We start from the raw sequence: 72,089 nt of genomic DNA, 5'->3' as shown, positions 1-72,089 counted from the left end.
GGAAATAAGCGCGGGTGTCTTCCCTAACTGTTCTATAAGGTCATACTCAGGCTTGGTTGAGGAAGAAGTGGTATTTTTAGTGGAGGCACCTGGCAACATAATTTTACCTCGACGAGTTGTAACATGACATTCAGAGGTATGTTCGGAAGAAGATCCAACACCTCTTAGAACAATCTTGGGTCTTTGAGGAGGATTCTCAAGGTTTTTGTTCTTGATGGTAATAGTAGAGATATGATTGTCCATCGAGATGTGATTGATAGTTGAGTCATAGTTGTAAGGTGCTCTAGTATAGTTGGCCTGATCATCTGTGACTTTGGCTTTTCCCTTGTCATGCTTTGAGAATGGTTCTTTAAACATCTCATGTTCTTGATTGGATGAGTGTCCCTCAATCTCAATATCGCCTCTATCAATGAGATCTTGCACAATGTTCTTCAGTCGATGGCAATTACCTGTCTTATGACCCTTGCTCTTATGAAATTCACAATACTCATCATCATTCCACCAATTTGGTTTGACCTTTGGTTCATATGGGGGAAAATCTGGAACTGTGATCACTTTGTTTGCCACTAGCTTTTTGAAGACTGATTCAAGTGGTTCTCCCAATGGGGTGTACTTCCTTCGTGGTCTAGAAGTTGTTTGAGTATTCACTTGATTGTTTGTAGAACTTGATCCTGAAAAGATGAATTTGGGTCTCACTGTATTGGCATCAACAACACCATCATTGACTGTGTTCTTGTTTTTATTCCAAAATCTGGGCTTGTCTTTTCCTTTAAAGTCATCTTTGTTTTCCTTGAATATCTTAATGACTCCTTGCTCAATTAAGACCTTTTCTATTGCTAAGCCCTTTTCAATAACATCCTTGAAGGTGGACAAACAAGCTTTCCTTAGATCATAGCCAATATCCTTGTTAACGTTTTGAGTGAACATTTCTACCATTTGTTTTTGTGGGATTTCGCAAGAGCATCTGCTAGCTAGATTTCTCCATCTTTGTAAAAATGACGCAAAAGATTCTCCCTCCTTTTGCTTAGTATTGCACAAAGTAGTGACTGAGATATCTATTTCTATATTGTAGGAGAAATGCTGAATAAACGCCTCTGCTAAGTCACCCCATGACTTAATACCAGGTGTTAATTGAGAGAACCATTCCATAGCTTGATCGCCTAAGCTTTGCGGGAACAACCTCATCAAATATGTTTCTTCTACCGCTACCTCAATGTAGGCTATGAAAAATTGTCGTATGTTTTCCTTGGGGTCTCCTTTTCCTCTATACTTGTCAAATTTTGGCATCACAAAGTGTGCAAATGGAGGCATTGGAATGCTCTTATCAAATGGATAAGGACATATGTCTCTCATAGTGTATGTTGGTTTTGGTGTACTCATGTCCTCCATTTTCTTTTGTAGATCTCTGATTTGTTGCTCCAAATTATTCTTAGGCGGCGATCGATTTCTTGTAGCATACCCCATGTTTGAGACACCAATTTGAGGAGGAGCTTGTTGCATGTATGGATGATATTGATCATAGACATGTTCATATGGAGGAGGTCTATATTGATGCGGCATATAGGGAGCACTTGGTATAGCTTCATGTTGAGGAACCCCATATCTATTTTGTGCATGTATACCATATTCTATGGGCATTTCATTTTCTATTGTGTTGCCCCCAAATTTGACATGAGGTTTCCTTATGTCCAAATTTTGAGCATGCCTTTGAATGTCCGATTGTTTTGATTGATCCATAGCTTGAGCATGTGATTGAGTATATCTATCTGCATAAGGCTTCCATAATGGTCTTCGAAGGTAAGTATCATATGTTTGACCATGTGTATGTGGGATTTCTGGTTTTTGAAGCAAAGTTGATGGTGATTCAAGTACCATATGCGGTCCTCTATTTCCTCCACTATTGGGTTTCCTTTGATCCATGTTGGAGTGAGTTTGTTGCGAGGGTCGGTTTTCCATAAGTTGAGACATGTCAAAGTCATGAGGTATTTTAGCTCCACTTTGTGCCATCATGTGTAAAAAGTACTGTCTATCCCTCTTCATTATTTCTTCAACCAATCTATTAAAATGGGGATTCATTATGGATTCTTCTACATCTACTAATTGTATTGAAAAGTTGTCCACATTGTCATTGTGTGTAGCATTGTTGTTTGTAGTGTCTGTGTTTTCCACATTGGGATTGTTTCTATAAACATCCATGTCAGGCAATGTAGTGTGCTCAGGATTGAAAAATAAATCATTGTCATACTCATAAGAACTCATGTTTGCGGACTCTTGAGCTTCTTTAGCTTTTCTCCTAGATTTTTGAAGATGGGTTTCAACCATGAACTAGGTGTTTGACCAAGATGTGAGAGACTAGATGAAAAATGGAAAGAGTATGGAAGATCAAGAGTTGTATGGAGTGTAAATGAATCTTGAGGTGTACTTGCAATGTCCAAAGTGTAAGACCAAGTATGTAAGTAGTAGAGTAGGTGTGACTTCCAAAGAGATGATAGTTTCTCTTGATGAGGTAAGCTGACCTTGACTCTAAGTAAGACCAAATGAGACCCAAAGGTAAGAAACCTTGATGAGGGACCACTTAGCAAAGTGTAGTTGTATGTAGTATGTTGACAAAGTATGATGAGGACAAGCAAGTGACCTTTTTGACTCAAGTTTAGACAATTGTGAATGTAATGAGAGATGTGAAGCAATGATGGACTATGTGAGACCCAAGGACAGGTTGAATGCTAGATGAAACCTAAAGAAACAACCTAGGAAGCTCAAGTATTCCAAAACTGATTTCTTTTGTTTGCTGGACTGTAAAAAATTTCAATTCTGTACACAAACGCTTCTGTATACTTCACAAACGCGATTTCCAGACACAGACGTGTCTCTGTTCGACACAGACGCTGCTAGACACACAGATGCTATTATGCCCTTCACAGACGCGTTTAGATTACTCAGACGCGGTTAAAACAGACACAGACACATTTCTGTAAACTTCGTGCAATTTTTCCAATCTGTGAAGTTGTTTTGTTGTGACCAAATCCGACTGTTTGACTGTTTTTCGTGACAAGAGGACACAATGTTGATGAGGACTCAATGTTTGCAAGTGTTTAGACTCCAAAAGTGTGTTTTTTGATGTAAAATGTTTTGCATACACTTGAAGACACAAAAGACACAATGTTTTGTTGTTTGGTCTTGAATGTTTGAATGTTTAACATAAGACAAGCACAATTCTTATGGCTGGCCAAGACAATAGTTGTTGATCCCACATAGGGTTTTACCCCTGAGGCTACGCTATTCAGAGTGGATACTTAGATGCTTGACCTCACTGGCTCCACCCTCGGCACTCACTTCTCGGGTCAGCCAAGCATCAGTCCCCATGAAAACTCCCCATGGCAAACTTTGTATCTCTACTAAGAACCGTATGTGTGTGGGCCGCTACCAGAGGTTTGACCTCCTGCCTTAAAAACTAGAAGGATTTGGGCTTCTAAAACAAAAAGGTGCTAGTAAGGGCATCCGCTCGTGTGGCCATACATGCGGCACTTTTAGCTCTGTAAATACAGAAGGTTCCCAGCCGGTAGGGGTTACGCCCTACAAATGATCAAATAAATTTGATCAAACGGGTTTATGGGGAGACATAGTGTCGGTATGAACTAATCAGCACACGTTATTCATAGTTTTCACCATGAATACATTTATTTATAGTGGTTCGGAAGAGGTGGGTTTTCCTCGCTACCACTTGGGTCGTTCTCTTCTCACTAGTAGTCCTAATGACCACACAGGAAGATAGGCCCTCTAAAGATTAAACAAAAAGAGCCTATTGCTCAAGACACAAAAGACAATGATTCAATTTTAGTGCACCAATGGAAGTGTTTGCTAACCTATGAAAACGAAGCACACAACAAAATTTCAAAACCCTAGCCAAGGACCTGCAACAAAATTTGTTAGTAGTTTGGGTTGTTTCAAATGATCACCCCTTCCTGCAAGCACACGAGTTAGGTAAATTTTAAAAACCCAAAAGACTTTGTGAAAGAGGGGCCTTCAACAAAAACGTTCTTGCTTCCAAAACAAGCTGCACAAACTTAGTTAGCTAGATCTGACAGGGTTAGTCCAAAAATAAACCAAATCTGAAACTCTAAGTGTGAAATCCGAAAATCGAATCAAAGAAAATTTTAAAATTCTGAAACAATAAAAACACAGATGCTTTTACCCCCGACACAGACGCGTCTGTATGACACAGACGCGGTTCTGTGATGCACAGACGTGGCCAAAAATCACAGACGCCCCTCTCGGACACAAACGCGAGCAGAAACAACACAGACGCGCTTATGAAACACATATGCTCCTGTCTGAACCTGCAAAATAAAACTTGTCAAAAACACAGACGCGACTCTAGTATCCGTAGACGCTCCTAAAACTCAGAGACGCGATCCGAAAGTTCGCAGACGCAGAAAAACCTAAAATGTCATCGAAAAATGTCCGATCTGCAACTTCAAAAACACAAAATCTACAACAAAAAGATTAAATGCAAAGGGACAAGGGTCCCACCGGGTGTGCCAAAATGTATATGGTGAAAATGGATAACAATAATAACAATATTGAAAGGCTAAATGAATCCAACCACAAAACCCTAGCCTAACAATCAACAAAGATCCACCATAACATATGAAGATTACCTAAGACAATGCAAATCACATGAAATCACAAAGATTATACCATTACATGTCCAATAGGGTTTTGATCTCCATTCTTCCTATCTCCATTGATCTTGCTTGATATATTTGCTCTCAGATTTTATGTGCACAAGAGCTCAACAAAGAATGGAATGTGGTTGCAAGTAGAATTGTAGTGTAGCCAATTGATCAAGTTGTTAGGGTTTGACAATGAAGAAGGCATCTCCTTAAATAGAAGACACAATATGAAATGGAGGGATAAGATTGAGAGGTGTAAAAGAGAGGTCGGCTAGGATTAGAGGGTAGGTAAAAGAAATACCAAAATAATGAAAGAGGTAGGTAGTGTAGGAATTAAGAGATGAATGACATGTGTCATAGGTAGAAAAAGCTAATAAATTAATTAAATAAATAAAGATTTATTTAATTAATAGAAGAAGTAGGATAATTAAATAAATAAAATATTTATTTAATTTAGGAAAAGGATAATTTAAATAAATAAATGTATTTATTTAAATGAGAAATAAGGCTAGAAGAGAATAAATGAATTAATTAAATAAATAAAGATTTATTTAATTAATAGAAGAATTAGGCTTAGATAATTAAATAAATAAAATATTTATTTAATTAGACTGGACAATTTTAGGTGTCTACAATCGATAAACAATAATTTCAATTTATTTTCAAACTACCTACTAATTAATAATTTTAAAAATTTGCTTGTTGACCAAATTATTGTTGGTAAACTTTTACTTGGTTACAATCCACTCGTAATTTGGAATCATTCGATTAGTTTAGTTTTATTGGGGTTGTTAGCTGACATTTCAAATTCAATATGAATTATTAGTATATATATATTGCCATGATCGTCAATCTAAATTTGATATGTTCATGCTTAGATGCATAGTCTTCGACCAATTGACTACTTCAAGGATCATGCAAGTTACATAATTGATGTATCATACAAATTACAAGAAGCTAGATATAAAGGTCATTCTCAAATTTGGAAAGTAGTCTCTTAGTAGTAGTAGATTGAAATTTTTAAATAACCAAGTCATTTAAATTAGTCAAATCTAATAGTAGTCAAATTTATCTCCTAAATATAAGGAAACATAAGATTAGTAAAAGGAAGAGCTATGTTTAAGGAAGAGGAAAATTTCTTAGTTGAACTTCATAGTAAAAATCTATTTTGTTAGAATATTAATAATGATTGGGTAGTGGAGAAACTCTTTTTCAAAACCAAAAGTTTTATCAATCTAGAGTCATTTAACTATGATTTTGACTTATCTCTTGAACCTCAAATCGAATACTCAACTTCTATTGTAAGTTTTATAGAACTTAGCTTCGAAGATTAAATGAGTTGTGATTGTTATTAGGAAATCCTTACCTTAATATGTGCTTGAGAAACCTATTCCATGATCGCTTAGTAGATTATACAACTATTTTAATTGAGATAACCTATGAGAAAATCTTAACTCTCTTCTAAGAGTTTGTGAATAATAAGTTATTATTTGTAGATAATGTCCAAGGGATAAATGGATTCAAGTGGATAGTTATCTCCTTATAATATTGCATTAATTCAAGAACCACTAGAAGAAGATTTTATTTATTAATTGGGATTATTTAGAAACCATAATCATATTGGTTAATTAAAAAGTAGATTGTTGGGATCATCTAAAAGTCATGTTCATATTGGTTAAATGAAAATGAATTGGTTGGAATTAGAAAGGAGTCTTATTCATAACGATTGATTGAAGGTATATTTATTTGAAATATTTAGGAGTCTTATTCACATTGGTTAATAAGCAGCTGGTTGATTTGGGATTTATTCATATTGGATTCTCTTATTTTCAACATTGGTAATAAAAATAGTGTGGATATCAAGGTTATTATTAAAAGCTTTCCATGAAACATGTTAGTAATAATTTCTTTTCCAAAGTATTATTATTTGATGATTTCAAATTTCTTCAAACAATTATTAGAACTCATATTTTAAGCAAGGATTATCATTTGTAGAAAATGCTTAAAGAGTTAATTTTTATGTTTCTCTAATTGGAATAATTAGCTGATTTAACGATGATGCGGTTAATATTAAGCTTATCATTAAATAGTTCTTTTTCTTCCTTCAACAAATAAGTGATAAATTCATTTCCAAAGTTTCGTTGTTTAATCATTTTCCTTAAGCAATCTAATACCTTTAAAATATTAAGAGTTGTATTCAAGAGTAATGGATGTTCCAAAACAATTTAATATTACAAGTGAATTCAGGTTCTTTTCATAAGTTATATTTTACAAAGTATTAAGCAATTGTACTTCATACATATTTAATCTAGCCTTAAAGTTTTAATCATGGTTTCTTTTCAAGAAAATGCTATTCCAAATAGTTGATTTGTTTATGCTCCTTTCAATTACTAAGTTCAAGCATGAAATAGTTTATCTCCATTATTATTGCTTCTCTTGATATTCATGAATTCAAAATTAATTTCGAGCTAGACAACTAAACAAGAGGAGTTGGAAACAATAAACCTTAGTAGCGTTCGGTATCTACAGTGCCTTTGGGTCACACTTACGGGTAATGCCATCGTGTTGAACTATTGCACCTAACGCCTAATAAAGTTGCATCAATGACGTATGTGGCATCATCCCTATAAATTGTCGGGGAGTAATAAGGGACACTTGGAAGTTAAAAACCAAGGGGTGGGTGATCCCCCTTGGATCGATAAACTAAGAAGATAATCTTTGAATGAATTTACATCTGCTAGATAAACTTTAGTAAACCCCGTTAGGGTTGTTTGAGTGAGATGCTCTTAAAACTTGGCTAAATATTGAAGGTTGTTTGATGATTTTATAATTGGATCAAGGGTGACGTTTATGATAGGTATTGGGACCTAGTTGTTTTACGCCACAAGCAATAGGCCACCTTGAGTCTTTTCTTAAAGCTACCATCGTGGGTAGCAACCACAGAGAAACTATCTGGGGCATTTACCCTAGAAAGGGTTGCGTACCCACCAAATAGTTTACATTAAACCATAGTTAGAAACCAGAACTACATACTTTACGCCTTGATCCCGTGTCGAAACGGGTATGTAGGCAGTCTAGGGATGAAGTTGTCCCTTGTACTCAGGTGTTCGGGGATGGGGATTAGGCTTTTGTGAGTAGTTTTTTTCTTGAAGCTCCTTGGTATTTTAATCAAATGGTGCAAATATTAATTGAAAGGTTAAAATTAATTCAATGCATACTCAGAAGGAATCTTGTATGGATTCTCTTGACTTCCTGAGGCTTTAGGCCAAATTTCGAGGTGAAACTCGATCTTGTTTATGAAATTACTTTTATACTCCTAAGGACGGCGACCTCGGTGCACTCCTAGTAGGGGAGTGTAGTCTTTAGAGAGTGGCTCAGGACCTAGATGGTCCCGATGAGTCTAAAGTCTCTGGCCAGAGCATATCCTATTCTTATGAATAGATGCCTACCTCGTTTGGGTAGATGCCTATCCTAGATTGGACAAATGAAACCTCCTGTCCCGTATGGACAGATGCCTAACCTGTATGGTTAGATGCCTAACCCGTATGGTTAGATTCCTAGTCCCGTATGGATAGATGCCTAACCCATATGGTTAGATGCCCATCTTGGTTGGATGGATGCCTATCTCGTTTGGATAGATGTACCTAAGTATGTGATTGAATAAAAATAAATAAATAAGAATAAGTAAGAGTAAGAAATTAGTATTTTTATATATTAAAATTAAAAAAAAAAAATCAATTCAGTTTTTGGATTATGGGAATTGGGTTATTACAAAGATCATCATTCAAACCGATCAATCCTAACAAAAGGATTAATCAATTGAATGCCATCTGTTCCACGTGTGATAATTTTGGTCACGTTGCAGAAAACTGTAGAATGAGAATGGATCAGAGAAACAATTTAGGACTATGGAGGACAACTGGTATGGCATGCTTTAACTGCCATAAGATCAGTCACTTAGCCAGAGAATGCAGGAGCCGATCCTACAACTAGTCTGTAGACAAGAGCCGATTTAGCAAGAAGAAAGAGCAAAATGACCTGAAAGGAAAGAAGACAACTAAAGAAATAAGAAATGAAATGAAAAAGACATGGATCAAGAAGGATGAAGGAAAAGAAGGACAAGGACATTCTAAAACCAAGTCATCATCCATCGGTGATGATAGTTACTCTTCTAACTAGGCATACCAATGCCTAGGGGGAGCACATATGGTAAGATGACTTGTGAATCCCCTTAACAAATATAAGGATGTGTTTATTTGCATAGTTGTGATGCATAAAAGCTGGTCTAGAAGTTATTAATTGAAGTTTATCCTGTGAGTTATTTATTTGTGTATCGGTATCGGCAACAAATAATCAGTAAAGTCAAATCAGTGTACTTTAAGTTGTGAGTTTCAAAACTGACCATCAGATTATAGCATCGATAAATCTCATAGGATAAATAAGGAAATGTTAACACATTTTCATTTACACTGACTTCTTGTGAACTTTCTTGAGCTCTTGTGTGATTTGAAACTTGCCAAGCTTTGTTTGTGCGGAAAATTCAAGTAGAGTGATAGTGGTGTTTGGTATTCCCTAGGAAAGGGTTTTCAACCGCGTCTGAGAAAAGCTTGTTTGAAGATCATCATGGCAGCGCCAATATCGACTCTTGTGTTGGTTGAAGCTATCAAGGAACCCCAACCCAAGTTCAAGCTGCACCCGATGAAAGCTGGTGAAATTGACAAGATCGATGCTTTATCATCTATGCCCTCTGGTGTATTATTGGTAGAAGATGTCCACTCCTTCATTCATTGCAAGATCAAAGAATTTGGAGATAAGTTCATTCGAAATGAGTTTAATGTATTATGTGATAATGATAAATTGAAAGCAAAATTTCTACCTCTGAAGACCAAGGGTTTGGCTAATGTTGTTGACTTTCCTGATTAGTTTCTTGGTGACTGGGTTACATATGTACTGAGCAGGTTTCATGATCATTTTTTATGGCTGGAAGGTGATGCACCAATCAAGATCACAAAGGAGGTGATTCAAAGAGTGATAGGGTTCAGTGCAACCAATGAAGCATTAACCCTAAGAACGATTTCATCAACTGAAGTCACCCGGTTAACCAAATCCTAGTGTGATAGTAGAGAAATGACAATCACCCATATTGAGGATGTTGAAGTAAGATTTGCCTCTACACTGTTGGGATACAGGGTTTATCAATCAAGTCAGATGAATAGTGTACCAAGCGGTGTCATCCATGCTGGATATCAAATTATCAAAGAAGATGCAACATATGATGTATGTGAGATGATTCAAAGTGAATTCATGTTGAACATGGAAAGAATAAAGAAGGAAAAGAAGTAGTATTTCAAATATGGCTCACTATTGGTATGTATATTTTTCTATGTGCAAAAATATTTTCCCGGTAAGGGTAATGTAGTATGGTCACAAGAGAAGCCTATCATGGTTTAGATAGGTGAAACGGTTAGGGATCTGGGAAATAAATTTGGGGAAGCAATGTGGGGATATTTTAAGGAATTCCAAATTAGGATGCACAAGAGAGAAAGAATTCCAACCAGAATAGTGCATAAATACAAAGACAACATTTGTTTTCTTGTAGACACAGATTGTTGTATTATTCAAGCAGTTCAACCCAGAACATTTTGGGTTCCACCTATGGGCTATGAGGTTGCAACAGATCTTGTTAAAATTCATATCAATATGCTTCTGTCTAAACAAGTAGACTCGAAGGCAAAGAGGTTTGGAACATATGAGGAGGTAAGCTCTAAAATTAAACAGGAACTTCAGGTGCCTATCATAAAAAGAAAAATAAGGAAAATGATTGATACCCTTGATAAGAAATATGGAGGTGAAGCATCCGGTACCACTACCTACACTGATGGGAGTGTGCAAACAGGGGTCACACCTACTAAAGATGAAGAATGAATAGGTGGAAAGAAGAAAGTGACAAAGACAAAGCCTAATGGGATTGCAGCAACCAAGCCTGCAACATACTCAAAGGAGAAGGATCTAAGTACTCTAATATCTTCACCAAGTAAAGATAGAACGGTAGGAGTGACTTACACCAGAAAGAAAAAGAGTGATCCAAAGCTTAAAAAGGATGAGAAAGAAGGTGATATCACTGACACCTTATCGGATGTGGAAATAAAGGAGGTTAGAAGAAGTGGGAGGAACAAAGCTCCAACAGTTGATGAGTTGGTAAATACTCAATAGATACTAAGAGGGGGGGGGGGGTGAATCAGTATAGACAAAAACTTCTTTAACAATTTAAACTGCAAATACTGCACTAATTGGTAAACAACATCACTGATCTAAATCAAGGCAATACCGGTAACACACAGTATGACTGTGAAAGACATAAACTGGTAACACTTAAATTTTCACAAATCCTAATATCTCATTTCCACTTCACCCATATGCTTAAACAAGTAATACATCAGAAATATAATGACCATTGGATCAACATGCTTTACTGCTTAACATAGAACACTAAGACATCACATAAAAAAGCATCACATATAACACACTAATTTTTCACATGGAAACCCAACTGGGAAAAATCACAGTAGGGATGAATACCCACAAGTTGTTCTTGAACTCTTCTGAAGTCCGCTCTATTAAGAGCCTAGTCCGGTTAAGGACTTTACAATAGGTTCTGATACGAACCGATCCTGCTAGGGATCACCCAGTTAAGGGATGGCTAAATACTCGGTTAAAGGTTAGAACCCTTTTAAAGGTTACCTCGCAAGAGGATTTGAAGAACTCAATGATTTTGAGTCACCCTGTTAAAGGATTTATAAAAAGCCGGTTAGAGCTACTCGGTAAAGGGATTTTCCAACTGTTGAAATGGTTAGAAGTCAATAGGTAATACACTGATATGATAACAACACTTAATGCCAAGGCAAATCCACTTTAGTTCCTTCACATCTGCAATCACACTCTGCAAATATCTACTCACTACACCGGTTTGGCAAGAATCAAGTATCTCTACACTTGGATACACACAACATTTGCCAACAACTTCACAATGCAAATCATCATCGACCTTATAGACATTAATTAGGTTGGTAACCAAAACCTAAAACCCTAAGCATCTAGGTTATCAATACAGTCTGTCCAATCCTGACCGTTTAATCACATTGCATAGAGTAAAACAATCTTGAACAAATCTCAAGACATTCTCCATCATTCGTTCATCACTACTTCTGGAAGCTGATAACCCATCACGCGCTCTCCACCGTTTACTAAGATTTTGCACATTCCCGAGTTGGATAGAATCAATCTTCTTCATGCAAGATCCTCAAGAAGATTCTTCACGTGCACAAGGCTGATGTGGCAACATGATCTGATATTCATTTTGATGCTAACTCATCACAGAATGTCATCGGTCGAATCACACAGACATGAAATGCATCAACTAGAAACCCTGAAGTTGAGACTGCCAACCGGTAGTCATATCAAAGGAAACCCCGATACAAACTTTGCATATACTGGTTCACATTCCAACATACCGGTTTAGCTTTTCACATATACCAGTTCACTTCATACCATCATATCAATTCTCTTTCCAGTTGCTTACTTCAATATACCGGTTCATACTTCAGCATATTGACATCAATGACAACATACAATATCATCATGTCATCAAACTCTACACATATGCCAACAATTTCCCCCTTTGGCAATATATAAAGATATCTTTCCGCTTCACATCTTCTCCCCAATTTATTCCTTATTATGTGTAGCCAATATTGCAGATATCTTCTCTGCACATCTTCTCCCCCTTTGACAACAATGCCAAAGTGGAGGCATAGACATCCATGTTCCACTATGCTACTCCCCCTAAGGAGTAGCATCCTTCAACGCACCAATCTTGAAAAGATTTGACAATGCAATACCTGAGTGATGTGGATCACATACCTTTAGTTCACCTCTTGAAGGGGAAACACCCTTAATTCACCTCTTAAATAGATAAATGTAGCCTTCGATAGAGGCTTGGTGAATATGTCTACTAACTGTTCCTTACTCGAAACATGTTCCAATACAACCTCTTTGTTCTGAACTTTCTCCCTCAAGAAATGATACTTGAGCTCGAAGTGCTTGGTTCTAACATGTAATACCGGATTCTTGGAAATATTAATTTCACTTGTGTTGTCACAAAATATACTTATTGGTTCAGATACAGGGACTTTGAAACCACTTAATACATGCTTCATCCAAATTGTCTGAGTACAATTCATAAATGCTACTACATATTCTACTTTTGCTATAAACTGAGAGATACAACTCTGCTTTTTGCTCATCCATGAGACTAGTCTACCACCAAGAAAGAATGCACCACCAGGGATAACTTTAAGAAACCCCCCCGGGCAACTATGTAAAATCCTGGCGAATCAGACATTATTTTCAGGGGGAAATTTTCATATTGATGGTGAAATTTTTTTTTAAAATGATGAAAAAATTATTTTGTATTGGCGATTTTTTTTCTAGGGTACGAAAATGCCATTAATTTCTGGCAAATAATACCTTGTTCTATGAGGAAAATATTTATTGTGGGAGGCGAATAATTATTGTTAAAAGGAACAAATATATAATTGTACGAGCGAAAAATTTTACTCCGAAGGAAAAATTATTTAAATGTATTGGCAATTTTTATCCACCACTTGAAAATTATTTAAATATATTGGCGATTTTTATCCACCGCTTGAAAATTATTTAATTCATTTTGGTGAATATTTTATTATTTATGGTACAATATATAATTCATTGGTGATTTCATAAATTCATTGCAATTAATAGACAAGGCACATCACATCACATCAGTACATCACATCACATAATACATTGAGTCCGGACTCTGCACGATGTATCAATAAGCGTGGCCTCTTTGACATATAAAGGGTGACACATACCTAAAATCTATCAATGATTTTAAACCGTTCGATGATCGTATATCAATGGCTGAAGTTTTATTTCAGCCCAATTTTCTGAAGAGAACATAGCTCACCAGAAAGTGCCCGGAATGGAATTGGATTCAATAGACACATATCAAATGTCACGAATCATGATAGATAATTTCATTCATTTAATATATATCTATTCACTTACGGCAATCCACTCTGTCCCCATGACTTCCAATGTGATACTTGCCAATTTGGTACTGGTTCATAGTTGTTTCCAATTTCACACACTCGTGCATTTATGGAAAAGATTTGCAGAGATACGAAAGATTTAAAAAATATTATAGCAATTAATACTGTTAAAGAAGTAATTATTACAATCAAGAGCTTCAACAATTTATATATGATCTCTGCTTCTTTCATCTTCAATTAGCCTTTGCCATTTGGTAGATAAATCGTTAGAGCTCACAGTATTTTAGGTTTATAGGCTCACTGCTCAGGTTGTTTGATTTGTTAATCTATTTTCTCAAGATGGACACTCCCATCCGCTTGAGAAGCATTTCTGCAGAGGACCAAAGGGCCTTTCTAGGCTCCGTTAGAGACCCAACCCTCCAATTAGTCTGCAAGGAGGTTGGTTCGTTCACCAATGATGCTGTGTGGATGGTGCTGGGCAGAGAATTTCTGCGAAACGAAAATAGGTACCGTCTTAACATGGACCTTACATCCCACTTCTTAGCGTCTCTTCTAGACTTGGGAGGAGACAAGGTGGATATGCTGATGCTGTCGAGGAAGGTTTTTAAGGAAGACTTCCTTGTAGATGACATTACTCGTGTCATTCTTGCAGAAGTAGGGGTGGGGTTCCCTTGGGCAAGTGATTTATCCAAGCTTCTCCTCCCTGACCAAACACTGCCAGTGGCCAGACAACCATTTCTCCTAAACCTGAATGCAGAGCAGCTGACACATTACAGAAAATGGGCATGGATTGGTAGGGAATTCCTCCAGAAATGGTTCCTCCTGGATGACTTTCCAAACTACATATGGCTTGAAGAATTCTCTTAGCTTATGTTGTCTGAAGAATTCTACATGGAAGGAGGGCTAGATTCTTAGGGCAAAATTGTAAACAATTCCACTACCTGTAGTTTTTTTTTCCTATGTCCTTGAACCCTAACAAGCTGAGTGCCAGTGGCTCACTCATTTTGGCTTTTAAGTTTTGGGGGGACTCAAGTCTCTGACGAAAAAATTGTAAATTTCAAAAGCATAAATATTAATGATAATTTTTCAAATTCCAGTTTGTTTCACTTTGCCTCTTACAGTCTTATGGATATAAAAATGCTTTCTATAATTCTATTTGATTTTTATTAATTGATTTCTTTCAAATGCTTTTTGCATATGAGCTACGTTATTTCAATTATTTGTTAAACAATGGAAATAAATTTAATACCGTGATCTTTTTATGTAATGCTATAAAAAAAAAATTCAATTCATTCCATTAATTATTTGTACATTGATTATGGTTGATTATAATTTTATAAATATATACTATATAGTCATTTAAAATACAAAATTTCAAAAGTTGCAAGATACAAAAGTTTATCGGTAAAGGTTTTTTCATTCAATTAATTGAAAAGTTTCAAGATACAAAATTTGCCCATAGCTTATAGCAAGCAGACAAAAAAACTAGTTCATTGTCGATAGGCCACTCACTCAGTCTCACTATCCCCCTGGGTCGCCTCCTCCCAGTCCCTTCCCTCCTCAGAGGTCGATGCTTTGGCTTTCCCTTTTGCCGCTTCAACTTTCATTTTTGGAATGCAGTTTAGGTACCCAAAGTTGGGGTTGCCCTCCAAGCTTGCCAGTAGCTGTATGGCCCGCCCTTCTTCAGCCCTATCTCTCAATGCCCTACCAACCTCCATCCTTGCCACCACATGCAAAGCATTCAACACTTCATCCACCCTCGTTAATTTAACAAAGAGTTTCATCGCTTCCCACCCCACTCGGGCTCGTTCACAACATTGGTATTTGATTTCATCCTCTGGGCCATGAATAAAAGGAAGCAATTCCTCCTGGTCATCCCCTTCCTTAATTCGAATGCCAACTCCCGGCACCACCCACTCCAAGATTGAATCCAGGTTAATCAAAAACTCCCCATCAATCAATTTGACCAATGTGAGTTTTACCTTTTCCACTTCTGGGTCGAATTCACAGGCCCATGCCATAATCAGAGAGTAAACCTCCATTTTAGTTCGATATTGATGATTGATATGTGCCACCTCCTCTGCAAGCATCAGTCGAGCTGCCACCCACAACTTCTCCTCCTTAAACCTGAACAATCCTTGCATTCATTTATCAGATACTTTGCCCCAAAAGGGCACCAACTTCTTGTCTGTTCGAAGTGTGAAATTGGCCTCCATTGTCACCTGCAATTTCAAAATCACTTCCTGCAAAAAATGTCTTACAGAAGGTACAATTCTACGAACTACAGATTTGTTCTGTAGCTGCTTCAAAACAAAAAGTGGTACACAAATCAAAAGGGTAAAAAAATCTGCCTCCATCTTATAGGCTGGGTAATGAATGTGCACGATAAGACATTAATGCCATGAGATCAGGAAAAAGATTTCCTACCATCCTCCCCTTCCTCCTTTCACGCGGCATGCCGCAGACAACTCCTTGTGCAATAATTAATCGCCACCTTGGCATTTGTACTTTCCAAATTTTCTCGCCTTAACAGGTTGAGGACTGTAGTTGCACATTTTTTAAAATTAATACACTAAATTTATGTTGAACTTTTATATATATATATATATATATATATATTTTTAAAACTATTTTTGAAAATTATATATCGTAAACATATTTTCAAAGAATTTTGTTAAACTTTAAATTAATATTTTAGATTTAATATTGAATGTTTTCTTTTTAATATTAAATTTTTACCTTTCAAATTGCATATCAAAATTTATATTTTATTTAGTTATTTTGTTTTATTCTAGAAACTAAGTTTCATGTTTTATACTATTTTTGAATTTCAAATTTTTACAAATAATATTAGCATTATATTTAATAGTTATCTCAAACTATTGCACATCTTTAATTACAACTAATATTAACATTATATTTAATAGTTATCTCAAACTATTGCCCGGAATTGAACTTTTTAAATTTAATTAAATAGAATTAAGTCTATAGTCTATAGAGTCATAGACTATAAATCTCTTTTTCGGGTAGAATTATAAAATAACTAAATAGACTTTAAAAATAGACCCGAAAAGTAACACGAGTATGGTGACGTGCCAGAAAAATGGCAGAAGTCGTGGGACCCACTTCATCTTAAATAGGTACCATCGACCATTGGATGAACAAAGATCAACGACTAGGGTGGATTTCGGCCGGAATGTGGGAAGTGAACACCTTTCTGAGAACTTCGCCCGGAATTGGACATTTTAAATTTAATTAAATATAATTAAATCTATAAAGTTTTTTTTTCGGGCGGAAGCTTAAAATGATTAAATAGACTAAAAATCAAACCCAATAAGTGACACGAGTATGGTGATGTGCCAGAAAAATGGCAAAAGTCATGGGACCCACTTCATCTTAAACAGGTACCATCAACCATTGGATGAACAAAGATCAACGACTAGGGTGGATTTCGGCCCGAATGTGGGAAGTGAACACCTTTTTGAGAACTTCGCCCGGAATTGGACATTTTAAATTTAATTAAATACAATTAAGTCTATAAAGCTTTTTTTCGGGCGGAGGCTTAAAATGATTAAATAGACTAAAAATCAAACCTGATAAGTGACACGAGTATGGTGACGTGCCAGAAAAATGGCAAAAGTCATGGGAACCACTACATCTTAAAATAGGTACCATCGAGCATCGGATGAACAAAGATCAACAACTTAGGGTGGATTTCGCGGCGAATGTGGGAAGTGAACAGATTTATGAGAACTTTGCTTGGAAAAGTGACACGAGTATGGTGACGTGCCTAAAAACTGGCAAAAGTGATGGGACCCATGACAACTGACAATAGGTACCATCATCTGTTGGATGACCAAAGATCAACGGCTTAGGGTGGAATTCGGCCCGAATGTGGGAAGTGAACACATTTGGGAGAAATTCGCCTAGAATTGAAATGTCTTAAATTTAATTAAATATAAGTAAGTCTGTAAAGCACTTTTTTTGACGAAAGTTTAAAATTATTAAACAGACTTAAAAAACAGACCCGTAAAGTCACAATAGGTACCTTGGTCCCTCATCTGTTGGATGAGCAAAGATCAACGGCTCAGGGTGGATTTCAGCCCGAATGTGGGAAGTGAACACATTTGGGAGAACTTTGCCCGGAATTGAACGTATTACATTTAATGTCCTCATAATTTATACTGAAGTAGTGAATGTTTTTTCCTTCGACATCAAATAGTTATTAATAATAATTAATAAAATTACAACATGATTCTTAATGTCCTCGGAATTTATACTGAAGTAATGAATTTTTTGTCCTTCGGCATCGAATAGTTATTAATAGTAATTAATAAAATTACAACATGATTCTTGATATTTTGCCCTTTAGGTTTTACTTTTCTACTTTTTAGAGTTTTCAAAATAAGAGACTCGTAAATCATAATCGTCTTTCATTTCTTGGATAACCTTGTAAATCGAGGGAGATTTAGAAACAACTACTAGATTAAGGAATGCAAGTTGCAACAGAGACTGTCTGTGCCAATCTAGTGAAATAGAAATTCCAATTTCCGAGTAAAATCTAGAACACCTACATCCTACCTTTTTTGCTTTTGGTAATCTCACGGTCCAATTTGAGGGTTAGCATTTTCAAGTTTTTATCTAGCATTATTTTGAATTATTGACAATAATAGTGATGGGGAAAACGGGAAGTAGTAGTTCAATAAGAAGCCAAGTGAAAAATAAAATGTACCTAACCGAACTGGTTAAAACCCCAGATTTCACTGATGAATACCATGATATTTATGACACTGCTATCCATGGTGAAAAGCATATCATAGATATTAGATATACATTGTCTAGTAAGGTGAGAGATGCAAACAAGGTAAAATTTACTATTTTCAACCCAATGTTACAATAAAAAACAAATAAAATTGCATCATGGGATGTTGGATTGGGAAGCATGGTGTTTCCTGAAGTATCCCCTTGCCTTGATTTTGTCATGGTCTACGCTGAAAATTATGATGAAGATAAAAAAGCAATTGTCAATAAAAATACAAAAGAGGAAATTCTATCCATAAACGAGGGAGAATTTGCTCATTTGTTGAACTTAGGATTTGAAGCCCAAAACTCAAACATCCAAATTGACCTTGAAAAGCTGGCAGGTAATTATGAGAGTCTCGATCCAAGTCGCAATGATTCATTTATCAAAGCTCTAATAAAGAGTGGTACTGGTATTGTGTTGGATCAAAATCATAAGCCTCCTTATGATTCTAACATTTTTGTTCTGTGGGTTGGGGATACTATTTCCTTGCTGTCATTTTGCTTGGGATTGGAAATGATAGGGAAGTGGGTGCAAGCCTTCTTGAAATGATTTATAATATCCATTGTGTAGGTAAGCTAGTAAGATATAATTTTGTTGAGCATATTGTTCAATCCATGCAAAAACAATTACTAATGATCAAAAAAGGTTCCTGTAAGACATTTAGGTTCTCATCCTACTTGTGCTATCTCCTTCTATACAAGTATCATGCAATATTTGAGACCAACAAGCTTCAAATTGTGAGCTATACGATTGATGAGAAGACTGGGAAGAGAAAAGAGTGTCCAATATATGATTGGACGCCAAAGATAAGGATGCATGATAACAGGAAGAACTAAAACCATTTTGTAGACTTCTTTTTGGCACCAATGTATAATGAAATTACAAGCACTCCAATGCCTAGGTTGCCTATGTCTTGTAGAGATTGCATTCAACTCGGAAGTCAAATAGAATTGGCTGACTGGTTCTTCAAGGAAGAATTCACTGTGTTAAGGTTTTACGGATCGACAGTAAAATCATACAGACTTCCAATACATGTGACATACAGGGTATTTGCATTAGAGTATGTATGAAAATTGGATAGTACAAATAGGCACTTCCATGGTCAGAAAAAGAAGAGAATATTTCCTTCCTTGCCTTTCTCATGTGGAGGGTTCACATTTGAGAGAAAAGCATTCAATGTGGCACATAATTTTTTGAGAGTTTTTAACTTTGGTGATGAGGGTGTCTGGCAGTATGATCCAATCGGTGTAGTTCAAGCAAGGGTTAAGAAAAATGGGAACTCTTCAATGTTATGTTAACATGAAAGTAAACCATTGCTAGAAAAGCTTAGAAACATGGACTCTTGGGATAAGGTTAAAAAAGAGATGGAGAAAATTGCAGCTGACAAAAACATTTCAATAGAAGAAATTCCATCATAAATTGTGGCATTGCAAATGAACACAGAGAGGACAACAAAGGAGGGCCAGGGCATCCAAAATAGGAGGTCCTACAATTTCTACCTAAAATTTGCTAATCCATCTAACAAATCTATTCCCAAATCAATTCTGCACGAATGTAAAGAGAATTATTTCACTCAAACCAAAATAAATGATTTTTGGAACATGAGGAGGAATCTCGGTGAACCAAAGACAAGTGCAGAATTTGAGAGCATCGACGAGGATGCAGAGTTTAGTAAATTATGGGACATGGAGCATGGTGGGACTGAAGGTGATGATGATGAGCATGAGGTTTCCGTTGAGCCCCCTCCAACAACTACTACTGTCCCAAAAATATTAGGTGGACTCAGTGAGTCCATGAAAGAAAAATATAGCAAAGGGGCAAACCTTGTGGAAAAAATGGGTTTTGAAGGTGGTGGTCTAGGTCCCAGAGGAGATGGCATTTGGTATCCACTTCAGGTACAACTTCCATCACAGTCAAAATCAAAAAGTCATCTTAAACCATTCATTGGACTTGATTCTTTAGATTCATCACAGATAGGTACTACTCATTACCCTCAGGGTCCATCTACATTTGTTTCAGGTTCAAATCCACAACCACTAGGTCCACCACCACATCATGGTATTCCCATTGGTGGTGAATCAAGTGCCACTGCCACTGGTGGGGAATCTAGGGATAGCATTCCTATTATTGTTCAATCAAGTGCCGCTGTGATTGATAGGGTTGGCATGGGTACTACTACTGATACTAGTTGCTTTGGTGTTGGACAAGGGCAACATCAAAATATCTCTTGCAAGAGGCCACTAGAGGTAGATACTCAATCTCATACTATTGAGAATCCTATACCAAGTGCCACTGACACTAGGAATCAATCATTTGCAGCTTCAGATCAGACACCTCAAAAGACTATGAAAACTACACATGAAAGTGTCAGTGGGAGTGGGACAGCATCAGGAACTGTTGTTGGTAATCCTAGTCAAGCATTAGTTAAAACCACAGGAATAAGTGGAACTGGAGCTTATGGTATTCCTATGTCACCTTTCAAACATTCAATTGCTTCAGCAAGCCCAGATTTTCAATTTCGTGATTACTATGAAAAATATGAACACACAACAAAAGAAAATAAAGAAAAAAAGAAAGCATTTCATAGGAATTCCGTGTCTGAAGTTGTAAACAAACAGCCTACAAGGAACAGGGTATTTCCAACATATGACCCACAAAAAGATATGATGGAGTTCATGGTTGTTATGCTCCCAGGCCCATCTAAAGATAAAAATCCACCACCTAGTCAGATAGATCCATCTCAATTTCAATTTAGCACCCTCCAAATGGATTTTTCCAAAGTACATAATGTGGACAAAATTAGTGTGTCAAAAGGGACTAACGAAGTGGTCTACACTTCACTGCTAAAGGTGGAGAGAGAAAAAAATAAACTGGAGAAACAAATAGAAAAGTTACAGTCAGACTTGGAAAATGAAAAAATCAAGGAGGAAAGTAGCAGATAGCAAGTGCAATGATTTACAAAAAAGAATAAAAAATTTGGGCTCTACAGTAGAAATTGCAAAGCAGGAGAAGATGGATGCAGAATTGAAGGACCTGACAGAAAAACTGGCTAAAAGCAGTAAAAAAATTGTTGAGGAAAAAGCCACTTTTCAAAAATTATACAAAAGTTATGAGTCTGTTGCCGCTGAAATGAGAAAATTACAGGACCTATTGGATCATGGCAAGGAAAAAGAAAAAACATTTGCAAGAGGAAGTAGAGGAAGAAAGAAAAAAATATGCACAAATGAAAGAAGACCTGCACAATGCAAATGATAAAATAAAAACTTTGGAGGATGGATTGAAAGATAACATGAAAAATACAATGAAGTATATACAAGAAAACATTTGGTAGCAAATAATGCAGAGGAGTGAGAAGTTGTGTGAATGGTTTCAATTCACTGAAAGTATGAGACAAATTTTTATAAAAATCAAAGGGCACTATGAGAAGAGCACACATGTTTATTCAAAAGAGGAAATGGCAAATTTTTTTTTGAAAGTAGTCTGCAGTTCCAGTGATAACTACTTGGCATCCAAGGGAATTAAGAGCCACATTGATGCCACAGCTAAGACATCATCTATCATTCAAAAATGCCAGAAGCTAAGGGAAACATCAGAAGTTATGGAAAGTTGTGGAAAAAAGATAGCGAAGCTGCAAGAAAAGAAAAATAATTTGATTAAACTTGGTTTGCCTATGCCTGTTGACACATCAAATAAATTCATTGGAGAAGAAGCTTACAAAAAAATCAAGGAGATAAAAATGAAGTTTGATTTAGACTTGCTTCCAAAGGACACAACTCCCAAAAGCTTTCTGGAATTCATCCAACCATTTACAACTCTAAATTCGGTATTGGATGAAACAGTGATGTCAAGTAAATCTTCTAAATATGGAATGTTGATGAAGTTGGAGTTGACTTTCCATAGTTTACATAATATTGACCTTCCATCAGACGAAGAGTGGAGCACCCTACAAAAACTAGCACATAATTCTTAAGAATCATAGTATGTATTGCACAATTTTCTTCCTTTATTCTTAATTTCAAGGTTTTATGTTTTTTCTGTTTGCTATTTTGCTAATCCAGCCTATGAATCTATTTTATGAATAGGAAAAAAACAACACTCGCTATTGCTATTTTGCTAATCTAGCCTATGAATCTATGATGCACAGTGCAAAACTTCAGCCAGTAAATTTGTATTCTCAAATTCTCCCTTGCTTTAACATTTATTCATTTCTCTATTTTTGATTAGTAGGTTTTAGGCACTGCTATTATCTATGTTTTATTTGTCATGGCATGAATTAATATTTAATTTTGAACTCTATTTTTTGAACAAGAGACATTAAACATGTACCAAATGTTAAATTGCTAATACAGCTTGTGATGGCCATATAAATATGTACCGAGTTTGTGATTTTGATGTTCAGTGTTCACATGTTGCAAACTTGCAATTCGACCTGAAGCTGTTGTTGCTCCTTTGTTTCTATAAAAGGGAATTCAGGGTCATTTGCAATTTTGCAAAGGGTTCTGAAACTTTGTATTCACTTTTGCAATTGGCATGGAGAATCACATAGATTGGTGTATTACTATTGAATGAATTGTATCATATGGTTTTGAAATGTATCACATAGATTTGAGACTCAAACATGTATAAATAAACAATAAACATCTCTGTAATTGTATCAATAAACACATTATGGTTTTTTTTTATTATGCTATTTTAAATCTGGAAATAGAAAGTTGAAAAATACAATTACAAATCAATATTAAATTCTAATTGCAAAAAGTAATATGCTTTTGTAATATGAATGATGAGATACAATAATAAGATTAATAAATACTGTAGTCACATAAATCTGTCCACTTAATTAAATGAATACTTAGTATTTATTTGATTATTTAACCATCAATTAATAATTAATTAAATTAATATTTAATTAATTCATCTTAATGCTCTTCTCCTATTAATTAAATAAATTATTCAATTTATTTGATTTAATTCACTTAACCAAATTCATACCATTAATTAAATAAATAAATCATATTTGTTTAATTAAATCTTCTCTCACATTTAAATAAATTAATATTTATTTAAATCCCCCAAAATCCCACCTCTCACATTTAAATAAATTAATATTTATTTAAATCCCCCAAAATCCCACCTCTCACATTTAAATAAATAAATCATTTATTTAAATCACCTTTATCCTCCACCCACTTGTATTTTCCTACAAATGCAAGTTGCACAATTATTTTAAATAAATAATTTATTTAAATCACCTTTATCCTCCACCCACTTGTATTTTCCTACAAAAGCAAGTTGCACAACTATTTTAAATAAATTATTTATTTAAAATCCTATTTATCCTCACCCACTTGAAACCTTTAATGGTTTCCCTTAAAGTAGTCAAACTTGATGGCTTTAAAGTCTTCAAACTTGATGGCTTCCTTCTATAGTCTTCTTAAGACTTTAATGGTTTTCCTTAAAGTCTTCAAGCCTTTAATGGTTTCCCTCAAAGTCTTCAAGCATTTTAATGCTTTATCTTCATTTTCTCATTTAAATAAATTAATATTTATTTAAATATTTATCCAAATTCAACTTACACCATTTAATTGAAATAAATGATTTTATTTTAATTGAAAATACCAAAATTTCTCCCACTTGCATTTTCCTACAAAATCCACTTGTATGCCTAAACCCCTTCTAGATTCTTCTAAACCCTTCCTAATTAGCCTAATCCATCCCTTAAATATTGTCACATTCCTAAGCAAATTGGAGTCACTTCTCAAAGACTCCAAAGTCTTTGAAAAACAATTAATGCTTTGTGTGTTCAACAAATTAACCCTCAAAGTCTTGGATAACCTTTGAAAGCTTCCAACCTTCAACCACTAAATGGCTCAAAGTCTTGGATAACCTTTGAAAGCTTCCAACCTTCAACCACTTAATCCACAAAGTCTTCAAAAACCATTAATGGTTACCTCAAACCCTCCCACATGGTTAAAACATTTGTTTTGACTCAACCTCTACCCAACCCAAAGGTCTCATCAAGCCTTTAATGCTTTGACCATGATTATCTCTTAAACATTTGCACAAAGGTTTATCCTTGGATTAACTCTTAATCCAGTGGGTAATCTTAATTTAGACTTGACCCTTACCTTCTAGATAACCATGAGGTCTTCTCAGGCCTTTAATGCCTCCAACCTCTTCTCTCAACCCAATCCTATGTTGACACTTGTCACCATTTTATTGGTGCCAATTGTGCACATGGATCCCCAACTTTCAATCCTAACCCTTGTTAAGATTGCTCAATCTTAACCCTTCATTTCTCCATTTCTTCTATAAATAGAACCCTTCTCCTCAAGCAAAAAAAAAGCATTTTAGAGTATTGTTGTTATACTGGCATTAGAAAAATAGGTGTGAAGAAATGCCCCATAAAATGTAAATTTAATGGGTGGTATGCCCCCTCGAGAGATGGGCCGAATGTTTTTTTTTTTTTTTTTTTTTTTTAAATCGGGCGATCTCTCGAAAAAGAATGAAAAGTGGAGGGGAGGTAGAATAGAAGAAATTAGAACTAATGATGAAAGAATGGGAGAAAATGGAGTGAATATGAAGAAACAACAAGCCAGCGAGTACCGTGAGGTCATGCAAGAGATACATAACAGATGTAGTGTGGGGTTTTGATTGATGCTATACAATTGATCAAAATTGGTTGGACAATCTGGTGCAATCGGTTGAATTGCCCCGGTCAAGTCAAAGCGTGACAGTTGATGTCAGTTGGTCGCTTGGACATGATAAAGTCTGAGTAAGTGAATCAAAGTGACCTGATGTGACTTAGACAATTGATGTAATTGCCCGATGAAGTCAAGGTATATGAAGCAAAATACTCGTTGAGACGTAGACAATTGATGTAATTGTCCATTGGATTGTGTTTGATTGGTTGATCAATTGGTAGTGTGTGCGTGTGATGGATGATTGTGGTGAATCATAGCAGCCCCGTTGAGACTAGGTCATTATGATAAATGCCTGATGTAGTCTAGGATTACCATGATCGATTACCTGTTGAGACCCGAAAATACTTGATCAGAGTATCTGTTGATAGTCTAGGTGTGTGGGAGTCGATGTATCTGTGTAGACAGAGTAACTAGCTTAATTTTGTGGATGAGTGAGGATGGGAAGTGATGAAGGGATTAGGATGATGTTGATGATCAAGATAGGGAGGGTGAGGGGGGATTTGATGTTAGATAGAAGAAATGGAGGACTAGGACCGAGTCCTATGGAAGAAGATGAGTAAAATAGAGTATGCATTATTATGACTACGTATGCATGATATGCAGCTATTATGAATGTATGGATGGATGGAATGCAACGAAATGCAATATATACAAATGAGATGGAATGACGATCCATGGTGCTTTATTTTTCATCATTGAGCTTTAAAATGTTGTAAGAAAATACAAGCAACTTGACATAAAGATTCAAGATGACCAGAGTATTTCTTACATGGATTTTGATATAGCAAGTTAATACAAGCAACTTGATATAATGGATCAAGTTGACCTGAGTATTGCTTGCGGAACAGACAAGGATTATCTCCGTTCATGCATGACTTGGATCGTCCTCCTTGATCTTAGGCTGATCATATCCTGAGACAAGTGCATACCGTACTAAGAAATAAAAACCTTTATCCAAATTGGATGAGGAGGAACCAAAGAATGAGCATTGTACCTGTAAACAAACAATATATACATAAAGAATAAAGAATATGGATCCTTGGTAATGGTTCATGCACATATGGTCGAGATATACGCTGTAGTCAGCAAGCCGTAGTGATCTATGACTGCATTTGGCATAAGATCACGTAGCTTGGTGAACTTCCCACGTAGACACCATTAGTACATGCCCCAGAACTTCATCGGAAATAATGCGCAAACGATACAAAACAATGCTGAAAGATCCCGATACAGATAAACAAATGAATTACTCACAAATCAACCAAGTATTTGACAGCCTAACAGAATTTTCTTGATTAGCTATTTCATTTTATGTTTATATGCTTTCTATTTCATGCTTAATATCTCTCTTGATATGCCTGTTTAGGATAATCTTTTGTTGCTAACACTAACGTTTGTTTCTTGTGCTCTTGTGTGTGTTGCCATCAAACAGATTTTCTAATCCTTTTTGCAGAGCATCATTTGGTGAACCCGACGTGAATCCAAACACCAAAAAGATCAATTTTTTTTTTTTTTTAACCAATAACATGTTTGAATGTTGAAAATGTCACACAGGTTGCGATTTTGACACTGTTTTGGTGCGTTTGGCATTATTTTGGCGCTATTCCCCCTGTTTCAGTGCTTTTCCCTTCTCTGTCTTTCCCTTTCTTTTAATACGTTTGTGTTAAATAGTGCCTCTGTTCAAACGCAGACTAGCGCTATTGTAACAAAACGTTGTACAAATCACTTTGTAACCAAAAAAAATAAAAAACCAAAAAAAATAAAAAAATTTAGGCTTGTAGAAGCCCACCAAATAGGCGGATTTTACTAACTATTTTTCTCTTTTGTGCAGATTTAAATTAGATTAAAGAGTAGATTTATATTTTTTACTAACTTGTTTTTGAAGTTGGTTTTAAAAATGAATTCACTTTTTATTTCGGTTTAAAATTAACTTCACATTTCAAGTTTGGGCTTTTAAAAAAGAATCACACATTTGTTTGGGGCTCTTAAAAAGAATTTCATTGTTCAAAGGTAAAAAGAACCACAAACTTATACAAAAACAACTTTATTTTTTTTGCAAGTTAGGAAACAAACTTCGTTTTGGTGCTTAAAATCAACAAGGCAAATTTTATTTCTTGCATCAAGATAAAACTCACAATCCACACTTCCATTTTTGGTGCAAATAAAATTCACAATCAATTTGTCTCATTTTCAAAGCAATTTTACTTCATGCAAACGTGTTTTTCATTAAGTTGACCAGGATTTCAAATTCTAGTTTACTCAAACAATTGCCTTTGAAAATTAAAAAGAACACCATGATTGTTGGAGCAACATCTCCAAATAGTTAGATCACATTGCAATGACAGATTAAAAAGAACAAGTGTTTTTCGTGCTTGGCACACTTGTGCAAAGAGTTGGTCGAGTGGTCCTACTTCTAACACACACTATCCTCTCCCTTGGCTTTCGTGGTCCTAGGTGCAAGAGAAAAGTGTTAGTAACACTCAAAATTTTATCTTTTTAAGAGAGGCCTGCCAAGAGACACATCACTCTTGGGAACGACCTTGAGCGGTAAATCCTTCGAGCCGCTATAGAAATCAGGTGTGAGCGAAAGCTGTAGCCTTGGGTATAGCTGTTCCTACAGTGTAACTGGCCGAAAGGACAAATGGGCCCCACCACCAGTTACAAGGCTCTTAAGTGAGTCACTGCAGAATGAACTTATGTCCAAAAACATCGAACATGACTAAACACCTTTAAGTAGTAGCCCACCCGTTCTATTGATTGAGGATATTTGAGGTATAATTTAGTGCAAGAGCATAGATGGTTTTGCTCCCAAGATACTCACCATACATATTTCCTTGAGTAGAAACATAGCTTTTTGAAAGGTCACTTGTGGCTTGATAAAAGTGGTGACTCCCCCATCATAGGGATCATCTATTTGTTATGCTCGTGCAAGACTTAGTATATCACATCCTTACCTGCCACGGCGGGATTGATAAGGTATGTAGTACCAAAGTCGAAGAAATATCAAGATGTGGGCTAAATTTATCACAACTGGCCATTTGACCTTAGGGATAAAGAGTGTTTGAAGTGTGTTCGTTTTACAGACCTAGTGCAAATTGAGCCGACTTCAGGCTTTGGAATTACACCTTAAAATAAATCTAAAGGAAGGGTCAAAAACAAGTCCAAGGATTGGGTTGATCTAGACCCATACTCATTTGTGCCTTTGGGGCTACAATTTTGTGTTTGTGTGCTTGCTTTGTTTTCTTGTCAAAGAAAAATCAGAAAATCAATCCCAAAAACAAAGTATTCATCCAACATTTCTCAAAAACAACCAAAAGTACCAAAAACAAAGTGCAAAACAACAAAGAGACAAATTTTATGACCATTCTTCACATCTTGCGAAAGAAGAAGTGTCATCAGAATATTACCTTGAAAAGAAGACCATTAAGCTCAAAGGCTTTGATCAAAAGGAGGAAATTCTTCTATCTCAATAGACAAATCTTTGTCTCACATAGAGTCTTTCTACATCGCATGCGTCTCTATCTTCAAGGTAAAACAAACGAGTTTGATTCTGAATCATTGAACCGCAGAGCTTTTATGCAATATAGAGCTCTGAGTTATCACAAAAATCAAGGAGGAAAGATTAATCCCAACTTCTTCCCAAACATCTGTATCACCTACAACACAGCTCGAGAAGTGCCACCAACGCCTGAAAGGGAAGAAGTAGAGTTTGTTCCATTTGTAACACAAAGTTTTTATTGAAGTTGAAAACAAAACATCCATCATCTCATTCATACATCATTTTTCCATCATCAATTCATCCCAAAACTCTCAAAACATTAAGAGGTTCTTGTCCCAAGTTCTCTTTTAGATATTGCTTGAAATCAAACACATCACATCACTTTTAGATTGTTTCTACATCTAGGATAAGCTCATCCTAAGAGACACATCTACGCAGGTTAAAACTAGTTCATGAGTGAATCCTCTCATTGCTAGGTAGTCAAAATCTGTAACACATCTCAGATTTCTCTACACCTTATCATATCCAAACTCCTCAAAACAAACAAGCAATTCAAAGAAGGAATTTCGGTTACATCTACCTTAAAAGTGCTAGAGATCTACGTGCAACACAAATCATCAACCATCAATCTTTCATTTCATCAAACAACTCATCATCATCTTCAATCAACTTCAACACAAACTTGCAAACAAAATGGCTCAAACTCGATCACGGTCAAGGCAACGAGAAATTGGAATTGAAGGACATGACCCAAAAACAACCAATAATGATCATCAGATGTTCAAGAATCCACTTCCATCACAAGATCAAAGGGGTCCTTCCACTTCCCGGCGAGGCACTGATACCACTGATTATACACAGGCTGCGTATAACTATATTGTAAATCACCTGTATGATGTCAGTGAACAAGTTGCAACTATAACCTTCAAAAATCCCAACTCCAATTGCAATGTTGTTACGTGTCGTGGCAAGGTCACCATCAAGGCAGCTCCACAAGGCACCACCTCCATCCCAAAGCAGTACAATCTTGTGGAACAATTAGACAAAACACCTGCGCTTATATCCATTTTGGAGCTATTGCGTCTGTCACCATCTCATAAAACAATCTTGGATCAAGCACTCCAAGAGGCGTCAGTCCCTGCAAACCTGAATACGGACCAGTTTCAAGCCATGGTTGGAAATCTAAAGTCATCACCTTGTCTCACTTTTTCCGAAAGTGACAACTCCTCCTTCCAACAACCGCATAACGCCTCACTCCACATTGAAGGCTTTATCAACCAACACAGGATCAAGCGAGTCTTGATAGATAATGGAGCAGGCCTAAACATTTGTACACTACAGTTGGTCATAGCATTGGGATATGCAATAGAATTAGTGGATCCTCGCAAGAAGATCACCATCAAGGCCTATGATGATGCAGAGCGTTCATCCAAAGGAGCTGTGGTACTACCAATCCGAGTGGGCCTTGTGGTAAAGCATATCATTTGTCAGGTTCTGGACCTTCCTCTGCCATATAATCTATTATTAGGGAGACCTTGGATACATGCCATGCAAGCTGTTCCATCTACCTACCATCAATGTATCAAGTTCCCACATAACGGGGTCGAGATCACAATCCTGGGCGATGCAAATCCCTTTGCATTTTGCCATAATATCAGCCATCAACCAGAGATTACCGTTCCTAATAATAGAGAAGCCATTTCCTCCACATCATATATAAATCCCGCCTCTCTTGCCAGTTCAAACACCCCTATGCCCAAGCAAGAAAAGCTAAAGATGAAAGTAGCAGAGGAAGGTCCTGGAGAATATAACTTGAGTCAGCTCTTTTGTGTGGGACAAATGCTCACTTCTCCTAGAACACATGGTAAACCACAGCAGTTGCTCCAGCAACCACTAATCACGCCAGCATGTGCCTTAACGCCTTTCATCCTTGGAAAGAGTCAAGAGGAAGAAACACAAGATGAGGACCTAGCGGACTGGATCTATAAAGATCCCATCACCACTGACAAACCGCAAGTTACACTTCCTACGGAACAATATGGCAAAGGCCTCCTCATTATGCAAAGAATGGGATATGATGGTCAGAGTGCTTTGGGATACTGCAAACAAGGACGACACGAACCTCTACTACCAGAATTCAAGCCCAAAGGTAATACAGGCCTTGGCTTTGAAAAAGAGATCCTTCCTAAACTCAGATTCAAAGGAAAACCCAGCAAACCATTTTGCCCACCTACTGCAAAGAGGATACCTTTCATAATCAAAGCACCATCAAGCACTATCCCCACTGCCCCCTCAAGGCTCACAACTCCACCATCACCAATGTCACTCATCCCATCAAACGAACCAGTAATCCTATCAGCAACACCATTTGTAGCAGCAACTATATTGGAACCCGCAGCAGCATCTATGGCACCAGTAGTTCTAGCAGAAGCCACTGAGTCACCATTACCAATACTTCCAGTAACAAATCCTTTAAACCCCATCACGGTTCCTGCAGCATTGATCACCACAAAAGTACATAAACCAATCACGCCTGCAGTATTTAACTCCAAAGACATCCCAGTATGGTATAGCAATCGGATGCTGGAAAGTGATTCAGAGACCGACTCACATGAGTGGGAATTCGATTCAGTGCAACTTAACACTTCAGATGAGGAAGACACATCACCACCTCCGCCACGCAAAGACATTCCTGTTTACGGAGAAGCACAGATAAAGACCACTTGGGTACCTGAGCTGGAAACATCTTCCACAGACCCTACGTCTCATCCTACGCCTGATTCTGACAGGGAGAGTACCATCAACGACCTTCACCACACTGTCTTAACCCTCACTGATACATCTCCCGCACTTAACTTAATCGATGAAGTAATGCCCATTATCCACCCTGAACTCATCGAATGGAACCAACCAAATCCCCCATGTCTTGACCTCTTCCAAAATGATGAGGCTATCATTGACTTTTTGGAATTAAGGGATAATCTACCAAGCGGGGATCACAAAGCTGGATTCGCCATTGAACTTAATAGCACAGCATACTTCGGAGCGGATGCCAAACCCTTCAGCTGCAAAAATATAACATTAAAACATGGATCTTCCAGTGAAAACCACACTGTGGCACTGTTTGATCCAACAAAAGTAAAAAGAAAGAGCGTATCCAACGGTGAAAACCTCTCTGAGGCGCCTGAGGATGAAGGGTTTGACATTCTCCCTGCTAGTACACAACAGGAACGATCGACGATTCTCATGGAGGAGACCAAAGAATACAATGTGGGGACTCCTGAAAACCCTCATATTATACATCTGGCATCTCTTCTCACTCCAGAGGAACAGCCTCAATTTATAGAGTTCTTCCAATAGCGTCAGATCAACTTTGCATGGTCATATGCAGACATGCCTGGGCTTGATCCTGATTTAGTCATGCATCATCTCACAGTAGCAAAAGGAGCCAAACCTGTCAAGCAGAAGCTTCGTAAGATGCATCCTCAGATTGCCGTGCTAGTCAAAACAGAACTCAAGAAACTCCTGGATGTTGGTTTCATTAGGCCAATTGATTATGCAGAATGGATCTCCAACATTGTACCAGTTGGCAAACCAAAAGGGGGCATCCGCATTTGTACAGACTTCAGAGATCTGAATAAGGCATGTCCTAAGGATGACTTCCCTCTACCAAATATTGACATCATAGTAGATTTGACAGCAGGACATGCCATGCTTTCACTCATGGATGGCTTTTCAGGATACAATCAAATAAAGATCGCACCAGAGGACCAACATAAGACAACCTTCACATGTCCATGGGGCACATACTGCTGGAATGTAATGCCTTTCGGTCTAAAGAATGCAGGAGCAACCTATCAAAGAGCAATGACCACCATCTTCCATGACATGATGCATACCATGATGGAAGATTATGTGGATGACTTACTAGCAAAATCACTTACTAGAGATGGACATCTCCACATCTTAGATAAAATCTTTGATAGACTGGAACAGTACCATGTTCGACTCAACCCAAAGAAATGTGTCTTCGGAGTGACCTCCGGGAAGCTTCTAGGATACATTGTCTCAAGCAAAGGTATTGAGGTCGATCCAGCAAAGGTTAAGGCAATAATGGACATGCCACCTCCAAAGAATATCAGTCAGCTAAGAACACTACAAGGACGGCTTCAATCCATCCGCAGATTCATTGCACAATTGGCTGATAAGTGTCACCCATTCACACACCTGCTACACAAGAACATCCGCTTTCAGTGGGATGATAGATGCCAGCAAGCATTTCAGGCGCTTAAAGACTATCTCATGAATCCACCATTGCTGATGCCACCAGATCCAAGTAGACCATTATTGCTCTATATCTCAGCAACAAGTACAGCATTGGGTGTACTACTGGCACAACATAATGCAGAAGGAAAAGAGTGTGCTATTTACTACATCTCTCGCACACTTGTGGGCTATGAACTCAATTACACACCTATTGAGCGAGCTTGCCTAGCAGTAATCTTGGCAGCCACTAAACTGAGGCACTATCTGTTAACACACAAGGTGCAACTCATTGCAAAGATTGATCCACTCAAGTATTTACTTAACAAAGCAGCATTGACAGGTCGCTTAGCTAAATGGGTAATGATTCTAAGTGAATTCGACATCGAGTATGTGGACCGTAAAGCTATCAAAGGTCAGGTTATTGCAAATCAGTTGGCCGATGCACCTCTCATAGGTGATCATCCTCTCATTTCCAATTTTCCAGATGAAGAGATATTCATGATTACAGAAGCACAGTCATGGAAATTATACTTTGATGGTTCATACACTAGACATGGCTCGGGGGCAGGCATTCTGTTTATCACACCTCAAGGTGATAGCATCCCGAAGTCTTACAGGCTCACATTTCCATGCACAAACAACATAGCAGAGTATGAGGCCTTGATCACAGGACTCAGATTAGCCATACAATGGAAATTAAAAGAACTGCAAGTATATGGCGATTCCCAACTAGTCATTCGACAAGCAACCGATGAATATCAGACCAAGGATGATAAACTCATGCCATACAAGCAAATGGTGGACAATCTAAAGACATCATTTACTACTATCACTTTTGAGCAGATACCAAGAGATCAGAATCGAGCTGCTGACGCTATGGCTACCATCGCATCTCTACTAGATCTTCCACAGAATTCAACACGCTACGAGTTCTTGGTAGAACAACTTTGGATCCCCGCTTATGATATCCCCGAATCTGAAATGATATGTTGCCTTGTTGGTTCTGAATCCCCATGGTACGGTGAGTTCTACACCTATCTCCGCGATCACACCCTTCCTCCCAACCAATCAAATAACCAACGTAAAACCTTCATTCGCCAAACTGCTCGATATACCATTATTGCCGAAACCCTATACCGACGCGGTCTTGATGGTACTCTCCTTCGATGTCTGGAACAAGGTGAGATAACAAAGGCTTTGGAAGAGGTACATGAAGGAATTTGCGGGACTCACTCAAGTGGTCCATCACTAGCCAAGAAGATCATGCGAGCTGGATACTATTGGCCATCTATGGAAAAGGATTCCTACTACTTTGTCAGGAAGTGCAAAAAATGCCAAGTTCATGGCGACCTAATACATGCACCAGCACAGGAACTGCAACCAATCACAACACCGTGGCCTTTTTGTCAATGGGGTCTTGATCTTGTGGGTAAAATCCATCCATCTTCATCCAACGGCCATAAATTCATTATTACCGCCACCGAATATTTCACCAAGTGGATCGAAGCTGTTCCACTTACCCAAGTCACCGGCAAGCAGATCGCCTCATTCATCCTCAATTACATCATCTGCCGGTATGGTGTACCCATGTCCATCGTCACAGATAACGGTCTTCCTTTCAAAAATCAGGATGTTCGTGAGCTTTGTGAGAAATTTCATATCCAACACCGCTTTTCCACTCCCTATTACCCACAAGGCAATGGTCAGGCCGAAGCATCCAATAAAAACATATTGAGGATCCTAAAGAAGACAGTCAATGATGCCGGTCGTGATTGGCATGTTCAATTGAATCCAGCATTATGGGCATATCGAACTAGCATTCGAACCCCTACAGGTGCAACTCCTTATTCATTGGTCTATGGTGCCGAAGCTATCTTACCTATTGAGGTTGAGATACCATCATTACGAGTTTCCTTGCATAATCTCATTAATGATGAAGCATACAGAGTCTCACGCCTTCAGGACTTAGAGTTACTTGATGAGAAGCGACAAGCTGCATACAATCACCTCAAAGCCTATCAGCAGCGCATGAGTAGAAGCTACAATCACCGAGTTAGATCTCGTACATTTGAGGTAGGTGATCTTGTTCTTCGAGAAAATCCTCGCAACCAACCAAACAGAGAACATCAAGGCAAGTTTGAATCAAACTGGTTGGGCCCATATGTTGTCACTGCTGTATTCGGGTCCGGGGCATATCAGTTGGCTACATCAGAAGGAGAACCGCTCGCAGATCCAATCAACAGCATGCACCTCAAACGGTTTTACACATAAGCTGTACAGAGCATCAGGCTCCCCTGCCTATCAGAAAATACCAAAAAACATTCAGAAAAATGTCCTGAAGAAAATATAAAAACATTCAAAAAAGTAAAGAAAAATCATGCATCCAAACGGTGAACAACCACTCCGGTGGCACCTTGGGTAAGTGCGATGGTGAAAACCTGGCAAACAGGCGCCACTCGTAAAGGCTATGGCTCCATTATCTTTCAGACTTGTGGTGATCACATCTACTTCATACATACATCCATCCATCCATCAACCATGGCTTGTTATTCCTCTGCAATTATGATAGTACTCCATACATCTTGCATCCCGCTTTTTCATAGTCATGTCTAAAACTGGGGGCAATGCCTTTAACCTATTAATGGAAGTGGATTCTACATTGTCTTATGATTCATTAAGTTCTTCATTCAAACAATCATCAAAAATCCAAAAACATTCAAAAATATCTCGCAAAAATACCAAAAACATTCAAAACAATTCAAAATCCAAAAACATCGACAAAACCATTGAAAAATCACACAAAAACATGGCAACACCTTGTACATATTCATCCATGCAGATACCAAAACAAACATTGCGACAAACTACTCACACAATGACCATTTACCAAACAACCACACAATCCACATCAACAATCCAAAACTGTCTTTAAAACAAGGATGCATCCTTCCTTACCAAAACAAAGACAAGATGACGTTTTCTTTGACAAGAAAATTCTGTTAGGCTGTCAAATACTTGGTTGATTTGTGAGTAATTCATTTGTTTATCTGTATCGGGATCTTTTCAACATTGTTTTGTATCGTTTGTGCATTATTTCCGATGAAGTTCTGGGGCATGTACTAATGGTGTCTACGTGGGAAGTTCACCAAGCTACGTGATCTTATGCCAAATGCAGTCATAGATCACTACGGCTTGCTGACTACAGCGTATATCTCGACCATATGAGCATGAACCATTACCAAGGATCCATATTCTTTATTCTTTATGTATATATTGTTTGTTTACAGGTACAATGCTCATTCTTTGGTTCCTCCTCATCCAATTTGGATAAAGGTTTTATCTCTTATTACGGTATGCACTTGTCTCAGGATATGATCAGCCTAAGATCAAGGAGGACGTTCCAAGTCATGCATGAAAGGAAATAATCCTTATCTGTTCCGCAAGCAATACTCAGGTCAACTTGATCCATTATATCAAGTTGCTTGTATTAACTTGCTATATAAAATCCATGTAAGAAATACTCTGGTCATCTTGAATCTTTATGTCAAGTTGCTTGTATTTTCTTACAACATTTTAAAGCTCAATGATGAAAAATAAAGCACCATGGATCGTCATTCCATCTCATCTGTATATATTGCATTTCGTTGCATTCCACCCATCCATACATTCATAATAGCTGCATATCATGCATACGTAGTCATAATAATGCATACTCTATTTTACTCATCTTCTTCCATAGGACTCGATCCTAGTCCTCCATATCTTCTATCTAACATCAAATCCCCCCTCACCCTCCCTATCTTGATCATCAACATCATCCTAATCCCTTCATCGCTTCCCATCCTCACTCATCCACAAAATTAAGCCAGTTACTCTATCTACACAGATACATCGACTCCCACACACCTAGACTATCAACAGATACTCTGATCAAGTATCTTCGGGTCTCAACAGGTAATCGATTATGGTAATCCTAGACTACATCAGGCATTTATCATAATGACCTAGTCTCAACGGGGCTACCATGATTCCCCACAACCATCCATCACACACACATTATCAATTGATCAAACCAATCAAACACAATCCAACGGACAATTACATCAATTGTCTACGTCTCAACGAGTATTTTGCTTCATATACCTTGACTTCATCGGGCAATTACATCAATTGTCTAAGTCACCATCAGGTCACTTTGATTCACTTACTCAGACTTTATCATGTCCAAGCGACCAACTGACATCAACTGTCACGCTTTGACTTGACCGGGGCAATTCAACCGATTGCACCAGATTGTCCAAACAATTTTGATCAATTGTATAGCATCAATCCAAACCCCACACTACATCTGCTATGTATCTCTTGCATGACCTCAGGGTACTTGCTGGCTTGTTGTTTCTCCGCATTCACTCTATTTTTCTTCCATTCTTTCACTGTTGTTGCTAATTTCTTCTATTCTACCTCCCCTCCAGTTCTCGTTCTTTTTCGAGAGATCGCCCGATTTTTCAAAAAAATTCGGCCCATCTCTCGAGGGGGCATACCACCCATTAAATTTACATTTTATGGGGCATTTCTTCACACCTATTTTTCAGTGTTCACATGTTGCAAACTTGCAATTCGACCTGAAGCTGTTGTTGCTCCTTTGTTTCTATAAAAGGGAATTCAGGGTCATTTGCAATTTTGCAAAGGGTTCTGAAACTTTGTATTCACTTTTGCAATTGGCATGGAGAATCACATAGATTGGTGTATTACTATTGAATGAATTGTATCATATGGTTTTGAAATGTATCACATAGATTTGAGACTCAAACATGTATAAATAAACAATAAACATCTCTGTAATTGTATCAATAAACACATTATGGTTTTTTTTTATTATGCTATTTTAAATCTGGAAATAGAAAGTTGAAAAATACAATTACAAATCAATATTAAATTCTAATTGCAAAAATTAATATGCTTTTGTAATATGAATGATGAGATACAATAATAAGATTAATAAATACTAATCTCTTATAGCTGCCATTCATCCTCATCAAATTCAGTGCTTTCTTGATTTTGATTCTTGTCTGTGGTTTCTTCACTCTGAGTCTGAGTCTGCATATCTTCACCGCACTGTATCTCAATGCTACCATTAGGTCCAGTAGTCCCACTGGCACTTTGGTTTGAAGTGTTACCCAAACCTCTTCTTTCACATTTGGACCTCCAGATTTGCAGTGCCCTATCATAGGGAAAAGTGTGGACATCATACCTAGATGTATAAAGCCTCAAGCAATTTTCCAAATTTTTGTCTAGTTTGTTTCTTATCTTTGATTTTAGGAACCCCAAAGCACTGAAAACTCTCTCATATTCCATCAAACCCAATATCATGGTAAGAGATAAATCAGCAAGCTTCACATATTTTGTCATTGAATCACGCAAGGATGGGTTCTCAGCTATATATTTCCAAAGCCTTGTTACTGATCCCTCTTCGTCGGGGTTCTCCATTATGGCATATTGTTGTTTCATAGTGTATGCAAAATGAGATGATTTCTCTTGAAGATGAGTTTTGTCTAATATTCCATTTATAGTTACTCCATTAAATTATCTGGATATGCAAAATTGTTTTATCAAAGTCAGTAGCTTCTTTCAAAAATCAGATGCACTGTTGAGGCTCCAATAATGAGGAAACACAATAGACATGGCTTCGAGTAGGTTGTTAGGAGGGAATCTACTTCTAATTTGTGAGGAAAGATCATATGCAATTTTCTTCACAGAAGTAGTTACAGTCTCAACAATCTTGTCAAAATCTTCCTTTGTAACTTTTGCTAGTTTCTTCCTGGGGCACTTTCTTGGTTCCTCGGGGTCGACTGTGGCATAGAAGTGCATTGGTATCTCAAATCCCCGTACATTGGCACATACCTCCCCAATTGCACTGATTTGTAAAAAGTTATCAGGATTGTTCAAATTTGTGAGTGTCCGCCACTTAACAATTTTTTCATTAGATAGTGTTGGTTGATTTTGATAGAGGTTGTCGAGGGTCATGCATGCCATCTTACACAGCGTAGCATATTCTGCAATATACAAAGCTCTTTTTTGGGCAGCCTTCATAATATTCCTCATTTCCTCTAGCATGGGCAGCAGAGCTACTAAAGTTAAGAGTGTCTCTAAATTACTTAACCTGCCAAGAAGTTTAGGAAAATTGAGTTGATCTGATTCATCACGAGTTGTGTGAAATAGTCCAATCAAGGATGGATATTCTGAAAACACTCAATGTGCTGGACCATCCAAAGAGATCCATCTGGTATCATTATCCTTGAGAATCATGTTCCCATCAGTTAATCCATCAGCAAAGTGTTGAAATTCCATAAATAATTTGGGACTTCGATAGAAGTGTGAGTAGAGCTCTCTGATTAAAATTTCAATTTTTTTAACCGAAGAAAACTTGCTCACAATTCCAAAAGCTAGATTCATTCTATGAGCCATGCAGTGAATTGCAGTAATGTATAGTGCAAATGAAGTTTCAATCTTTGTACAAAGACCGTTCCTGTGACCTTGCATTACCGAAGCTCCATTTGCTCCAACACAAACCAATTATTTGGCTACCATCATGTCATCCATACCTCCATATTCAATTAAACTTCTCTTTACTAGTTGAAATAAATTTTCCGTTGTCGCACTCTCCTTCATTTTAGCAACAGATAGTAGATGAGGTTGGCGGGTATGATTCTCTATAGTATAAACATGCATGCATACCCATGAAGTATTGTCTACTACCATAACTTCGTCTAAAGAAAATGCAATGAAGTTTGACTCTCTTATTTTTTCCTGTACATCTTCTTTTTCAACCTCAGCAAGACAACTTGCCCATTCCCATCCACTGTTTACTGACCAGTGTCTATTAGGATAGTTAGGAACTTTCAAAAAGTGTAATAAACTACTAATTGATGGGAAATCTATCATAGCACGCCCTCTGCTCAAAATATGAAAAACAACGCTGAACTGAACAACTTTTCCCAGTTGTTCTATTTGCATTGCTTTTCCAAAAATAGCTTTAATAGAACCTTTAACTTCAGTAGGCTTCATCTATAGTTTCTCATGAAAATAATACTCTTCGACATTCCTCACATGCTTACATTCATCCTTTGTTTTCCATCTTATGCTAATTTTTCAACCCCGTCTATCATTTGTTTTTCATAAGCTTACCCATATGCTTTTCTATGGTGTCAAAATTTAGTTGCAACCTAATTTCCTTGTTATGTTTCCAAGTGCAAATCTTACACCTGCATTCTATTGGAGGCTCGCCTTCAATTGGATTCTCGACTAGTTCAATGAATGGATACTTTGATGCCCAATTAATTTGAAAATTTCTCACTGACATATCCCACTCCCAATCCTTTTTTGATTGTGGTTCACCCTTGTTTGATATGGCTTTTCTTTTCCCCTTCCATGCATTATCATCAATGGCATTATCACCCAACTCGATTATATCATTCCGGCTAACTTGGGTAGCTACTAGATAATCTTCTTCAAGATCATCATGATCTGAGATATCAGGTTCGCTATCGTCTTCAACATGTGATGCAGATGGTGAATTTTGTACTTGTACTTGTGATGATGTACCTTCCTGATTTTCACCAGTACCACAATCTTTTCCAATGACAAAGTACGGAGACAATGTTCTGCTTTTTGTTGGCCTCTCCTGGCCTTCCCCATATTCAGGTTTCCTACCCCTCTTCCTATTTGGCATCTCCAACGAAATAAAGGCTGCCAAAAAAATATCAATTTGCTGAAGAAGCAATAATAGACTATAATGTATAATATACCACTTCAAAAATATGATCGCTCACCTTTAGGCTTTAGGTCACTAGCATAGAATGTATAATATATTGTATTGGCAAAATCATCGCATAGAAACATTTAATTGCATAAAACATATGGCGATTGAGCCATGAATTTGATGGAAATTGATAATATTCTGGCGACATGGCCACCCCCAGACGATACAAAATATTCAGCATTTCCGACATGGCCGACGTGAAAAATTTGCCATTGGCGAATATTTCCCACTAAAGTAAACTCTATGCACCACCAGTTGTGCTCTTCCGGTTGTCCACATTACTAACCCAATTGACATCTGTAAATACTTTGAGATTGAAATCATTATTGTATGGATACCACAATCCATAATCTATAGTTCCCTTTAGATATCTAATAATCCGCTTGACTGCTACCAAGTGGGATTCTCTTGGACTTTTCTGAAAATGTGTAGCAATGCTCACTGCATGTGCTATGTCTGGTCTGTTGTGTACTACATAGTGCAACTTACCAATCATTGACCAACAATCTTTCTCATTCACCAACGTTGAGTCATCTTCTTTTGACAATTTACAACTGGTCATCATCGGTGTACCAATCAGTTTGATTTCTTCCATGCCAAAGGTTTTCAACACCTCTTTGACATACTTGGACTGAGTGATAAAGATTCCATCTTTCATTTGTTTAATCTGTAGTCCAATGAAGAACTTAATCTCTCCAATTAGTGACATCTCAAATTCCTTCTTCATTTCATCTGCAAATGCATGACTCATCTTGTCATCTCCAATAAAAATTATGTCATCAACAAACACTTCACATATCAGAATCTAATCTCCTTTTGACTTCAGATAGATATTTCTATCTTCACTTGTTCTTTCAAATCCAATCTTCAGAAGATGGGAGTGTAAATGTTCATACCATACTCTAGGTGCTTGCTTCAATCCATACAAGGCTTTATGTAGCCTACACACCATATCGTTGTCTTCTGATAGGGCAAACCCATCTAGTTTCTCCATATACACTTCCTCTTCAAGTATTCCATTTAGGGAATGCAGATTTTACATCCATTTGATACACTTTGAATCCCTTGAAGGTTTCATATGCATGTAGCATTCAAAATCCTTCCAATCTATCTACTGGAGCAAAGGTTTCTCCATAGTCTTCTCCTTCTTCTTGAGCATATCCCTTACATACCAATCTTGCTTTGTTTCTTACCACTGTGCCATCTTCATTCAACTTGTTTCTAAAAACCCATTTGGTGCCAATAATATTTTTGTACCCCGGTCTGGGTACCAAAGACCATGTACCATTCTTTTCTATCTGGTAAAGTTCCTCTTCCATAGCTTTAATCCAGTCTTCATCTTTGTGTGCCTCTTTAAATGTTTTGGGCTCAAATTTAGAGATCATGCAAGAGTTTTCTCTGACCTTTCTTCTTGTAAGAATTCCTACATCCTTATCTCCTATGATCTACTTTGGATCATGATGTAGCTTTACATACCTAGGAATGATCTTGGTGGATTCCTCTTGCTTTTCCTCTTCATCCTCATCTTCATATTCATCTACATTAGCAACTACTGGTGTAGAAGCATTGTTACTTGTACTTGGTTGTTTTGCAACCGGTCCCCAGAAGGTTACAACCGATTCATCTACCACTCGCTCACTATCAATTTCCTCAGGTTTCTCAGAGGTTTCTTCAACTCTGACATTGATACTTTCAACAATTCTTTGAGTCTTATTGTTAAAACACTCGAGAGCTTTTCTCTTGGTGGAATACCCTAGGAATATTCCCTCATCACATTTTGCATCAAACTTGCTCTAGTGTTCACTTCTCTTAATATAACACTTGCTACCAAACACTCTAAAGTAGCTTACCACTGGAGTCTTACCGATCCAATACTCATAAGGAGTTTTATCCTTACCTTTCTTGATGAGTACCCGGTTCATAGTGTAGACTATAGTTCTCACCGCTTCTCTCCAAAAAGTGTGAGCAACCTTCCCTTGAATCAACATTGTTCTGGCTGCTTCAACTACAGTCTAGTTGTTCCTTTTTGCTAGGCCATTCTATTGTGGAGTCTGGGGGGTAGACAATTGCTTCTTGATGCCATTCTCTTCACAATACTTATTGAATTTTCCAGAGGTGAACTCACCTCCTTGATCGGTTCTAAGGCATTTGATCCTCTTATCGCTTTCCTTTTCAATTAGTTCTCTGAAGGATTTGAACTTTCCAAAAGCTTCAGACTTGTCTTTCAAGAATTTGACCCACATAATTCTTGAGCAATCATCAATAAGAATCATAAAGTACCTATCTCCCTGAACACTCCTAGTTTTCATAGGACCACACAAATCAGTATGCGCAAGATCAAGTAAATTATCTATTGTGAAAGATTTACCTTTGAAGGTTGAGGAAGACATTTTCCCCAGTTGACATTCTCTGCACAAAGGATTCTTCGGTTCATTCAGCACAAACAATCCTCTAACTGCCTTGATCTTACTGGCCTTCATAATATTATCAAAGTTTACATGGCAAAGTCTCCTATGCCATATCCAACTATCATCAAACTTAGCCATTAGACATTGACTGATATTTTTATTTAACTGAAATAAGTTACCTTTGGTCTGCATACCAGTGGCCATCAGTTCACCACTCTTTCCTTTTATTTTGCACACTCCATCTTTGAATTCTAGAGTAAGTCCTTTATCATTTAGCTGAGCAACACTTAAAAGATTATACCTGAGACCTTCTACCCAATACACATTATCAACACTTCTTTTCCCATTTAGAGAGATGGACCCTTTTCCTTTCACCATACATGGTGCATCATTACCAAATCAAACTACACCTCCATCATGCTCTTCTAGAGACAAAAAATTTCTCTGGTCACCAGTCATGTGGTGAGAACAACCACTGTCAATAATCCACTCATTAGAATTATCAAAGCGGGAGACAAGAGCCTTCTTGTCTGACACATCTTCCTTAACGACTACAAACACTATGTCTTCACTTTCTTCATCTTCCGATTCATCACTAGTGACACCTTCATCAACTGCTACAAGACAGTTTCTCCTATTTCCTCTTTTGAACTTTTTGAACTTCTCTGGTTTGTCCTTATTATCATTATTAGGATAGTTGATAGCAATGTGTCCTATGCTATTGCAAGAAAAGCATTTCAAAGGGAGCTTACCTTTGTATTTTCTAGTTCCCTTAGGAAGTCTCTTGCCAAGAAGAGATTCAAATTCCATCAGGATCTCCTCATCATCCATATCTCTGCTTTGTCTAGGTTCATAGCTCGTACTGGCTTCTTTTCCTTTTCTAGATAGCACAGCAGATGCTTTAAAGGTTGAATCGGTCTTCTAAACACTGCTATCATAATTGTTTAGCTCATATGTAGTCAACTTAGCAATGATACAATCAAGGGACACCTTTGTCTTGTTAATAGATCTCAACTCCTGAATAGTGGCAACCCTTATTGCATAGATCGGTAATAAGGTTCTCAAAACTTTGCTAACAATGGTGGAATAATCTATTATACCTCTTGCACTCTTGATGTCTCCAACAACATTTTTAATCCTTATCCCATATTGTTGAATGTTCTCTCCTTGAACCATTTGCATGTCTTCAAACTTTCCTCTAAGGCTTTCTTCCTTAGCCTATTTCACATGCTCATCACCACCATAGATAGACTCTAGAGTATCCTATATATCTTTGGGATTGTCTTTTTCCTGAACATCTATAAACTCAACATCAGATAGACGGCTAATAAGAGCTTCCATGACTTGCGCATTCTCCTAAATTTCTCTTGTTTGATCATCAGTGAGAGTATCGGTAGGGACAACATAAGTATTCTCAACATAGTTCTAGTGTTGAACACCCATGATTTTAATGTATATCTTCATTATGTCCTTCCATATCTTAAAGTTATCTTTGTTGAACTTAGGACCTTCACTCTTCATCATTAGAATAGGATCTTTTCCTCAAGCGGTTAAGCTTATAGCACAGAGGACCTGGAGGATGCTCTGATACCAATTGATGAATAATGATGAACATTAAATACTCAATAGATATTGAGAGGGGAGGGGGGGTGAATCAGTATAGACAAAAACTTCTTTAACAACTTAAACTGCAAAGATTGCACTAATTGGTAAACAACATCACCAGTCTAAATCAGGGCAATACTGGTGACACACAATATGACTATGAAAGACATAAACTGGTAACACTTAAATCTTCATAAATCCTAATATCTCATTTCCACTTTGCCCATATGCTTAAACAAGTAATACATCAGAAATATAATGACCACTGGATTAACATGCTTTACTGCTTAACATAAAACACTAAGACATCACATGAAAAAGCATCACACATAACACTGATTTTTCATGTGGAAACCCAACTAGGAAAAACCACGGTGGGGATGAATACCCACAAGTTATTATTGAACTCTTCTGAAGTCCGCTCTGTTAGGAGCCTAGTCCAGTTAAGGACTTTACAATAGGTTCTACTAGGAACTGATCCTGCTAGGGATCACCCGGTTAAGGGATGGCTAAATACCCAGTTAAAGGTTAGAACCCTGTTAAAGGTTACCTTGCAAGAGGATTTGAAGAACTCAATGATTTTGAGTCACCCTATTAAAGATTACCTCACAAGACGATTTGAAGAGCTCAATGATTTTGACTCACCCTATTAAAGGATTTACAAAAATCCTGTTAGAGCTACCCGGTAAAAGGATTTTCTGACTATTGAAATGGTTAGAAGTCAATAGGTAATACACTGATCTAATAACAACACTTAATGCCAAGGTAGATCCACTTGGGTTCCTTCACATCTGCAATCTCTACTCTATAGATCTCTACTCACTACACAAGTTTGGCAAGAATCAAGTATCTCTACACTTGGATACACACACAATATTTGCCAACAACTTCACAATGCAAATCATCATCGACCTTATACACAACAATTAGGTCAGTAGCCAAAACCTAAAACCTTAAGCATCTAGGTATATAATCGGTCCAATCCCGACTGTTTAATCACATTGTATAGAGTAAAACAATCTTGAACAAATCTCAAGACATTCTCCATCATCCGTTCATCACCGCTTCTGGAAGTTGATAACCCATCACACGCTCTCCACCATTTACTGAGATTTTGCACATTCCCGAGGTGGATAGAATCAATCTTCTTCATGCAAGATCCTCAAGAAGACTCTTCATGCACACAAGGCTGACATGGCAACACGATCTAATCTTCATTTCAATGCTAACTCATCATAGAATATCATCGGTCGAATCACACAGACTTGAAATGCATCAACCAAAAACCCTGAAGCTGAGACTAGCAACCCGTAGTCATATCAAATGAAACCCCGATAGAAACTTTGCATATACCAATTCACATTCCAACATATCGGTTCACCTTTTCACATATACCGGTTCACATCATCATACCAGTTCACTGCATACCATCATAACAGTTCTCTTGCGAGTTGCTTACTTCAATATACTGGTTCATACTTCAACATATTGACATCAATGACAACATACAATATCATGCCATCAAACTCTGCACATATGCCAACAATATTCCATTAGTAGCAAAGAAGACAAAAGGAAAATTGAGGATGCCCTGATTTGGAACTCGCATGATTTTTGTAGGACTCTAGTGAATTTTATGGGATTATCCCATCAGACTTGCTAGATCAAATTGAAGGGAGATGGAAGACAACTCTAGCTATTGAAAAGGAACTCGGAATAAAAATACTCATGGAATTGCAACATGACTTAGACCTTGATCAAGCTTCACTGGTGGTTGAAGCATGCATTCAACATTTCAAAATAAGGAATAGAATTGGGTGAGTGGTAGTAGGAGAAGTGGGAGAAGTACATGCTGAAGGTGTTTCCTTGTGCAAGGAAATTATGAACCAGTAATAGAAAGCTGAAGAAGAAATTGAAAAAGAAACAAAATAAGACAAAGGTGTAGTTGTCCTTGTCAAAGGAGAAGCTAAGGAAAAATACTCCACTGAAGAATTTGATACTTTCATAGTTGAGGACATCATAGGAAATTTTGTGTCAGACATCCCCAATCTGACAAAGGGTATTGAACAACTGGTTCATACTTCATCGGTGAAGGAAGCTGATAAAACTAAGCTTTTCGGTCAAGATGAAATGTTAGTTGAAGACATTCCTTATGAGGATACACCTCATAGAATATTATTGACACCAAACACTATTCTCTCTCAAGAAGAAAAAGAGGAAGAAAAGAAGAAAGAGGAAGAGAAGAAAGTAGAGGAAGGAAAAGAGGAAGAGAGGAAAGTAGAGGAAGGAAAAGAGGAAGACAAGAAAGCAGAGGAAAGAAAAGAGGAAGAGAAGAAAGCAGAGGAAGGAAAAGAGGAAGAGAAGAAAGAAAAGGAAGGAAAAGAGGAAGACAAGAAAGAAAAGGAAGGAAAAGAGGAAGAGAATAAAATAAAGGATAACATTGTAGTGATGAATACCCCTCCAGCAAAGAGGAAGTTAGACTTAGACAATGAAAGTGAAAAGAAAAAGGTAAGCATCATCACAACAACTAGCTCAAAAGTTGAGACTGTAGAAAAGGAAGAAGGAACAAAGGAGGAAGAAGAAGGTGACTCGATCATTGATATAAAGAAAATGACCCCAAGTAGTTGATGAAAGTCTCAAAAAAACCAAGAATCCGAGCTGAAAAGGTAAAACTGAGAGAAAAGAAAAAGAAGGCAAGAATCCTCACTTCTGTCAAAACAATTCTCTCTAATCTCATCCCGGATATTACAGTTGATGATACTGCACCCATTATTGATTAGTTGGATACTCTGGTTAAAGCAATGAGCTCAGAGACAACTGATCTTGAGAAGGTTGCAGTAAGGCAATATGAAGCAAAGCAAGGAGATAACCTAATGGAGCATATAATAGTTGGAAAAGTTTCTCTTTCCACCAAAACATAAGAAGTTAAAATTATACTGCAACAAGTTGGTCAACTACTAGTGAAATCTTCAAATTTTCCTACTTTAATCAAAGACTTAGAAGATAAAAGAAATTAGATTCAAAAGGAAATTCAAGATCTGGTAAGCTCTTTTGATCCTCTTATTAGTTCAACATCAACCTTTACTGAAAAAGTCAAAATGCTCAATCATAAAATTAGAAGTTTGAAAGATGAAGAAGACAAAAGATGTCTTAGTTTGTTAGAGCTCCAGTGCTATTTAGCACTAATTATTGATTTCATGCAATTGAATATTAATGAAGCGGACCGCCTAATAAATGAACCTGACTGTAAGACAGTTAATGATATGAAGGTCTTCATTGTAGTCTTACATGACCACTTCACCACCATGAAACAAATTCAATCTTCATGGAAATCTTCCTTGAAAGTGGCTCAAGAAAACTTTAAAGATATTTTTTGCTTTATTTTGACAAATCTTTTTTGGATAGTCTTTGCCATTGATGGCAAAAGGGGGAATTTTGGAATGTTGTCAGGAACAGGGGCTAGAACTGGCACAGTTTTGTAGTGGTTTGTAGTATTTGACACCAATGCCAAAGGGGGAGTTTGTTGGTATTCTGATACTATTTTGTATGACCATGAAATGGTATGGTTGTCATTGTTGGCAACATCATCTCCTTAGTCTTCATAGTCCATCGGTAGTGAGTAGACCGGAAAATAGTAAGAAGATCGGGTAGCAGTGAGTAGATTGGCTAGATAGGTTTTGATCGGTACATCGGAAGAGTCGGTAACCGACAGACTGGTAATGCTTAGTTACATCCAGCTAAATCAAGAGTCTTCTATAGTCAACCGATGAACTTATCGACATGTTTGACTATATTGACAGATATTCCTGCATAATTTCAGAGGCCTAATTTAAGGCCTAACAATGGAATTTTAAAAGGTATGTTTTGAAGGGAAATTTGGCGATAGACTAAACGGTCTATAAATACACATATCTCATTCTTGAGATGGTTGTTTTCAAGGTGAATGAAGATAATGTGAAAGTGGACACATGGGGAGTTTAAGAGACTATAAAGCCGAATGATAGAAGACCAGTAGAGTGGAGTTTCACAGAAGTGGAGACTCAAGTAATAGAGGACCAACCATGTGATATTCAAGGATCAACAAATCAACAGAAGGCAGAGTTGATAGTGCATTCAGGAAATCAAAGTTGTGTAGAATGGACACAACCAATGCATATATAATGTGGTTCTTCAATGTGATCTAATCAAGCTAATAAGTAGCAATTTTAGTAGATCATTCATTTGTTGCTTTCTAACAACTACAAATTAAATCCCACAACCAAGTGGACTTTAATAGGTCTCATTGTAAAATTCCCTTAGCCAGGTGACATCTTGATTAATGTTCTAATTCCTTTAACCAGGCTACCTTTAACAAGGTAAAGGCACTAACCAGCCTTGATCAAAATCCCTCAATCGAGTGACACCTAATAGTGTCTTTGTAATAGCCTAGCAAGGATGGCTCTTAACCGGGCGTACTCTAGAAGAGTACAAATTTTGTGAGTTCCTACTCACACCGTGGTTTTCTCCCTATTGGGTTTCCATGAGATAAATATATGTGTCATTGTGTATCTTCTCATGTATGCTTAATCTTCTATAGTAAATGTTTACATTGATGAATGATAAATTAGTTCAAACTTAAAGTAAAAGTTTCAATTGGATAAAACCGGTAAAGTGCTGATTCACCCCCCCTCTCAGCACTAGTTGGGACTAATAATTTTATGTTTCTTATTGAGGATTATTATAGAATGACATGGGTTAATTTTTTAAAAGTAAAATCAGAAGCTCTAAATAAGTTTAAAAAAAATTAATCTATGGTTAAGATTGAAGTAGATGCTAAGATCAAATGTTTAAGATCTAATAGAGAAGGTGAATTTACATCAAATGAGTTTGAAAAGTTTTGTGAAGACCATTGAATTAGGAGACATTTGTCTACTCCTAAAACACCTCAGAAGAATGGGGTATTGTAGAAAAAGAATATAATTTCCCAAGAGATAGCTAGGACAATGTTAAATGTAGCTAACCTATTGAAAGAGTATTGGAAAGAACCAACCCGTACTATTGTTGACATTCTTAATAGAGTGCAATTGGGGGTTAATATCTCTAAGACCACTTATGAGATTTGGTGTGGAAGACCTACTATTGTTAAGTATTTTAAAAAAATTGGTAGAAAATATTACATCAAGAGAGATGAAGAAATAATGAAGGGATTTTCCTTGCTTACTCAACTATAAGAAAAGCATATAGATGCCTGAACAATAAATTGAAGAGAATGGTTGAAAGCAAAAATGTTTGAAAGCAAAAATGTTAAAGTAGATGAATATTTGAATCAAATCACACAAGAACTTGAGAAATGCAGATTAGTAGAACCTCCTTGCAGAGAATAATAAGTCATGAGACAAAAGAAAAGGAACAAATATTAGATAAGGCCCCTAACACTCCAACCAAGAATGTCCAAAACAATAATTCAAAAGATCATATTATTGGCGACAGGAATGAAATTGTGCAGAATAGGAGAATACTTGCAAAAGCAAGTGAACAAGTGAATCTTTTTCTCCTATACAAAATAGAGCACATGGCATTTGTTGATGCTAGAAAGGATGAAGGATGGTTGCAAGCAATGGAAGAAGAGCTTAATCACATTGAAAATAACCAGACATGGGAATTAGTCCATAGACCTACAGATAACAATGTCATAGGAACAAATTGGTGTTAGAAATACAGTTGTCGTTGCACCAAAAGATTGACCTATTAATGCCCAATACAACCGCAAGATTTAATGAATCCATGGGAGGTGGTTAAGCCATGTTGCAAACCCAAGAACTATGTTACACAACACAAGGAAACCAAGGGTGCAAACCTTACAGCAAGTGGGTATTCTAGAAAAAATTAAATGAATGAGAAGTGACAATAATAAAAGCTAGATTGGTTTGCAAAGGCTATACACAAGTAGAAGGAATTGATTTTGAGGAGACTTATTCTCTGGTGTCAAGGATAGAAGCAATCAAAATATATATTGCTTTTTGTACTCACAAGAACTTCAAGGTTTATTAGATGGATGTCAAATAGACTTTCTTGAATGGTGATTCAGAGGAAGACGTCTACATAGAGCAACCTATAATGGTGAAAAATTAGGGTTAGTGTTTAATTAAGATAATAAAACCACTAAATGACCTAATTAACCATTACACTAGAGAGGAGAATAGAATTTAATAGATCTAACCTTAGAAGACGAAGATTTGGATCTTGAATTGTTGAAGATTAGGGAAAGATAGTGAACTATTGAAGCAATCTGATAGAAACAATAACCTGTAGGTGTTGTATGAAGCCACCAACCTGGATCTTAATAAAAATAATATGCTTAGGAACTATTCCCAAATGTTTAGGTTGATTTTTTGGGACTAAATAGTATCAATTTGCCATGGTCCTCTGAATTCTTCATCATTGAAAGTTGAACTTGTTTATCTCAATGAATTTTGTCGATATGCCTGATTATAGCTCTGTACCTATTTTTTCACATAGATAAAATGCAAAATATGTTGGGAATTGGGGTTTGCCTTAGGTCAAACCCTTATTTTGGAATTAACCATGAAATTGAATTGATAAATGTAAATGAAAGACTTCAGTAAAATACTTTCCTTTTGAGGGAAAGGCTGAAAATTATTGAAATACTAATGATATACCTCAATAAAGTTTTGTTTGTCTCCACAAAGGAATTAGGGTTTCATGTAGGTTGTATTCACAAAACATAGATCATGAATGTCATTACCAGTGCTTGAACCTTGGCTTCACTTTTGCTCCAATGCTTGATGAAATACTGATTGCTTGCACACTTGAATTCACTAGAGTGTAATTGAGATCTTGAAGGAGGTTCATTAGGTTTAAAATGAGAGGGGTAGACCTCCTTTTATACTTGTTTGTTTAAAATCAAATTGAATTTTTGCACCAGGCCGATACGACGCTAGTTTTCCCGCTCATCAAAGATGACCATTATAGGGGGCCAATTTGGGGCCTATTTAAAAGGCCCAAGAAGTATATGCCCTGGTCCTGATTTAGGAACAAGGTGTGGTATGTCCTGATTCTGATTTGGGACCAAGGTGTGACACCTCCTAGTTCTGGTGATTAGGACTGCAAACTGGGGGCAAAGCTAGAAAAATGATGAAAAGGTGACATAGATGAGTGGTGTGAGCAGAATCAATATTACAATCAAGCCTAGTAAGATAGAATGACAAAGTGAGGCTTAAGTGAGGACATAATTGTAGGTGAGTACAATTTAGGATGCTACATTTAGCCCCCACTTTACCAGGAGTATGAGACTAAGCATACTCACAATAAAGTACAGAGGTCTGCATTGAAAACTTTCACCAAGATATCAAAGAGACATGCACCAAGCCCCCAATAAGATATTACTACTCTAATATAAAGATAAAAGGAACATCATAGGAAAGAGGAGAGAGAGAGAGAGAGAGAGAGAGAGAGAGAGAGAGAGAGAGAGAGAGAGCATGGTTTCTTGCATAGTAAAACATTCTGCTACGAGTCATGAAAAAGAAAAATACTAAATTACAAAGCAAAAGGCTAAGTTTGCAAAGTAACTTGAGTATTGAAACATGTCATGGTGTGTGCATAAAGTGTAACATTGAGTGAAGTGTATGTCCCCACATTAAAGATATTTCATGTGCCTTATCAAGAGCAATTGATTTAAGGTAGCATGCATCCAAAATACAAGCATGTTACCATAATGAGATGCCCCCAAGAAAGGACAAATCAAAGGATAATGGTCACAAAACATAAAAGCACATAAGAGATCCACTAACTTTGGGGTCAGTATGTGCTTATGATAAATAATATATATCATGAATATTTGTTATAGAATTAAACTCATCCCCCAAAGGTAGTAGAACTACAAGCGCAATGGAAGAAGAGCACATGTGTCTTTTGAGTCAACATGGAAGAGACCAAAAGAGATCTTGATACTTTGCATAATCCCCAAGTACACAACATGAGGGAAAACATATAGAATAATTGAGATAAAAATAGAAGAATGTCACAATAGATTTGACCTATTTATTACCTTACACCAATGGAGTGACAAGGGCCATCCAAAGAAAACCTAAGATAACACAAAAACACATCATGGGGAAAGCACATTACAAACAAGTAAACACACATGAGAGGATCTACGATACAAATGAAGCTAATCAAGCAAATCATGCACCTCTCAATCTTATTGAACATCATTTAGGGAAGGTGGACAAGATGCAAGAGAAGCAACTTTGAGAAAGGTATATGAAACTATTTCAAGTTCCAAACAAGGACCATGATCTAATGACGAGTCACTTTGTTTTTCACTAGGAGCTAGGCTTAATGCTTTTGAAAACTGTGAAGATAGATCATGATTAACATCAACAAGCTCATCAACATCATTAAAATCATTAAAATCAACATTGTTAGCATGAACAACGTCATCATCCATATCATCTAGATTAATAAAAATAGGATCTCTAATACAAAAAGAGAATGAACCATCATTTTTATTAAGCATTTTTAATCTTGGTGATTTAGGTTGAGATTCCTCCCTAGGGTTAGGTGAAGGTTGGACAAATGGAACCAAGTCAACATTTGGTGTCTTTGAGGAGGAAATGGTTTGGGTAGCAAGTTCATGAGCCTTGGCATGATGTCTTCGTCAATGATCTCTCGCACAACAATTCCTTTTATTTTTATTGAAGGATTGTAAAGGTTGAGGACCAATGGTCATAGGCTTCTTTTCTTAATTTGAAGGAGGAGTAATGAGAGAAGCTATACTAGGTTGAGAAATAGGAGATGCCAAGTGCTTTTCTTTGTAAGATGTAGGGGGAAGAATTGTGACATATATAGGAGGAATAGAAGGTGTAGGAAGGATATCGGGTCCATCATGAGGAGGAGGAATAGGTCTAGGGTCCCTAGGATTACTCAATACTATGATCATATCATTTTTCCACTTTTGATAAGTTAGAAAAAGGGCATCACTTTGAGACTTAAAAGGATCAAGTTATTTAGGCCAAAAGTAAGCAAGGGTAAAATTTCCACACTTCACCGTGGGTTGGTAAAGGCTATGATTAATTGTTATTATAGTGCCATTATGAGGTAATTTGAAACATTTATGAATGGTAAAAGGGATAGCTTTCATGGAAGAGAGCCAAGGATGTCCGAACTTCACATAAAATTGATGTGATATAGGAATGATAGAAAAAGTCACATCTAAGAACTTAGTACCAACCTCAACAAGGAGAGTAATAGAACCAATAGTAGGGAAATTGAAATGATCATACACCTTGACCATAACATTATATATCATGTGCTACTTGATGCAATTGCAAAATTTAAAGACATTCTTCAATTATCACATTCACCATACACACTAGATCAATGAGCACTCCTCATGAGAGTTTATCTTTGATCTTTGTAGTGATATACAATGGGACATCAGGTGCAACAATAGTCTCCCTATGATCAAAAGTAATGAATAGGTCTTTAGGAGGTGTAGGTTTGTCAGCAAGGTTCACAACATTATTAGACTCAATACCAAGGTCATTGCAAGAAAAGGCAAGAGACTTAGACTCAACAACATTAGTAGAGTTGGAAGGTAAAGGGTTGGTGAAGATTTAGAGATTTTGATTAGGAGGTGCTACAGATTTGTTTCCTTTGTTATTCACACTAGCTAAGGATATAATGTTATTATCAATGAAGTCTTGAATCTTATTCCTCAAAGTATAACACTTCTTAGTATCATGGTCGGGTTGACGACGATATTGGAAAAAGGCTTTAGGATCATGATAAGATGACAAAGGTTCAGAGGTATCAAGTGGCTTGATGGGAAGAAGTTTCAACATATTAGTATTTATCAACTTTGACATTATACTATACAAAGACTTAGAAATAGGAGTAAATTCTTTTCTAAGTATCTGGATAAAGGGGCCACACCTGATGTCATGGATGCCACTTGAGTATTGATGTTGTCATCTATCTTGATGTATTCTTTGTTATATTTAAAATTCATGAAATATTTTGGAGCACTCTCATTCTTATCAATCGAAGCCATTGAAGGAGATGATTCAAATTGACTCACTCAAAGATAATAAATATGAAGCATTGAATACAATTGCATAAAGGAAGTAAACTCAGAAAATAGAAGCTTATCCCTAATGTATTTTTATAAATTAGAAATTAAAATTCTTTGAACATCATGATTAGGCATAGGATAATAAATTTGACAATACAAATGTTTATATCTACCAATAAAATCAGTCACTTTTTCTTTAACTTGTTGCTTACAATGAATCAAATCATCAAAATAATTTTAGGAGCAATATTATTATGAAATTATTGAATGAAAGCATTAGATAATTGTTGAAATTATGTAATAGAATAAGGAGACAAATAATGAGACCACTGCAAAGCTTTATCCTTAAAGGTTCTAGTAAACAATTTAGCCATAAGTCTTTGGTCATGAGAAAAATAACTACATAGTTTAAAATGTCTTCACATGAGTCAAGGGGTCACCTTTTCCATTGTACAACTCTAATTAAGTAACTTCCATATGTTTAGGAGGTACAACACGGACAATGTCACTGGATAATGGGCACATCAAATGTGGGCACATTAAACTTGGATTGAGCCATGGAAGCCAATTGTTATTGTAAAGATGTAAAATTTTGATCAAGGTTATTAATGGTTGATTTGGTGGATAGATTGAAATTAGACATATTTGATTGTGATGGAGGAGTAACATTGTTGTATGTAAGTGGAGGTTGCTAATAAGGGGGTGGAAAATTATGAGAAGTGGGTATAGGAGATGATTGGGATACAAATGGAAGACTTGTGGAAGGAGGTATGTAACAATATTGATTAATGGGATTTTACCCATGACTAACATATGTAGGATTAATATTTTGTGTAGAAGTAGTCATGATAGAAGATGTAATCGTAGGCACACTAGGCAAGGATGTAGGCATATCAATGGAATGGTTAGTGTGACTAGTGGGTTGAGATTAACCAAGGAATTCAACACAACTTTTGATTGGCATGATATTAGTGTCAACAATATGAGCAAGGCCACACAAAAAATCAACACCAATTTTATCATTTTGCACCATTCTTTTTAATCCTTTGATCAATAGGATTGCCTCATTTCCTGAATATTGTTGACTCATCCATTGTTGAAGATTTTCAAATACATTTTCAATCTTCTCCAATTTTTCAATGGTAACCATAGTTAGTGATCATCCACATCATGAGAATTATGAGGAGAATGGGGATAAATGATTAATTTGTTGGGTTGGAAGAAACACCAACATTCACATAAAATAAACTTTATCCAAATTAGGCTCCATATCCTTAGTGTTTAAACCTTGGGAAGCAATTATTCTACAACTTCTTCTCACATGAATATTGTTGGTAGGACTAATAGTAACAAAACCATGCACAAAGGAGGGAAATTTGAATACAAAAATTATAAATTATGATTAAGCAATGTGATTTGTTGTAACATGGACTGATTAACCAATTAATTAAGAAATTTGAATTGTGTTTTTTAATGATAAATGTCTCTAAATCATAGCATAACATGTCATAAAGATCAGATCTAAATCTGAACTTGAAAAATTATGCAACCCACAAGTTAATTTTGTAGTTATAAATTATGGTTTTTATGAATTTAATCTCTAAATTTATGTAATTCAATTGAAAATGAGCTCTATGAGTGTAAAATTGAATTTTAAAATGCATAAACAATTAGATATGAGGCAATAAGTCAAATTTATGCAACCCACAGGTTTAAATTTAAAATTATAAATTAAGGTTTTTTGTGAATTTAACCTCTAAAAATATATAATTTAATTGAAAATAAAATATATGAGCACAAGTTTGAATTTGAGAATGCATACAAATCAAATTTGAGATCGCAAATCACAAACTAAGGTGCAAGAAGTCAAGTTCACCAAAATGTAATGGTGAAAAATTAGGGTTATGGTTAAATTAAAATAATAAAACCACTAAATGAACTAATTAACAATTACATTAGGGAGTAGAATATAATTTAATATGTCTAGCCTTAGAAGACTAAGATTCTAATAAGATTTCAGCTGCTTTGGTAGGGGTTTTCTCCTTCCTAAATTGAATTGAATTGAATTGAATTGTTGAATATTAGGGCAAGATAGTGAATTATTGAAGCAATCTGACAGAAGCAGTAAGCTACAAGTGTCGTACAGAGCCACCAACCTAGATATTAGCAAAATAATATGTTTTGGATTTTTCCCAAAAGTTCAGGCTAATTTTTCAGGACCAAGTAGTATCAATTCATCATGGTCCTTTGAATTTTTTGTTGTTGAAAGGTGAACATGTTCATCCCTATGAATTTTTTCTCTCCTCTTGATTACAACTCTATACTTGTTCTTGCACATAGAGAAAAGGGGAAATATGTTGGGAATAAGAGTTCACCTTAGGTCAAACCCTGGTTTTGAAATTAACTATGAAATTAAATTGATAAATGTAAATGAAATATTGTAGTAAAATGCTTTCCTTTTGAGGGAAAGGCTGGAAATGATTGAAACGCTAATCATATACTTGATGATATGATGAATCAATAAGGATCCAGACAAATGCTGAGAGGGGGGGTGAATTAGTAGATAGAAAACAAACTAAACTTTCATTAAACTCAAAACCCAACTCATAAATCAATCTCGGAATTAACTGGTTCAAACACTAAGTAATAAACTGCAACTACACTGTCAAGTTTACCAGTTGACTGGCATAACAAAATAACAGTGTAATAGATCGTAAACTCACAAACCATTAAACCAAAACATCAAAACACTTTACTAACATTAGTAAATGCACTTTTCAGATCACTTTTAGTCATTCAACACATCTAAGTGGAATTACCAGTTAAACAAATTAACCATATCAAAATATAACCACAAAAACTATTCACCACTTGACACAATGATTTTTGACATGGAAACCCAAATGGGAAAAACCACGATGGGGATGAATACCCACAATTATTCTGAACTCTTTTGAAGTTCGCCCTGTTAGGAGCCAAGCCTTTTTAGAAGCTTTACAAAACTGTCATGTTAGGAACAGATCTGGTTAAGGACCACCCGGTTAAGGGATTGACTATAATACCCTGTTAAAGGCAATACCCTGTTAGGAGTAACCTCGATAGAGGATTTGAAATCCAAGCTAATGGATACCTGGTTAGAGGATTTAGAAATAACCAAGCCCGTTAAAGCTTACTCGGTCAAGGGATTTAACTTTTGTAATGGTTAGAGAACAACATGGTTTCGCTAATCTAGTAATAGCACTATTATGCTTGATTAGATCTTTTTCATGCTCACATATTCCTTCAAACATTTTGCAAATACTCCTTCTGGTTCGATAATCAATCACATTGACACTTAACCAAAATTGCCAACAACACTACAAAACAACTCATCGACCTTATAAGAAAAATAATAGGTCGGTAACACATCACAAAACCTAATATCTCATAGAGATTACAAACAAATTTGTTCAAACATGACCATTAGATCACATAGAAATCATCAACACATTGTTCAAGACAACCTCGACCACTCCTTGATCACCGCTCATGAAATCTTGTAACTCATCACACGGTTCCAACTTCATGCAATGTACTCGCTCATTCCCAAGATAAAATAGTTATCTCTATGCGCCAAAAACCACTTTGAAACCCATCACGTGCATCATGCATATGTGGCATAATCATCTCCGATCACCATTTGATCATAGATCAACACAAGCAATTCACCAAGCTCTATCGGTTAGGGTTTGGCATATCAAAAGGTAATATTGGTTTCCTTCACTTCTCAACTACTGGTTGCAAAACAACTCCATTATCGGTTACAATTGACATCAATGACAACACTTAAACTTCATTAATGCAATCTTCATGCAAATGCCAACAATCTCCCCCTTTGGCATTGATGGAAATACAAATATCAATACCCTTGATTGTGATGATTGAGAGTAATGCACATACACATGTATAGGAATCCTAGTTTACATTTTACCATGTACTCTCCTTCAACTGAGTCTCCATGTCTTCATCTAGTAACTAGCTACAGTTCTTCTCTCTATCAATCATATAGTTCTTCTCCCCCTTAATCATACATCTTCTCCCCCTTTGACAACAATGCCAAAGTGAAAGTAAAACATATAGTGTCACACTTCACTGTTTTGTAACTAGCTGCTCCCCTTGTGGAGTAGCTCCACTCTACATCAATCCTTCTTCAAGATCTTTAATAAGCTCTAGAACTGATGTCTTCCACATCTGTTCAACTGACCTCATGTAGGGGCACAACCCTTAGCTAACCTCTAAGATACTCAAAAGTAGTCTTAGGTAGAGGTTTAGTAAAGATATCCGCTAGTTGTTCCTTAGTAGATACATGCTCCAATAACACGTCTTTACTCCACACTTTCTCTCTCAAGAAATTATATTTCAGCTCAATATGCTTGGTTCTAGCATGCAACACTAGGCTCTTTGAAATATTTATTGCACTAGTGTTATCACAGAAAATCCTTACTGGTTTTGTGATCTTCAACTTAAATCCTTCCAGAATGTGTTTCATCCAGATTGCCTGGGTACAATTCATATACGTTGCAACATATTCAACTTCAATAGTTGATTGTGATATATAACTTTGCTTCTTGCTGCTCCAAGATACAAGCCTTCCTCCAAGAAACAATGCACCTCCGGTTGTACTCTTTCTGTCATCAACATTTCCTGCCCAGTCTGCATCTGTATAAACTTTCAAGTCAAAGTTACTTGCATATGGACACCATAGTCCATAATCAATAGTAACTTTCAAATATATGAATATCTTTTTAGTTGCTACCCTGTGTGTTTCCTTTGGGTTATTATGAAATCTAGCAACTAATCCAACTGCAAGAGCAATATCTAGTCTCCTGTGAACAACATAATGTAGTTTCCCTATCATAGACCTACACTCCTTTTCATCAACCAATGTGACATCATCCTCCTTGGATAGTTTATAGGCTGCAACCATTGGTGTCCCAACTGGTTTACAGTCTCCCATTCCAAATGTCTTCAATACCTTTTTCATATATTTAGACTATGTGATAAAGATACCATTGTTCATCTGTTGAATTTGGGATCCTATAAAGAATTTTATCTCTCCTACCAGAGACATCTCAAATTCACTTTTCATCTCATTTGCAAAGTCATCACTCATGTCATCATTCCCTCCAATATCATCCACAAATACTTCACTAACCAGTATCTTATCTCCTTCAATCTTGAGACATATATTGTTGTCTTCACTGGTTCTCTGAAAACCTATCTTCACCAAGTGTGAATGTAGTCTTTCATACCATGTTCTTGGTGCTTTCTTCAAGCCATATAGTACCCTGTGTAGTTTACACACCCTATCCTTTGCACTAGTCAAAGCATAACCATCTGGTTGTTCAATGTAAACTTCCTCTTCTAGTATTCCATTTAGAAATGTTGACTTCACATACATTTGATATACTTTGAATCCCCTATATGCGGAAAATGCAAGTAGATTCCTAAAACCTTCCAATCTAGCAACTGGTGCAAATGTCTCGCCATAGTCTTCTCCTTCTTCCTGTGCATAACCTTTGCATACCAATCTGGCTTTTTTTCTGACTACTACTCCATCCTCATTCAATTTATTTCTGAATCCCATTTAGTAAATATTACATTTTTGTTCACTGGTCTGGGTACTAGGGTCCATGTATTGTTCTTCTCAATCTGGTCAAGCTATTCTTCCATAGCCTTGATCCAGTGATCATCTACAAAGACTTCCTTTGCTTTTCTAGGCTCAATAGTGGAGATCATATAGGAATTCTCTCTAACTCTTCTTCCGATTAACATAACAACATATTTATCTCCAATAATCTAATCAGGATTATGATTGAGTCTTACGTACCTTGGAATAACATGATCATGATCCTTAGGTTCTTCTTCCTCCCTATCTTCATCTTCTTTAGAATCTACCTGTTCCAGTTGAACTGGTACTGCAACAACATTCATTTCACCAACTTATGGCTTCACCAGTTCTAGCTCCAAAATCAGAATGTAAGGTTCATCTTCCTTCTCCTCATTGGTTTCTCATGTATCTTCAGGACACTCATCCACTTGGACATCAACACTTTCAATAATATTCTTTGTTCAGTTGTTGTAACATTTGTAGGCTTTACTCTTGGTGGAGTAACCAAGAAATATGCCTTTATCACTCTTAGCATCAAACTTACCAGCATAGTCACCTCTTTTGATAAAACATTTACTACCAAAAAACTTAAAGTAATTGACATTAGGCAACCTACCATACCATTATTCATAAGGAGTTTTATCCTTGCCTCTTTTCACCAATATTCGATTCATTGTGTAGACAACTATGCTGACAACTTCTCTCCAAAAATCTTTTGCAACACCTCCTTGTATTAGCATAATCCTAGCAACTTCAACAACTGACCGGTTGCTCCTCTCTACAATACCATTTTGCTATGGTATCTTAGGTGCAAAAAGTTGCCTCTTAATTCCATTGTCTTCATAGTATCTAGTGAATTCCTTTGAAGTAAATTCACCACCTTCATCAATTCTTAAGCACTTTATCTTCTTTCCACTTTCCTTTTCAGCTAAGTCCTAGAATGCCTTAAACTTGCTAAAGGATTTTGTTTTGTCGTTCAAGAATGTGACCCACATCATTGTTGAGAAATCATCAGTGAAGATAATAAAATATCGATCACCTTGAATACTTCTAGTCCTTATTGGTCCACATAGGTCGGTATGAACCAAATCTAGCAAATGTTCTGCTGAGAAAGATTTTCTCTTAAAATTTGAGGATGTCATCTTCCCTAACTGACATTCCTTACATAGAGCATTCACCGGTTTTCCCAACTGAGGAAAACCTCTTACCGACTTGGACTTGCTGACTTTGACAATGTTATCAAAATTTATATGATAAAATCTCTGATGCCAAAGCTAACTATCTACTTTTGCAGTTAAACAACTGTTAAATTTAGGATTTAGGTGAGACAAGTTACCTTTTTTGTACTTTCCGATTGTAATCTGTTCACCTTTTCTCCCATAGATTTTGCACATTCCATTCTTGACTTCCAGTGGATAACCTCTATCATTGAGTTGAACGACACTCAAAAGATTGTGTTTCAATCCTTCAACCCAGTAGACATCACTTGCACTTCTTTTTCCATTAAGAGAAATGGTTCCCTTTCCTTTTACCATGTAGGGTTAGTTATTTCCAAATCTCACAACACCTCCATCAAATTCCTTCAAAGTAAGAAACTTACATCGGTCACCAGTCATGTAGTGTGAACAACCACTATCTATAATCCAATCATCAGAACTATCCATATGAGAAACTAATACCTTCTGATCTGATGTCTCCTCTTTAATGGCAACAAAGATAATGTCCTCATTTGCATCTTCCTCAGATTCCTCATCAATGATTCCACCATCAACTACAATGAGGCAATCTCTTTTTCCTTTACCTTTGTACTTCTTATACTGCTCACGTTTATGCTCAATTTCTCCATTAGGACAATTAGCTGCAATATGTCCAATCCGGTTACATGCAAAACACTTCAAAGGTAATTTACCTCTCTACTTATCGATACCTCTAGGTAACTACTTGACCAACAATGCCTCAAGATCAATCAGACTATCTTGATCATCAACATCTCTGCTAGATCTAGACTCATAACTATGTCTGGCTTCTCTTCTTTTCCTCACAGGTGGGTTAGAAACTGAAGCTCTAAATGCAGACTCAGATTTCTAAATACTTCCATCATAACTATTTAATTTAAATGCAATTAGTTTACCAATGATGGAGTCAAGAGTTACCTTTGTTTTATTAATAGACTTTAGTTCTTGAATGGCTGCAACTTGGATAGCGTAGATCGGTAGAAGGGTTCTCAACACCTTGCTAACCACTATGGTATCCTCCACTTTACCACCAGCACTTTTGATCTCACCGAATATTTCTTTGATCCTCTGACCATACTGTTGAATATTCTCACCTTCATCCATCTGTATTTTATCAAATTTACCTCTCAGACTCTCTTCTTTGGTGATATTCACATGCTCATCACCGATAGAGACATCCTCAAGTTTCTTCCACACATCATAAGTAGTCTCCAAACCATGGACATCAACATACTTTGAATTGGACAAGGATCTGATAATGGCCTCCAATGCTTGATTAGTCTCCCATTGCTCCTTCTTTTGATCATCAGATAGAATCCCACTAGGCAAGGTATATTTGGTAACAACATGTTCCCAATATTGACTTCCTAGGCTCTTAATATAGATCTTCATCCTATCACTCCATATCCTATAATTTTCCCTATTGAACTTCGAACTATCTTTCTTCATCATGTTATTCTACATCTTTACCTCAAGTTGTTAGGCGTAGACACTAGAGAACCTGGAATACTCTGATACCAATTGATGATATGATTAATCAATAAGGATTTAGACAACTACTGAGAGGGGGGGGGTGAATCAATAGATAGAAAACAAACTAAAATTTCACTAAACTCAAAACCCGACTCATAAATCAATCTCTGAACTAACTGGTTCAAACACTAAGTAATAAACTACAACTGCACTGTCAATTTTACCGGTTGACTCGCATAACAACATAATAGTGTAAGAGATTTTGAACTCTCAAACCATTTAACCAAAACATCAAAATACTTTACTAACATTACTAAATGCATTTTTCAGATCACTTCCATTCATCTTAACACATATAAGTGGATTTACCAATTAAACAAATTAACGATATCAAAACATAATGACAAAAACCATTCACCACTTGACATAGTGATTTTTGACGTGGAAACTCAAAAGGGAAAAACCATGGTGGGGATGAATACCCACAAGTATTCTGAACTCTTCTAAAGTTTTCCCTGTTAGGAGACAAGCCTTGTTAGAAGCTTTACAAAAATGTCCAGTTAGGAATAGATTCGATTAAGGACCACCCAGTTAAGGGATTGACTATAATACCCTATTAAAGGCAATACCCTGTTAGGAGTAACCTTGATAGAGGATTTGAAATCCAAGCTAATGGATCACCTGGTTAGAGGATTTAGAAAGCACTAAGCCTGTTAAAGCTTACCTGGATAAGGGATTTAACTATTGTAATTGTTAGAGAATAATAGGGTTTCGTTGATCTAGTAATAGCACTATTCTACTTGATTAGATCCTTTTCATGCTCCTATCTACCTTCAAACACTCTGTGGATACTCCTTCTAGTTCGGAAATCAATCACATTGACACTTCCAAAATTGCCAACAACACTACAAAACAACTCATCGAACTTATAAGAAAAATAATAGGTCGGTAACACATCACAAAACCTAAGATCTCATAGAGATTATAAACAAATTGGTTCAAACATGACCATTAGATCACATAGCAATCATCAACACATTTGACAAGACAACCTCGACTGCTCCTTGATCACTGCTCATCGAATCTTGTAACTCATCACACAGTTCCAACTTCATACAATGTACTCGCTCATTCCCAAGATAAAATAGTTATCTCTACATGCCAAAAACAACTTTGAAACTCATCATGTGCATCATGCATACATGGAATAATCATCTTCGATCAACACAACTGATTCACCAAGCTCCATCAGTTAGGGTTTGACATATCAACAGGTAATACCGATTTCCTTCTCTTCTCAACTACCGGTTGCAAAATAACTCCATTATCGGTTACAATTGACATCAATGACAAAACTTAAACTTCATTAATGCAATCTTCATGCAAATGCCAACAACACCTCAGTGATGTTTTGTTTGCCTCCACAAAGGAATTAGGGTTTCATGTAGGTTGTCTTCATAAAACATAGATCATGAATGTCATCTCCAATGCTTGAATCTTGACTTCACTTCTGCTCCAATGCTTGATGAAATATTGATTACATGCTTGCTAGAGTGGAATTGAGATCTTGAATAAGGTTAATTAGGTTTAAAATGAGAGGGACAGACTTATTTTTATACTTGCTTGTCGAAAATCAAATTGAATTCCTGCAATATGCCAACAGGGGGCTAGTTTTACCACTCGTTAAAGATGACTATTAGAGGGGGACAATTTGGGGCCTATTAAAGAGGCCCAAGGTATATGCACTCTTGTCCTAATTTAAGATCAAGGTATGGTACGTCCTAGTCTTGATTTAGGATGAGGGCATGGTACATCTTGGTCCTCGTAATCAAGACTCCAAAATAGGGGCTAAGCTAGAAAAATTGATGAAAATGTGATAGAGATGGGTGGTGTGAGAAGAATCAATATTACAATTAGGCCTTGGAAGACAAAATACCAAAGTGAGGACAAAATTGTAGGCGAGTACAATTTAGGATGCTACACAACCTAATCGGTTTTAGTTATCAGAGAGTTTGGACATGGTATGCAGACTCAAAAAGGATTTGCATAGTATCGAGCAAGAACCTAGGTCATGGTATGAAAGTTTGGATAAGTACTTACTTCAACAAGATTTCAATAAAGGTTCTATAGATAGTAATCTTTATATTAAGGTTAAGGAAGAAATTTTTTTGATAGTTGTTGTATATGTTGATGACATCATATTTTGTGGAGATGATGGTATGTGTAATAATATTGAAGAATAGATGCAATTTAAATAATTTTATATGTTTATGAATGATGAGTTGTCTTTCATCGTTGGACTTCAAATTGCTCAGCTAGATGATGGTATCCTTTTTCTCAAGCTAAGTATGTTAATGAGATGTTGAAGAAGTTTTGCATGGAAGATTTCAAATTGGTGATCACTCTCATGGCGAGTGGTAGTTATTTAAGCAAGGATGATGAGTCACCTCAAGTTGATCAAACTCTTTATAGGTCTATGATTGGAGGACTATTGTATTTGATTTCTTATAGACCAGAAATTATGATCGCAATATGTCTAGTTGCAAGATATCAAGCCAATCCTAAAGAAACTCGTGATAAGGTTGTCAAAAGGATATTCAGATACTTGAAGGGCATTTGGATTATGGTTTATAGTGTAAAAAGGATTATGAATTTTCTTTGAATTCTTATAGTGATGTTGATTAGGCTGGTTTTGTGGATGATAGAATAAGTACCCATGGTAGTGCATTTTTCTTGGGACATAGACTAGTGTATTGGTTCAGTAAGAAGGAATCAAAATATATTTATCAATAGTGAAAGATGGGTATATTTAAACAACATTTTGTTGCACTCAAGTGTTGTAGATGAAACAAACATTGAAGGATATCAAGGTGCTATATGATGAGCCTATTCCCATCTTGTGTGATATTACAAGTGCTATAAATATTTCAAAGAATCTGGTGATGGACCAAGCATATTTCTATCTAGTATCACTTTATGAAAGAGGTTTGTGGAGCAAGAAGCAAAATTGGAACATGTTCCCACAAAAGATTAGTTTATAGATATTTTCACAAAGGCACTTACAAAGGACACATTTGGCATCTCAATATGAAGCTAGAGGTTATTGCCCCTCCTTCTAAGTACATGAATAAGATGATGAACCTATCGGGGTATAAATTAAAAGTATATCCTTTTTCTCTTGGATTAATGTGGGCTATCTCTCAGGGGGAGTAGGTAGTTGATTGGTTATTGCTGACAAGGGGAGTATGCAATATGATAGTCTTTACTGATAGGTTATGAAGACCTTCACCCTTTGTCATTGATGTCAAATAAGGAGAAAGGGGAGATGGTTTCCCTATCAGTTGAGACAAAATGAAAATGATTATCTTATTAGTTGAGAGAGTGCAAATGATTGCCCTATCAGTTGAGTGTTGCCATCAATGACAGGGGGAGATTGTTGAAGACTGTTGTGTTGTTATTGATCTCTCATGTAGTGTTATCATTAATGTAAACCCTTACTATTTTGTTGTGCCTGATTTCTCACGATAATTTGTGTGTTGAGATGTTTCCAAAGCTATGATGAAGTTTGTGGTTGGATGTCAACCCTTAGCTTGGTGTTGACGTTTATACTCAGTATGATGTTGTGTCAATTCTTATGATAATTGTAGACACCTAAAATTGCCCTAGCCTAATTAAATACATATTTTTTATTTATTTAATTTATTTACTTAACCTCTTCTTGGCCCCCTTTTTATCCTAATTTAAATGAATATTTTTTATTTATTTAATTTATGTGGCCCTCCCTCTATTAATTTAATAAGCTCTTTAATTTATTTAATTAATGCAATCTTTTTCCCTCATTTATCTTAACCACTCCCTTTATTCTATTATTTTCTTTACGTACCTTTCAATCTTAGTCAGCGACCTTTTTGTTGGCACTGCATGAAGATTGCATTAATGAAGTATAGTGTTGTCATTGATGTCATTAGAAACCGATAGTGATGTAGTAAACCAACCGATAGAGAAGCAGTGTTGGAAATCGGTATTACTATTGAAGCAGAGAGATCAACCAGTAACCCTAACTTGTTGATAAGAAGAACCCTAACCAATGGAGCTTGGAGAATCGGTAGTAATGTTCTATGATCGAATGATGAGCAGAGCTGATTATGCCACGTATGCATGATGCACGTGATGAGTCTCAAAGTAGTTTTGGTGCGTAGAGATAAATGTTTAATCTTGTGAATGAACAAATGCATAGCATGAAGTGAATAACATGTGATGAGTTATAGGATCCAATGTGCGGTGATCTAGGAGTGGTCAAAGTTGTCTTGAACAATGTGCAGTTGATTGCTATGTAATCCAACAGTCATGTTTGAACTGACATGTTTGTAATCTCTATGAGATCTTAGGTTTTGTGTTGTGTTACCGACCTATTCTATTTATTTTTAAGGTCAATGAGTTGTTTGTAAATTGTGTTGGAAAATTTTGCTTAGTGTGAGTTGTTGTTGCCGAACTAGAAGGAGTATCTGCAAAATGTTGTGAAGGCAGATATGAGCATAAAAGGATCTGATTAAGTAGAGCAGTGCTATAACCAAATCAGCAAGACCCTTTTGTTCTCTAATCATTACAACAGTAAGATCCCCTAATCAGGTAAGCTTTAATAGGATTTTTGTTCAAATCCTCTAACCAGGTGATCCATTAGCTTGGATTTCAAATCCTCCACTGAGGTTACCTTTTACAGGGTATTGCCTTTAATGGGGTATTGTAGTCAATCCCTTAACCAAGTTGTCCTTAACCAGATTTTTTCCTTACAAGACATTTTTGTAAAGCTTCTAACAAGGCTTGGCTCCTAATAGGGAAAACTTCAGAAGATTTCAAAATACTTGCGGGTATTCATCCCCACCGTGGTTTTTCCTGTAGACACCTAAAATTGTCTAATCTAATTAAATAAATATTTTATTTATTTAATTATCTAATCTTAATTCTTCTATTAATTAAAAAAATCTTTATTTATTTAATTAATTCATTAACCTTTTCTACCCATGACACATGTCATTCATCTCTTAATTCATACACTACCTACCCCTTTCATTATTTTATTATTTCTTTTACCTACCCTCTAATCATAGCCAACCTCCTTTTATTCCTCTCAATCTTATCCCTCCATTTCTTATAGTGTCTTCTATATAAGGAGATGCTTCCTTCATTATCAAACCCTAATCAATCATCCTAATGATTGGACTACTTGATCAAATTGACTACTTGGCATATGCGATCCTACTTGCAACCACATTCCATTCTTTGTTGAGCTCTTGTGCACATAAAATCTGAGTGCAAATATATCAAGCAAGATCAATGGAGATAGGAAGAATGGAGATCCAAACCCTATTGGACATGTGATGGTATAATCTTTGTGATTTCATTTGATTTGCATTGTCTTAAGTAATCTTCATATGTTATGGTGGATCTTTGTTGTTGTTAGGCTAGGGTTTTGAGGTTGAATTCATTTAGCCTTTCAATATCATTATTATTGTTATCCATTTTCACCATATACATTTTGGCACGCCCAGTGGGACTCTTGTCCCTTTTGCATTTAACACTTTTGTTGCAGATTTTGTGTTTTGAAGTTGCAGATCTGACATTTTTCGACAACATTTTGATATTTCCGTGTTTGCATTCTTCAGATCACATTTTTGGCTTTCTGTCGCATCTGTGAACTTTTGGATCACGTTTGGGTTCCCGAATCACGTCTGTGACATCTGGAACCACGTCTACAGCTTAGACAACTTTTTTTTTTTTTTTTTGCAGATTCCGAAAACCGCGTCTGTGTTTTTCAGTCGCGTCTGCGGTGTTTTTAGATGTGTCTATGTCCAAAAATCGCGTCTGGGTTTTGGATCCACGTCTGTGTCTTGCTAAAGTGCGTCTGCGGTAGATAGGCATGTCTGTGTTTGGGGTAACCGCGTCTGTGTGCATTGATTTCTTTTTTAAGCTTCATTGATTCAGTTTTTGGTCATTCAATATTTTAGATCCAGTTTATTTTGAGCTAACATTTTTAGATCTAGCTAACGAAATTGGTGCAGCTTGTCTTAAAAGCAAAATCATTTGGTTGAAGGCCCCTATTTTCACAAAGTCTTTTGGATTTAAAATTTACCTAACTTGTGTGCTTGCAGGAAGGGGTGATTATTTGAAACAATCCAAACTACTAATAAATCTTTGTTGAAGGTCCTTGGCAAGGGTTTTTGATTTTTTTATTGTGTGCCTTGTTTTCATAGACTAGCAAACACTTCAATTGGTGCACTAAAATTGGATCATTGTCTTTTGTGTCTTGAGCAATAGGCTCTTTTTGTTTAATCTTTAGAGGGCCTGTCTTCCCGTGTGGTCATTAGGACTACTAGTGAGAAGAGAATGACCCAAGTGGTAGCAAAAGAAAAGCCATCTTCTTGTAAACCACTATAAATAACTGTATTCATGGTGAAAACTATGGATAACGTGTGCTAATTAGTTCATACTAACACTATGTCTCCCCATAAACCCATTTGATCAAATTTATTTGATCATTTGTAGGGTGTAACCCCTACCGGCTGGGAGCCTTTTGTATTTACAGAGCTGAAAGTGCCGCATGTATGGCCACACGAGCGGATGCCCTTACTAGCACCTTTTTGTTTTAGAAGCCCAAATCCTTCTAGTTGTTGGGGTAGGAGGTTGGACCTCTAGTAGCGACCCACACACATATGGTTCTTAGTAGAGATACAAAGTTTGCCATGGGGAGTTTTCATGGGGACTGATGCTTGGCTGACCCGAGAAGTGAGTGTCGAGGGTGGAGCCAGTGAGGTCAAGCATCTAAGTATCTGCTTTGAATAGTGTAGCCTCGGGGGTAAAACCCCATGTGGGATCAATAACTATTGTCTTGGCCAGCCATAAGAATTGTGCTTGACTTATTTTAAACATTCAAACATTCAAGACCAAATAGCAAAACATTGTGTCTTTTGTGTCTTCAAGTGTATGCAAAACATTTTATTTTTTTTGGAGTCATTTTGAGTCTAGACACTTGCAAACATTGGGTCTTCATCAACATTATGTCCTCTTGTCATGAAAAATAGTCTAACAATCAAAATTGGTCACAACAAAACAACTTCACAGATTGGAAAAAATTGCATAAATTTTGCAGAAATGTGTCTGTGTCTAACATAATAGCATTTGTGTTGTATAACTGCATCTATGAAGGGCAGAAACGCGTTTGTGTTTCCAGAATCAACAGTGCACTTTACAAAAATCTCAGAAACGCATCTGTGTTAAACAGAACCACGTTTGTGTTAGGAAATCGCGTTTGTGCAGTATACAGGCGCTTCTGTGTTCAGAATTGAAAAATTTTTATAGTCCAGCAAACAAACACAGTCAGTTTCAGAATTCTTGAGCTTCCTAAGTTATTTCTCCAGGGTTTCATCTAGCATTCAACCTGTCTTTGGGTCTCACAAAGTCCATCATTGCTTTACACCTTACATTACATTCACATTTGTCTAAACTTGAGTCAAAATGTCACTTGCTTGTCCTCATCATACTTTGTCAACACACTACATACAACAACACTTTGCTAAGTGGTCCCTCATCAAGGTCTATCACCTTTGGGTCTCATTTGGTTTTACTTAGAGTCAAGGGCAACTTACCTCATCAAGAGAAACTATCCTCTCTTTGGAAGTCATACCTACTCTACTACATACATACTTGGTCTTACACTTTGGACATTGCAAGTACACCTCAGATTCATTTACATTCCATCCAACTCTTAGTCTTCCATACTTTTTCCATTTTCATCTAGTCTCACACACCTTGGTCAATACCTAGTTCATGGTTGAAACCTGTCTTCAAAAATCTAGGAGAGAAACTAAAGAGGCTCAAGAGTCCGCAAACATGAGTGTCTATGAATATGACAATGATGTCTTTTTCAATACTGATCATAACACATTACCTAACATGGATGCCTATAGAAACATTCCAAATGTTGAGCACATGGACACTACAAACAACAATGATACACGCAATGACAATATGGACAACTTTTCCATACATTTAGTAGATGTGGAAGAATCCATTATGGACCCTCGCTTCAATCGATTGATTGAGGAAATAATGAGGAGGGATAGACAATACTTCTTACAAATGATGGCACAAAGTGGAGCCAAGATACTTTATGATTTTGACATGTCTCAAATAATGGAAAATTGACCTTTGCAACAACCTCACTCCAACATGGATCAAAGGAGACCTAATAGTGGAGGCAATAGAGGACCACATATGGTGCCTAAATCACCATCATCTTTGTTTCAAAAACCAGAGGTCCCACATACACATGGTCAAGCATATGATACCCACCTTCGCAGACCATTATGGAAGTCTTATGCAGAAAAATATACTCAATCACATATCAATGCTAAGGATCAACCACCAAAGCAATTGGATATTCAAAGGCATGCTCAAAATTTGGACACAAGGAAACCCCATGTCAAATTTGGGGGCAACACATTAGAACATGACATGCCTGTAGAGTATGGTATACATGGACAAAATAGATATTGTGTTCCTCAACATGAATCTATACCAAGTGGGCCATATATGCAGCATCACTATAGACCTCCTCCATATGAACATGTGTATGATCAACATCATCCATATATGCAACATGCTCCTCCTCCAATTGGTGCCTCAAGCATGGGATATGGTCCAAGAAGTCGATCTCCACCCAAGAGAAATTTGGAGAAACAAGTCAGGGATTTACAAAAGAAAATGGAGGACATAAATACACCAAAGCC

This window comes from Cryptomeria japonica, chromosome 3 (genome assembly GCF_030272615.1).
Source record: "Cryptomeria japonica chromosome 3, Sugi_1.0, whole genome shotgun sequence".
In the NCBI taxonomy this organism is placed as follows: Eukaryota; Viridiplantae; Streptophyta; class Pinopsida; order Cupressales; family Cupressaceae; genus Cryptomeria; species Cryptomeria japonica.
This window is presented reverse-complemented; position numbering follows the sequence as displayed.